The 71,603-nt window shown below is 33.9% G+C and overlaps 8 protein-coding genes, 1 non-coding gene and 1 pseudogene across 9 annotated transcripts; 3 read left to right on the top strand and 7 right to left on the bottom strand.

The window, feature by feature from the left end:
* Nucleotides 1-6,666: 6,666 nt before the first annotated feature.
* LOC125212264 (B3 domain-containing protein At2g36080-like) lies at nt 6,667-7,972 on the top strand. Its single transcript, XM_048112373.2, has 2 exons — nt 6,667-7,136; nt 7,625-7,972. The coding sequence occupies exons 1-2, from the start codon at nt 6,695-6,697 to the stop codon at nt 7,807-7,809; spliced, it is 627 nt and encodes a 208-aa protein (XP_047968330.1). The 5' UTR covers nt 6,667-6,694; the 3' UTR covers nt 7,810-7,972.
* A 3,452-nt stretch (nt 7,973-11,424) lies between these two features.
* LOC125212263 (protein trichome birefringence-like 8) lies at nt 11,425-14,952 on the top strand. Its single transcript, XM_048112372.2, has 4 exons — nt 11,425-11,828; nt 13,420-13,809; nt 14,036-14,194; nt 14,357-14,952. The coding sequence occupies exons 1-4, from the start codon at nt 11,476-11,478 to the stop codon at nt 14,676-14,678; spliced, it is 1,224 nt and encodes a 407-aa protein (XP_047968329.1). The 5' UTR covers nt 11,425-11,475; the 3' UTR covers nt 14,679-14,952.
* Nucleotides 14,953-15,853: 901 nt separating this feature from the next.
* On the top strand, nt 15,854-15,933 carry TRNAL-UAG (transfer RNA leucine (anticodon UAG)). The gene has a single exon. It is a non-coding gene; the product is annotated as a tRNA-Leu (tRNA).
* A 464-nt stretch (nt 15,934-16,397) lies between these two features.
* Nucleotides 16,398-17,934, bottom strand: LOC125216660 (casparian strip membrane protein 1-like). The gene is made up of 3 exons (XM_048118419.1): nt 17,622-17,934; nt 16,967-17,090; nt 16,398-16,776 (listed from the first exon to the last, which is right to left on the bottom strand). Exons 1-3 carry the CDS (start codon nt 17,891-17,893, stop codon nt 16,558-16,560), a joined length of 615 nt encoding a protein of 204 aa, XP_047974376.1. The 5' UTR covers nt 17,894-17,934; the 3' UTR covers nt 16,398-16,557.
* Nucleotides 17,935-28,840: 10,906 nt separating this feature from the next.
* LOC125199596 (NAC domain-containing protein 90-like) lies at nt 28,841-29,697 on the bottom strand. The gene is made up of 3 exons (XM_089066835.1): nt 29,538-29,697; nt 29,162-29,439; nt 28,841-29,059 (listed from the first exon to the last, which is right to left on the bottom strand). The coding sequence occupies exons 1-3, from the start codon at nt 29,695-29,697 to the stop codon at nt 28,841-28,843; spliced, it is 657 nt and encodes a 218-aa protein (XP_088922961.1).
* Nucleotides 29,698-44,831: 15,134 nt separating this feature from the next.
* LOC148930541 (large ribosomal subunit protein uL3-like) lies at nt 44,832-45,565 on the bottom strand. The gene is made up of 2 exons (XM_089069453.1): nt 45,288-45,565; nt 44,832-45,090 (listed from the first exon to the last, which is right to left on the bottom strand). Exons 1-2 carry the CDS (start codon nt 45,548-45,550, stop codon nt 44,832-44,834), a joined length of 522 nt encoding a protein of 173 aa, XP_088925579.1. The 5' UTR covers nt 45,551-45,565.
* LOC148930540 (large ribosomal subunit protein uL3z-like) lies at nt 45,562-46,451 on the bottom strand. The gene is made up of 4 exons (XM_089066520.1): nt 46,406-46,451; nt 46,021-46,076; nt 45,772-45,912; nt 45,562-45,675 (listed from the first exon to the last, which is right to left on the bottom strand). The coding sequence occupies exons 1-4, from the start codon at nt 46,449-46,451 to the stop codon at nt 45,562-45,564; spliced, it is 357 nt and encodes a 118-aa protein (XP_088922646.1).
* Nucleotides 46,452-52,607: 6,156 nt separating this feature from the next.
* Nucleotides 52,608-53,470, bottom strand: LOC125210746 (NAC domain-containing protein 90-like). Its single transcript, XM_048110329.2, has 3 exons — nt 53,311-53,470; nt 52,940-53,229; nt 52,608-52,851 (listed from the first exon to the last, which is right to left on the bottom strand). The coding sequence occupies exons 1-3, from the start codon at nt 53,468-53,470 to the stop codon at nt 52,609-52,611; spliced, it is 693 nt and encodes a 230-aa protein (XP_047966286.1). The 3' UTR covers nt 52,608.
* Nucleotides 53,471-59,898: 6,428 nt separating this feature from the next.
* LOC125209737 (NAC domain-containing protein 90 pseudogene) lies at nt 59,899-61,018 on the bottom strand (annotated as a pseudogene).
* A 5,898-nt stretch (nt 61,019-66,916) lies between these two features.
* Nucleotides 66,917-69,384, bottom strand: LOC125209736 (NAC domain-containing protein 90-like). The gene is made up of 4 exons (XM_048109321.1): nt 69,374-69,384; nt 67,635-67,801; nt 67,271-67,548; nt 66,917-67,150 (listed from the first exon to the last, which is right to left on the bottom strand). The coding sequence occupies exons 2-4, from the start codon at nt 67,792-67,794 to the stop codon at nt 66,917-66,919; spliced, it is 672 nt and encodes a 223-aa protein (XP_047965278.1). The 5' UTR covers nt 67,795-67,801; nt 69,374-69,384.
* Nucleotides 69,385-71,603: the final 2,219 nt, after the last annotated feature.

Below are 71,603 nucleotides of genomic sequence, written 5' to 3'. Positions count from 1 at the left end.
GCATGTCTTATTTGACTTTTAGTACACTAAGTAGGCACATATTACTCTAGCTCACTTAAGTCATACTATTTTTAGGCCCCTCTTGGTATGGTGGAATGGATTGCTTGGTAAATATTTTTTGTTAGGAATCACCATTCCTTTTGGAATGACCATTCCATTCCACATGGGAATATCCATTCCATCCATTTAACTAAGGAATGACCATTCCATTCCATTCCTTTTTTCTTATTTTAAATTTTAACAAAATTATATAAATATTATTTTATATTATATTTAAATTTAATATCTTCACAATTTTATAATAAAATTAAAATTAAATTTTTTTTAATAATTGAAAAATCCACACACACACACACACTACACATACTTCACACACTACACGCACTTCACACACTACACATATTTCACACACTACACGCACTTCACACACTACACGCACTACACGCACTTCACACACTACACATATTTCACACACTTCACACACTACACACATTTCACACACTACACACATTTCACACGCTACACACATTCCACACGCTACACGCACTTTACACATATTTCACACACTACACACAATTTGTGTAGTGTGTGAAATTTGTTAAATATGTGAAGTGCGTGTAGTGTGTGAAATGCGTTTAGTGTGTGTAGTGTGTGAAGTGCGTGTAGTGTGTGTGGTGTGTGTAATATGTGAAATGTGCGTAGTGTGTGAAATATGTGTAGCGTGTCAAATGTGTGTAGTGTGTGAAGTGTGTGAAATGTGTGTAGTGTGTGTAGTGTGTGAAATGTGTGTATTGTGTAGTGTATGAAATGTGTGTAATGTGTGTAGTGTGTGAAATGTATGTAGTGTGTGAAGTGTGCGTGGCGTGTGAAATGTGTGAAGTGTGTGTAGAGCATGAAATGTGTGAAGTGCATGTAGTGTGTGAAATATGTGTAGCGTATGAAATGTGTGTAGTGTGTGAAGTGCGTGTAGTGTGTGTAATATGTGTAGCGTATGAAATGTGTGTAGTGTGTGATGTGTGTGTAATGTGAAGTGTGTGAAATGTGTTTAATGTGTGAAATGTGTGTAGTGTGTGTAGTGTGTGAAGTGCGTGTAGTGTGTGAAGTGTGTGTAGTGTGTGATATATGTGAAATGTGTGTAGTGTGTGAAGTGTGAAATGTGTGTAATGTGTGAAGTGTGTGTAGTGTGTGTAGTGTGTGAAACGTGTGTAGTGTGTGAATTGTGTGAAGTGCATGTATTGGGTGAAATGTGTGTAGTGTTTTTTTTTGGTAGAATCAACATATTAATTATTCATATTTCAGCCATCCATAGTGGGACGGACGATGCATCGTCCGTCGCATCGTCCGCCACTGTAGCATCACGGACGATGGGTTAACCATCGTCCGTGCCTAGAGCTGCCTAAGGTTTATCGAACCGGCGGTTAAAACCGAAACCGTAACCGCCGGTTACGGTTCTGAACCAAAACCGCGAGAAATATTCTGAACCGAAACCGTGAATTTTAGAACCGTGGTTTGGTTCAAGTTCCAAATTTTTTGAACCGAAACCGCGACCGAACCGCCGATTAACCGACGGTTTCACGGTTCCAACATGAATTAATATTGATTTGATTTCTACCAAAATTAAGAAGGGAACATGATTTATATTTGAACTTTTAAATGTGAACATTAGACTTTTGTGAGTATTTATAGTTGTTTCTGTATATCATGTTGCTTTTCTCTCTCACAATTATAATTTAATTACATATAGGAATAACTATTCATTGGAATGGATTCAAAATGACTGAATGATTCTAAATACCTAATCACATTTAATACATTTTGATAGTTATTCCACATCTATTTTGCTAAAAATTGAAAAGGGGTGTTTTGTTGCAATAATGCACAAAATGTTGCAGAAACCAAGATGAGATCAAAATTTGTAATTATCAAAAGTAGCATTAATGTTGCATTATTTTCGTATATAAAAGCATTATATATGCAATTTCACCGTTTTTTAAGTATGATACATTCTTCAAAATTGATTGGTTCATTGGCATTGTTGATCATACATGATTTAGTTTTAGTTAATCAAGATCAATTAAATTCAATTAATTTAGTTAATGCAATCTCACCATTTTTTACGTATGATTATGTAGTCTTCAAAATTGATTGGTTCATTGGTTGGTGGTTGGTGATGGTTGCACTCTTAAAAAATGATTGCACAAAACTCAATTTTTTTTTTATTTTTTTAATTTATTATTTATATGCTGATTTTAAATTCAAATTGGATCTCATTTCCCTCCATTTTTATCTATAAATACTCCCCTCTATTCTCACTTACATCCACCTCATTCTTGTTCAAGAATTTCTCTCTTCAATCTCTCAATTCTCTCTATTTGCCTCATATTTCTCATTTGTTTCAATTTAAACTATCTATTTTCTTGTTTCAATTTATTTTATAATTTCAAACTAAATGGCAAAAAAAAAAGAAAAGGAAAATAACCGCGAAACCGAACCTAAACCGCTACGAACCGTCCAAACACCGACGGTTTGGAACCGAAACCGAAACCGTGAAATAGCCTCACGGTTCGGTTCCGGTTCCATAACAAAACCGGAACCGGCGGTTCCAAACTGAAACCGCCGGTTCATGAACCGTGGGCAGGTATATCCGCGCCCGATCGATCGTCCGCGGACGATGCTCATCGTCCGTCGCATCGTCCGCCACTGTGGCATCGCGGACGATGCGACGCGTTTTTGATTTTTAATTTAATTTAATTTAATTTTCAAAACCTATATATATTCTCACTTTTTCACTCATTTTTCACTTCTTTCACTCTCAAATTCACACTACATATTCTACACTTCAAACAAAATGAATCCCAGAGATTACCCAAGTCCGAATAGTCCGATGTTGGGTGGTGTACGATGGTCGGGTACAGAACCCGACGACTACCGACCATTCGACACCAACGCCCAGTACGATCCCGAGTTCAGCACACACTCGTACGGGCCGTCAGACATGGAGCCTTCTCCGAACCGCACACTCGCCGCCGCCGCTCCATCCGTCGCCGCTGCGTCGGGCTCCGCCACAAGAAGAGGCGGCCCAAGACACGAACCCAGAAGTTGCCGCAAACGGCGGTGTGTGAAGAGTTCGCCCCGGGAAGGACGAACTATGCCGCGGACGAATCCTTCGTTTTGACAAGATGTTGGATTGGTGTGTCAGAGGATCCGGTGTTCGCAACAACCAGAAGGTTACGACATATTGGGAGCGCATCGCCAAAAAATACAACGAGGCCAAGCCGCCCCACGCCTACAAGCGCCATAGGGAGCAGCTACGCAAGCACTGGGATCAAATAAAGAAGCAAGTCAATCTCTTCGAGGGGGAGTACGACAAGTGCGAGAGGGAGCAGGCCAGCGGCGAGAGTCTGTCGGATGTGCGCGACAAAGCGGTGAGATCGTACACGCCGTTGTATGGTGAGTTCAAGCACTACCAGTCCTCGGCGATCTTGAAGGAGAAGCAGAAGTTCGTTGGTGGTATGATTCCCCAATCGACGGCGGCGAAGAAGAGGGCGTCGAAGCGCACCTTCGCTGATTATACAAGCAGTGAGAGCGGCGAGTCTCCAATGGATCTCAACAATCCAGTGTTCGAGGATGAGAGCTCCGGCACTCTGTTATCCCGGCGTCCCCCTGGCATCAAGGCTGCCAAGGGCAAGGGCAAGGCGACCACATCCGCCGCGGCGCCGCCTGACCATGCCACAAGCCCGGCCTCGAGCGCGACCCCGACCGAGACTTCGGCTGTGTCCCATGCCTACACCGATTTGGTGGCCTCCTCCGACTACAGGACGTTGTTGGACGCGCACAACGCCATGATGCAGACGACCCACCCGGCTCAAATCGAAGGCATCCAACGGATGATCGATGGCCTCAGCCGCATATTAGGACTACTCTAGACCGGATTTAGTGCACTTTTTTTTTTTTTTTTTAATTTCCTTTGTAACTTTTTTTTTAATTTCATAGTTTGCAATTTTTTTTTATTTCTTATTTTGTAACTTTTTTTAATTAAGTAAATGTAGGATTTGCCTTAATTGTGTTGTTTTTATTTATTTATTTTGCATGATATATTTGCATAAATTGTATAAATACAAAATAGAAGTAAAATGCTTAGGGCGTGGCTTAGGGCGGGCTATAGTCCGTCCCACTGTGGATGCCCTCATTCCATTCCATTTCTATATTTATTTGTAGTTATCAAACATAAGAATGGAATCAATTAAGGAATAACAATTCCCACTGTGGATGCTCTCATTCCATTCCATTTCTATATTTATTTGTAGTTATCAAGCATAAGAATGAAATCAATTAAGGAATAACAATTCCATTCCTTATGCTTACCAAGCACAATAATGGAATGGAATTGTCATTTCATTTCCACATTCATTTCATTCTCATCTTCATTCCATTCCATCATACCAAAGAGCCCCTTAATTATTGAACTAATAATGGTTCTTCGTTTCATTATATTGAGACCTCATCTCCTAGATTGAAGCACCTTGTTTTGGATAATGACATGTGAATTTTACTACAAGAAAAGTAATACTTCTTCTATACATAAATAAATGTTCTATTTTTGACTAGTGCGAATTTCAAAAAATTATTTAACTTTGTCAAAGAAAGTGTATAGAACAAGTTTTTGGAGCGCGTGTTATACTTTATACTATATTGGTTATATAATAAAATATGAGATCCACCTACCAAAAATAAAAAAAAATAAAACGGAGGTATTTATTGGTGAACAATGAAAAAGTAAAATTAGAATATTTAATAATGGAAGGAAGGAGTATTGACATTTAACATTATTTTACATATGAATAATATTTTATAGTAGTAGTAATGAAAAGAAAAAGAAATTGCAATGGTTAATTCAAAAGGCCAAACCCAACTACACAAGGTCCCCCACACCTTTATGAATGTAAAAAGAAACACCAAAAATATTAATTTCTGTAGTTATAGTAAGTAAATTTAGATAGCTCATGAGTTATTTCAATTTTACTATGAAAAATGTTCTTTGTTTGCTTTACGATTTTTCTGCTCTATGTATTTCTCATTATTATTATTTGAAGTTGTTATAATTTCCCTACTAGGGATGAAACAGAGAAAAAAATCGATTGTATTTATGAAATATCTAAGGAGATTAATTAAATAGACGCGGAGAAAATAAAGTTACTATACAAAAGCACTTTTCCTGTCAATGACAAAAAGTTTCAGTGCCGTTTAATAAATAATGAAAAATGATTATTGATGAATAAAATGTGCATGTGGTCAGCCATATCTCTGTCGCATAATCTATTTTTGTCATTTCTAGCACCATTTCCTAAGAACTGTATGATAATCAATGCTTCACCAATTATACCTGTATCATTTACTTTAGTCTTTAGCCATTCAATTAATTTATTGCGATTCATTTCAATTGACGTTAGAGAAAAGTGATGTCTGAAATTAGATATTGACATACCATTGTTCTATGAATCTACAATCAAATTCTAAAATAATTTACCATTATTTTTTAAAAATTAATTCATAGTAAATCAACACAGATTTGAGAAAATATTTGTTCAGAAAAACAAAGAATAATTGACATGGGGTGTGTAGCTATTGATTATGTGACAGGTAACGGAAGCAAAGATTAAAATAATAAAAAGAGAAGAGGTTAAAAATCAAACACGATGCAATCTCAGAAACGGTCAACCGATTTATTATCTTCGATATTAAATTATTAATTATCTCATCTTCTATTCAGCACCAAGATTATTTTTTTCTTCAGTATTTAGGTTCTTGTATCCGTGTAAATTAAAGATGTATAAGTATGTAAAGTATATTTCTACATAAATTACAAATTCTACATTTCTAGTTGAAATTTTAATTAATACATTATTTAATAATCGTAAATTTAAGAAATTGCAACAATTTTCGCACATTTGCTATATTTTGGCATTGGAAATTCCAATCGAATTATTCATTTTTCGCATAGTATATATGCAAAATAGTACTAATATTTATATATTGGTTTAAACACCTTTATTTTGAAGCGTTAGTACCTCAAATTTGCTTATAATCAATAAATTTTGCACAATTGAAATGGCGAAGACCATATATGATTATGATTATTTATGATGTATAGTATTTTAATAGTACTATATTTTTATACGTATTTAAATTATTGGTATGCCATTATACTCACATTATTATTTATACAATATTGTAATTGTTATCGACATCAAATTATAAACCTTTCTCCTAAAAAAACACTCTGTAAAAACAAACAGTAGATATGGTTATATTAGACATTATTAGTTTTATCATATAGAAATTGACAAAATTATGGTTCATTTATTGAATTATGGTCCAACAATAAAACAAAATAAATGTACCATACCTGACCAATCATGCCCATAGTTACAAACCACTTCCTTCTGTACAAACAGTTTTTAATCCACAAATCTATAGTTAAAAAAACTGAATTATCACTATAGTCTATAAATACCTACACATCACCACCACACATATTTTTGACTATTCATTCTCAAATAATACCTTCAATAAAATACTAAAATTATTAGCCAAAGGGAAAAAGGAGAAATTCACTGTTTGGATTATTAATTACTCAAATTCAAATTTCTTTAAATTCCACTCTTTTCTTTCCATTTTCATCACTTCTCCAAAAATGCCAACAAAACATTGGCTCTCTCCTCCCATCTCCACCGCCGCCGCGGCGAAAATCGACCTCTCGAAAGAGGCCTTATTCGAGAAGCCGCTGACGCCGAGCGACGTCGGCAAGCTCAACCGCCTCGTCATACCGAAGCAGCACGCCGAGAGGTACTTCCCCATGAACAACGGGGGCGGGCTGCTGCTCGGGTTCGAGGACGAGGCCGGGAAATCGTGGCGATTTCGGTACTCGTATTGGAACAGCAGCCAGAGCTACGTGCTGACAAAGGGGTGGAGCCGCTTCGTCAAGGAGAAGAGGCTCGATGCGGGAGACGTTGTCGTCTTCACGCGCCATCCGGACGACCTCGGTCGCCTCTTCATCGGATGGCGCCGGAGGGGCGCCGATGCCCCTCCGCCGCCGAATCGCGGGGGCTGGACCGGCCTACTTTACCCTCAAGTTGGTAACCACTTGAAAACCCTATTTTTAAGCGGCGGAAATATCATGAATTTTGGGTCGGTCCCACAATTTTAAAGACTAGTGGGAACAAATATATTAATGTTTTTTAATGAAGTAATTGCATTTTTTTATGAGTGGATAATAATATATTTAATTTATCAACGGTAGCATCCATGTGTGATTTAACGGACGCTAGTATTTTACCGTATTATAATTGCGGTCAAATTCAAATTTCATAATTTTCTCAGTCTGATTTATAACATTGCTAGCTAACTACTAGCATTTAACCAGATTTTATGAATTTTCAATCAATTTATCGTTTAATTACTCTTTGATTATAAATATTTGTTCTTATTTTAGTATATAAAAATATATGTAATGACCAATTTAACATAATCAGTAGTTAACGTTGGCCAGCAACGTATAAATGATTGAATCTCAGCGAATCGTTGCATCAAGTTAATCTGACAATTTATGTTGTATTAATTGCAGATAATCCCGAAAAAGAGAGAAATAGGAATTCGAAGAGGCTGAGATTATTCGGGGTGAACTTAGAATGGGACGAAGAGGAGCCGACTTCGGGTTCAGGGGAAGAGCCATACCATGAGTACTACTCGAGCCATCGTCGAACCGGTCACCCGGTAAGCTTAGGCGTGTGTGATTCGGCAACTATTTAAGTCACTAGTTAGAGTTGGTGGAGACGTGACTGGTACAATTTCCTAGTTTGATTTAATTATTGTTGTTTCCCTTAATCAAACAGTCACAATTTCTGCTATATAGATGGGAACTGTATAATTGTTGCCTTTAATTTAGAGATGATGAATTATTGCTCTTCAGACACATACATAATCTCAGTATATCAATTCATGGATAGTAGCTAGCTAGTTGTCAAATTGAACAAGTAATCTTAAGAAAAGTTGAACAAGTAATCCTTGTGTGAACAAGCAAATAAACGCACATTCAATGCATTCACATCTTTTCATCTTTTCTCATGTTTTTATATTATTATTATTTTTATTATTATTATTATTATTATTATTATTATTATAAGATATATTCGATTTAATTGAATTTTAAGAAATTGTAAGTTCTTGCAATATCGTAATTTGTCGCATTGTAAGTTTTGTAACATTGTAAATTACAGTGCTATAACATTGTCAACACAAGAATTGACAATTTCACAAATTTGCAATGTACATCTCTGTTAAACTTGATATGAATTGACTTATTCATATCATGCTTACTAGCATACCAAAGGCAAAAACCTCCTATGTATTGTGAAGTCAAACTAGACATATTAGCATTTTCGATTTAGAAAATAATGTGTTAAATAATCAGGATTTACTCACTACCATGGTGAGCTCGTTTGACTGCGGAAATGGCTTGAAAAAGAAGAGAGAAATTTAAAGTGGGAAAGTCAACATAATTTAGTTTGATGTTAGCATCTATTGTAATTTCTTTAAATCAAATTTGATTATGTTTTAGCAATTTAAGGCTAACATTTTGTTTATACCATCTAAATAAATTATTTTAAAAATCGCCACTCATTTAAATGCATGTGTACAATTAGATAAGGGGAGATAGGACTTGACTTTTCATGCTCACTACTTATTTAATGGACTCTCTACAATAATACCACCTGGTCCAGGTGCCTGTCAAATATTCACCCCATTATTTAATTCAATAAAAGAGACGAAAATCATATCATAGTACTTTGTTATTATTACAAAAAAGCCTATGTCTGTCCTATCATCGAAGAAAAGAAAAATGAAATTAAAAGTTATGGCTAAACATGAAATGGAAAAGGCTAAATCCAATTGCCTCTACGGAGCTTATGACTTAATTATTGTTTGCTAGCTATTGACATAAATAGGAGGTCAAATTTGAATAAAAAAATCAATTTTTAATTTATGCGTGTCAAATATTCTTGTGAAGGTGGAGTGATGGAATGATGAGATTAACAATATATATCAATCAACATATCAAAGATTGTGCATAGAGAGGTAAATTATTCGAACTCTAGGAGTATCATATGTGTCGTTTAATTCAAATAGCATGTTAATTCAAATATTAATTCTACAAGTTACTGATTATTAAACTCTATTCTATCACGGATCATATATGCCACATATAATTTTAAAAAATGTAGAGAATATACCAAAATTAAAAAATGGTCATTTATATTGTTTTGGATCTTAATTATATTGATAGTTAAATAATGTCATTCATATTAGTTTATGATTCTTTTGGCGAAAAGAGAATTGTTTTGGAATCTTTTGAAAGAGTTTGAGGACTTTTCTAATTAAAATTGCATCTTTTACTCTGATATCTACAGATCGATTCTAATAATTTTGAATTAATAAACAAAAGTCTAATATAAACATGAAAAATATGCATTAATAAAGGAAAAGAAAGCTACTTTAAAATATCGCTTTAGAAATAAATAAATAGATGGAAATCCAGATCTCACCATAATCTCGTCATTTTCATAGGAAGATACCAAATATACGGTCAAAAATTTAATGAAAATAATGAGTTATGTAATTTTTCTACGTATATATATATATATTACTCCCTCCGTTTTTTAAAAATAGTACCGTTCCTTAAAAATAGAAGAATCTTTCTATTTTAGGACATGAACTCCACAATCCATCAACTCTAACTCTTACTTTACTCATTTTACTTTTCATTTCTCTTACTTTACCAATTCTTTTCACTTACTTTACCAGTTGTGCATTAAAATCGTGCCATTCAAATTTTACTGTTTTTTTGAACACGGAGGGAGTATATATAGGCCACTTTCGCCGTGGGCTATAAAGCTGTGTAATAGGAGTATTTATAGTATCTCACTCTATATACACATTTTTATCCTATAATTTGAGTAAAATATGCTAGAGTTTTTATATACTAGGTATACTATATTAGAAGATCGGTATGAATTACAGATTTCTGACATTCTCAAATTTAGATATACAAGTTTTTATATACTAGGTATACTATATTAGAAGATCGGTATGAATTACAGATTTCTGACATTCTCAAATTTAGATTTTGTATATGTAGTACTCCCTCCGTTCCAAGGAAGATGACTCATTCTTGGGCGGCATGAGTTTTTATGCAGTTTTATTTTGTGTGATAAGTGGAGAAAGTAAAGTAAAAGAGAAGTAATAAAGTAGAGATAAATATATTTCCAAATTTCATAATGGGTCATCATAATTGGGACAAACTAAAAAGGAAAGTAGGTCAATTTTAATGGGACAGAAGAAGTACTACACATAACAATACTATGTAGTGCTCATTTCTTAATATACTCTTAATATACTAGTACCTTATTAAGTAATGTATTATCACGTCAAACTGCATATAATATCATAAAATTTGGTCAAACTTTAGTTTGTCCCATAATTTTAGAAACTAGTAATTGATAAAACTAGTACATAAAATTCAAATTTATTTTCAATTATCATGTTACAATATATTGAGATGATATTATATAGTATGAGGTACTAGAAGTCAAGAAATCGTGCGCAAACATCAATACATATAAATTAAGTCTTGTCTATTCCTAAATAAAACATCGGTGTTCTGCCGTTGGATAATTGATAACAAATCTACATTTCATGTTCTTTAGTTTGACCGAGTTTTCAAGTTGCAAGTAGATCATAATTTTACCAAATTTAATAGTTTATATCTGACGTTGAAGTAAAGAAATCATATGTTAACATCACTAAGTACGAATCAAACTAAATGATGTTGTTATTTTGCTGTTAGATAATTTAGAATAAATCTACTTTTATGATTTTTAGTCTAGCTGAATTTAAAAGTCGCAGGATAAGAAATTGACCAAACTTTTATGATTCTTCTCCACTGCTATGATGAATCATACCTCTGACCTATTGAAAAAAAGAGAAACGTCGTACCAACCGGCTAAACTAGACTTCAATCATCTACTATACTACCACTCCGTGTCACACTCAACCTCCCCACACTTCTTATACTCCTCCGATTTTTAAAAATAGAATTTCTTCTTTTATTAAATATAGAAACTTTTTATTTTAAAAAAACTAATTCTACAGTATCTTTTTTCTCTTTTTTTTTGACTTGATTAAAAGTTTATATTTTACAAAATAAAAGTCAACGAAAAGTTGGTCCACTTTACAATGGGATAGAGTTAGACATCCAATTAAGGGCAAGATCAATAAATAAACTTTCCTATCTTATAAAAATGAAATAATAATTCCATAAATTAATTACCGAATCACAGCCATAAATTCATATTCCTCCCCGCGCTTGACGTTCGTTCAACCCAAATTCCTCCATTCCCCTCTTTCTCTCTGCCCTCCATGCAACAAAACCTCCATTTTCTCTCTCCTCACCTCAACAAACAACTCACCCACTTGCTCATCATCCCCGCCCTAATCCTCACCGCCGTCGTCGCCTGCAGCCGCCTCACACAGCCGCAGCCGCTCTCTCTCTTCACCATCGAATTCCTGACCCGGATCCTGCCCCGAAACCCGCCTTCGAAAACATGCGATTACAGCTACGGGAAGTGGGTTTGGGACGAAACCCAGCCGGGTCGGACCTACACCGAGAGCTGCCCGTTTCTGGATCCGGGTTTCCGCTGCGTGCGCAACGGCCGGCAAGATTCCGATTACCAGAAATGGCGATGGCAGCCTCATCAATGCGATATTCCGAGGTATTTATTTACTTATTTTATTAATTATTACTCTCTCTATCCCATTAAAAATTAAAAGGTTTTCTTTTTTTTCGATGTTCCATTAAAAATGAAACGTTTCCTAAAATGGGAACAATTCTATCTCTTGTGCCGGTTCTCAAATGTTTCATTTTAAGTGGGACAAAGGCTGGGGGGAGTACTAGTTTAATCGATTTTTGGAGAATTTGAAGAATATGATGTTTGATTCTGTGATCATTACATTGAATTTAATTTGTGGGGTTTGGTGGCGAATCATTGGAAAGTTTATGTTTTCGTTGTCTAAACGTTTGCTTGTTGCGTAAATATAATGCATGTAATTTGTTATTATTCTTTATTTGTTTTATTACACACTTTTAGAGGCTATGCATGTGGATTTGGGTGTAATTTTTTTACTACTACTTGCTAATGGCTACTTTCCTGTCCCATAAAAATAGGGACTTTGTGGTGTTTTAATACGGAATTGGTAAATTGAAAGAGCAATGACAAAGGAAAGCGATTAGAGTATTGTTAGAGCAGAATGAGACTTAGAAAAAAACTTTCTAGAAAATAGAAGTTGACTAATTTTGAGGGAGTGATAAAGAGAAGATTATTTTTATGAGACAGGAGGTGTACGACGTATCACTTCTTGTTTTGCAATTAAGTATAAGGAGATTTGAAGATTTTGATGTTGTTTCAAATTTAATTAGGTCCATTTAATTCTTGTGTGTGGCATATTATGACCCAAAGTGGGTTTTAAGAATTGTGAATGAAAAAAGTTATGGGTATGAGACTTACTTTTATTTAATAGAAAAATGCAATTGTGACTTTTAATTGCAGATATGAAATTATCATATGCAATTGTGACTTTTAAAATGAAATTATCATGAAATTGAAGGGAGTACTATAAAATTTCAAAGAGTGGTGCTTTTGTGCTGTAAATATAAAATTGAGACATGTTAAGTGCATAGGTTTCATGCTTAGTGAGTTTGTCCCTTTTTCAGCCCATAAAGCAGGAGGGTCATATGATGTCTCATATTTGCAGTTATTCGATGCCAAACTTTTTTCATACAAATGTCATGTTGTTGGAAATGGAATTTACTTTTTTTTTTTTTTTAATTGTAAGTAGTGTAATTTTTAGGTTTCTTTTGTTGATGATAATATGAAAGAGCTAATTTGATCTTTATACGGCCCTACATCTTGAAAAAAGTAGCTAGTGTTTTAGCCTTGAGGAAGCATCTTCTTTTGTTGAAACGGAAAATGTTGGACATGGTCATAATTACAATGCATTAGAAAAAGGAGATTTAGTGATATTAGAATTGGCAATTCAATCAGTATAGTGGTTATTAGATATTGTATGTGGAGGAGTTTATTGTTACTAATTTTATTGTTGTTGACTTACAAAATAAGTCAAACAACAATTGTTTGTGATACATGTGAACTTGAGGCTCTGAAAAACAATTGTTTGTGATACATATGAATTGTCTTCCATAATAAGTACTCCGTGTAAAATTAAAAAAATCAACTAAAATACCTTTGAATCTCTTATACCAAATACAATATCTAATTGTTTCAAATTTCCCCAAAAATTCCTCAGGTTTGATGCCAAGGACTTTCTAGAGCGGAGCCGAGGCCGGCGAATCGTCTTCGCCGGCGACTCCATCGGCCGAAACCAATGGGAATCTCTAGTATGCATGCTTGCACAAGGTGTTTCCAACGAGTCCACAATATATGAAGAAAACGGCAACCCAATAACCAAGCACAAGGGCTTCCTCTCCATAAAATTCCAAGACTACAATCTCACACTCCAATATTTTAGAGTACCTTACCTCGTGTCGATCGTTCGCCCGCCTAAAGACGCCCCGGAACAAGTCCGGGGCGCCATCAAAATAGACAAGCTCCACTGGTTCTCGACCAAGTGGGTTGGCGCCGACGTCCTCATGTTCAGTGCGGGACATTGGTGGAACAAAGACAAAACATTACACTCGTAAGTGGATCTGTTACATAGTCATGTCTGACTAGTTTTTAGGATAGAGCAATGATAAACAACCAAATTTTGTACAACCAAAATAAGATTATATTAGCTATTTTGATGTATTAATTAAATATTAAAATAATAAATATAGTTAGTTAACAAATTAAAAACATTGTTTAGGATAAGTTCTCATATTTGGTTTGTAACCGTTACTGACTAACGCCTTTTGATAGAGCAGTGGGCACTATTTTCAAGAAAAGGAACATGTGAACATGACCATGGATGTGATGGAAGCTTTTCGAAGATCCCTCAACACTTTAAAGATGTGGGTGACACAGAGATTGGAGCCTTGGAAATCTCACGTCTTCTTTAGAAGTTACTCACCCGTACATTTCAGGTGACTTGATTCGTATTCTTTTTGAAATGTTCCAATTTAAATGAGTCATTTCGTCTTTTTGCAAAAAGTCAACTATCTTATTTTATGTTACTTTATTCTCAGTCGATGTAACCATATTCTTAAATCTCATACTGAAAAGAAACGTCTGAACTAACTTGGTAGGGATGGAGAATGGAACAAAGGTGGCTACTGCAACACGAGCAAAGAGCCGGAGACGGACTATTTGAAGCTCGAGGCAGAGCCGATGAACAACCGAATAATCCACGAGGTATTCGGACATGATGCAGGGGAAAACAGGGTTGAGATATTGAACATAACATATATGACAGAGATGAGAAAAGATGGGCACCCATCGAGCAACCGTGAGCCGGGAACTCCGGTCCGGGCACCGCAGGACTGCAGCCACTGGTGCCTGCCCGGAGTTCCGGACACGTGGAACCTACTTCTGTATGCTCGGCTTCTAGCAATGGGATTCGGAACATGAGGCTGAAAAAAATGTGCATTTTAGTGTTGCTGTATGTAAAGAGCATAAAGCATCAAATGAGCTGAGTTAACAAGAAGTTAAGTTAATTTAATTTAATTTTAGGAAGGGATAAAGCATCACAGGATTTGGTATTGTATTATTGTTTCAAGGAAGGGGTATGTGTTTCTAATTAATTTTAGGAATTTAATTCAAAATTGTGTTCTCTCATTATGACACCATGTATTGATTTTATTCCAAATTAATAGTATACAGTTGCTCCAGCAGTTTTTTACTAGTATGGCCATTTACTCTTTTTGTAGGAGTATTTTATAAAGAATGTTAATGGATAATTTTGAGTTTTTAATAAAGAAATTATTCTGATTTTTTTGAATTGACTCGGAACAATCCACCACCTTAGCGGCTTGAGGTTTTATCATTAAAATCTCAATTAAATCAACCAACCGATAAAATGAACATTTGTATATTATCTAATACATTCAATCAATGTGCACGTTTCATGCGCATTTACTATGTTTGATCATAGGTGATGTGCCCCACCTGCATTTGCACCGGGATGATAATGGCTAGTGAGCACCACCCTCGTTTTGCACCGTTTGACTAAAGAGCAAGCACTGGAAGTGGTGTTGTTTGAAATGATATCAAGCTAACCCCATGATTCATGTATCACTAAAGTAGTGAGTTTTTGGTGCTTGCTAAAACAGTCATGTAATGACTCCAAGCACTCTCATATTAGTGACAACTACAATGAAGAAATGTGGCTAGGTTTGCAATCTCTTGATTTTTATTTCAAACAAGTTATTTATTGTGTTTTACAATGAAGGTTTAAGGAAATTCTCAATTAAAAACCCGTCTAAATTTTTTTTGTCAATTGGATCTTACTTAGAAAAATCTACCGCTCAACAGTTTGAGTGTTTGCATCAATCACAACTAAATCAACAAACCACTTAACATGATTATTATGGTATAAACTCAAGTTTGGCGGGAATGGAACTGGCGATCGAGAACTCACACTTTACTCTTCAAAGTTAAGAATAGTGTAGAGAGATAAAAGAGAGACGCTAGACTGATCATTATAATTGCATAAGCTCCATAGACCTTTAGCTAATATGTATAAACATAGAATATTCAAATATATTCCCTGTAGATATACACTCTGTAGACAAAATAACGATTAAGACAGTTTGGCCGAGTGGTCTAAGGCGCCAGATTTAGGCTCTGGTCCGAAAGGGCGTGGGTTCAAATCCCACAGCTGTTAAATATTTTTTATATATATTCAGTTTTATTATCCTTTTGTTAATCCTCTTATTCTCCCTTTATTTTATTTTATTTTATTTTACATTAAGCTCTTGCCAATTTATACTTATCAATTTAAGCCCTATATCTATCTTTTTAAATTTTGAAATATGAATTGTTTCAGAAGATCCTCAAAATGACAATATTTTATAACAAATTTTAAACCTTATTTTGTTCTAATATCTTCTTTTTCCTTTTATTCTGTTGATCATAATAACATCAAATTTTGTCGATTTATATTGATTGTTATTAATTCTGCTTTAAATTAAACTCTTGTCAATTTATATTTATCATTTTTAGACTAAATCTATTTTTTAAGTATTTTAAATCAAGCTCTTTTCAGTTTGTATTGTTTATAATGATTTCCCTCTATTTATTCTGTTTTATCCTAATAACACCATCCTGAATATTTCATGGGTATGATGAAAACAAATGTGTGTATAAATTGTTTGAGTTACAATATTTGCAGAAACACAACAATTGAGGCCAAATTAACTACGATAAAAATGAGAACAAAAAAAAAAAAAAAATCAGAGGAGCAAACTAACAAAGAGACAAATCCATACATAAAAATATATACACATGATTAATGCTTCTTCCTGAGAGCGAAGGCGGAGATGACTACGAGGAAGATGAGCAACACCACCGTGACGAAGGAGGCCACAACGGCGCCGCTCACCCTCTGGCAGAAGTCATTGAACTGCTGGCAAATGGCAAGCCAATTCGCGTCCGAGTTGCCGTTGTGGGCCAGGTACACTATAGCGGCCGAGGCTCCTCCCGCCGCGGTAGCCAGTGTGACTGCCAACTGCAACACCACCATTCACATCACCCACCAATTTAAATTCAATGAGAGAGGAAGAGAGAGTTGTTAAAAACTATTAAATCTTGTCTCACATCGACTTGGTGATGATCCTATCTCATCTATATAAGTATGGATTACCCCCTTATAAGGCCTTCTAAGGGGTGAGTGACTCATTTCTAATAAGAGTGCTTACTGTATCGCATGTGACGAGTAGGAGGCGGGCCCCGATAATGCTCGGACGAGCAATGCAGACGATGGAGAAAGGCACCGAGAGAATGAGATAGCCGGTCACCACCGCCATCGCTATCACAAAGAATCTGAATCCAACCAACAACGCGAAAGAATGTTATTGTAAAAATTGGCAAGAAAATAGTGAAATTCGATTAAATTTTGGTATGTCTTGCAATTTAAAAAATTAGTCTGAAACTCGAAAATTTGGATTTTTCTACAATTATCAGACGATTCTTTTGGTGAAGTTTTACATGATATAATATCACGGGAAATAATGTTGTCTGTTCATAAAGATAACAACGCATTTCATAAAACCTTGAATTTTAAAAATATGCAAGTGAAAATCACGAATTTTGACAACTTTTTAATCAATTCTAACATGGTCTAATTTGGTGAAAAAAATGTTTATAATGTGACAGCTAGAAATACCTTAGCAAATGGATTTTATCATTTCTCAATACACTTAGCAAATACGTTAGCCATGTCATCAATTTGAAATACGCGTGGCAAACTATAATTTTATAAAAAAAATCATAGTTTATACGGTCGATGCGCGACAGACTTGATCAAAATTCATGATTTTTCTAGACGACAAAAATAGTAAGAATATAACTGACGTGAAAGTAGGGAGGTCGTCGTAGCTGGCTCGGAATTGGAAGAACTGGGTGAAGAAGGGAAGCGTCTGCTCGGTGGTCCCCATGATGATGGTGGCGGCCATGGCGGCCGCCACAGAGCACACCCGAAGGATGAGGTCGAACACGGCGGCGCCCCTCTTGTATCCACCAGCCGCCCGGTTGTGGTGGACGGCTGCCGTGAGTAGAGGCGCCTTCCCTTTGCTTTCCCGGCTTGTGCTGCCCATTTCGATCGTGGCGGCCTCACTCTTCTCCATTGATTTGGAATTGGAAACTATTTGGAAGAATTATGATTCAATTGTTGTTTTAATTTAAGATGCATATAGCAACCAACAAATGTGGCTATATATATAATGTTTTGGTAATTTAAAATTAGTGTAAAGATAATGGAGCAAGAAGAGTTGTTGGTGCCCTTTCTGTTGAGGGAGAATATACATTTCATCACATTAGATTAAGGAGTAGCTAGATTGAATCATGCAATTATAATCAATTTTGCACCTTCTCAAATAAGCGACTAATTAATAAGTCAAAAGGGGGGGTACCGTTTATTATAGAGATTTGATATGCATAGCTGATCACGTAAAATTGAGCACCTTCCCTAATCCACTTGAGGCAATTGTTATTGTTAAATCTAATAAAGACAATCTTTTAAAATCATTTGACCATGAATGAGAGAGAAAGAGAGTACACCTGCATTTAAGTGGATTATGACAATGACTAACCATTTTAAAACTATAAACTTCTAAAAAGATACTCCCTCCGTCCCGGCTAAGATGACACGTTGCTTAGCCGGCACAAGATTTTAGGAGTTATTGGTTAAAGTATTTAATTGGAGAGAGAAAAGGTGGGTGTAAGTATTAAAGTAGAGAGATAAAGAAAGATGAATAATTTAATAGGAGCGAGAAAAAATGGTTGAGTGATTAATTGAAGAGAGAAAGTTACCAAAAAAGGAAATATGTCATCTTAGTTGGGACAAACTAAAAAGGAAAACGTGTCATCTTAAGTGGGACGGAGGAAGTTTTATAAAAAGGAGTATTAGCTATAATATACATCATTCTATATTTGTTTTATGTTTAAAGCAATGAAACTAAGGGAGAAGATTGATAAATTCAATTAAAATATCATTTCTTTAAATTAGAAAAACGATCTCAGGCAGGAGGATTATAAAATTTGGATAAAAGTACTCCATCTACAATAAATCGTCATTAATTTTCCTTTTGGTTTGTCCGTCAATACGTATCACACTTAACTTTTTACCATATGTGGTAATAAGCCTCATATTCCACTAACTCATTCTCAATCATATTCTATTATAAATTAATACTCTGTCCGTCCCTGAAAAATATGAACATTTGATTAATTGGTGAGAAAGAGATAAAGGGTTATGCAAGTAGTGTTAGTGGAGAGTTGGCATAACATCATTAGTACTGTAGTGTGGTGTAATAATATAAGTTATAAATAAAATGATGTGTTGTTTAACTATTCCAAAATTAGAAAGTTCATACTTTTCAGGGACAGACTAATAAAAAAATTGTTCATAATCTTTAGGGATGGATGAAGTAATATTTTTTGAATTTGAATTTAATATAAATGATTGGATATATAGAATTACAATTTGATACTCTTACCGTCCTTTTGAAAGGGAGCGACTTTCAATACAAATTAGTGAAATTAAAAGCGAGATAAAAAGAAAGTTAATCAACGTATTGTTAATGAGGAATAAGTCATAGAGAAAACAAGTTTTCTAAAATAGAAAGTATATAATTTTAACGGACAAACTAAAATAGAAATAGTTTATATTTTTTATTTAGGATAAATTAGTTTATATTTTTAATCGAAGTAAAAATGTTAATATTATATTAATTGAAAATAGATTTGTATCTAGTTTAGGTGATACCTCATCGAGTATTTATGACATCAGAGGTGGGCTATTTCTGCGAGGTGCAGTTCCATATTTGAACAAGCTGGTTATGATATGACAACATTCAATTAGTGGGTTAGTATTTGATCACATGTTTGATTTGGAGTGGCCCCAACCCCTAATTGTGGTGTCAATACGACTAAAGGAAAAGTTCTAGAAGATTTCATTCTGTGAACATATATTCTAGAAAACACTGCATTTGTCTATAACTAGGTTGACCAAATAACAATAAATTCAATTTCCCTTAATTAGGGAGTACTACTCTTTTTTTCGGTGCTTCTTATAATTGTCCCATTTTTTAAATGTGACGGTTTTAGTATGAGAAAATGTTTTATTGTTATAAACCAAGTCAGATGGAATTTTTTCCATAAATGTCACTTAGCTAGACCATTATTAAAAATATGCTATTTAATTAAAATTTAGAAAAAAATTTAAATCGATTAATGTACTATATTATCTTAAATATGGGAAATAAATAAATTTTAAAAATATTAAAATATTTGTAATTAGAGTTGGACAAGTAAAAGTAAGACCGATATATTAATTACTATGGTGGCATAAATTAATATTCTGATGAACTTAATTGGGCTTTGTTTAGTACTTTAATTAAACAAAAGCCAACCAATTATAACTTCTTGAATGCAACATGCGTATTTCCGAATCATCCAAGGGTTCAACTTATGTGCATGAAATTATTATGATAAATCTATAAGCATATAGAAGGAGCGATGAAATACAATTTGTTCCTTGGACAGATTTAAATTTGGCCGAATAAAATAATATATATAAAAAAATTTGAATTTTGAACTTTTCTCTAAGGAATGATCTGCAAATTTTAGATATACAGATGTGTGCCTTCGGCCTTCCCGGGCTCCTTCTCCTACAACGTTGCGTGCCTTCATGCTCACCGAGCGGCTCAGGTGTCCCTCCCTTCCGTACAAATGACCAACCTTTAGAATAATTTTTAATCAAATAAGGTTATACTATTAATTTTTATCACTAATATAATGATGTTCAAAATCTAGCTATGTTCTCCAAGTATTGCAAATTAAATTGAATTGGACCGCCGGATCTTTATTTTGATCACAACTCACAAAAAAATACTACTCCTAGTAATTACAACTAAGTACTAATTGTTATATATTTTTCTAAAATTGTAATATTAATTTTTATAAGTAAAATAGTACTAGTGGAAATATTGTTATTTCTCACAATAGAAACCCACATAATATGAATCCGATAAATGGAAAGCGGCGAATTTGTGACTTTAAGGAATATTTAGTATACTAAGTCCTTAAAATTTAATTTAGAATACTAAGATGAAATGCATCTATTCAAATTTCAAAGTCATCATCAGTCATCACAATACCATAACCAGACACAAACTCCCCACATGAATGCTTATTAGGAAACTTCCCTCGTAATAAATGAAAACTATCATCACAGCATATGTAAATTAGTGAAATTATCTTTTTGGAAATTATGAAAGTGTCACCTACTGAAGAGGAATTGAAAATAGAGGCAACTAACCAGTGATATTGACTTAGTCATTAACGTCAGGTAATTGCAACTGCGTACTCAAAAGGTAATTGAGTGTGCACTCACGCCATTGCAGGGTGTTGAATATACAAAGATTGCACACATGTGCATGCTTGTGCACACTAATTCGTGGGTAATCACATGGCACCACGTGAAATTGATTTTATTATATTATAATATTTAAAAAATATATTTTCATCATTTTTAATTTTATTTTTACATTTCATTTACAAATATATCTACTTCTCAATTTAAGTTTTTTTTTAGTTATGCAAATTTTTATAGTATATTTTAAGTAATTAAGTAGTACTACTATATTTTGTTTGAAATTATGCAATTTTCATTGTTTTAATGAAATTTTTGTATTTTGTAGTACTTATTCTTAAATAAATTTAATTAAAAGTTAAAATTAAAAAAATAATGAATACAGAGTGGAAAAAGTAGGTGAATAATGTAAGCGTTCAATTAACATCATAATACTAAAAGATTATAGAGAGTGTTTAAAAGTATATAAGCGTTCATTTTATTCTATATATTATCTTTCTCAAAAAATGTGGCTACATTATTCTCAGTCACTGGAGTGACCAATTCGAAAGATGGCATATGGTCCTCTCTGTGGACACTAGAGTATGGACTCGCTCCATAGTCAGATCTGAATTCGATCAACTTCATTTATTCTAATTGGGACTTACTTCTCATTAGGCGATCTGATAAACAAAATACTGCATGGAACAACAAATTTGAAATTTAAACATGTTATATTTTAAAAGCAATCCACCTCGTTTACTGAAAAACATGCTTCGAATTATCTGCAAATCATACTGGTTTGTTGTACATATGAATTGTGTGCTCAAATAGTTATAAATGAACAAACAAGGAGCAAGACTTTTGCATTTCAAATTGAATGAGTCGGGAGTGACCACTAATATCTGTTGGAATAAATAATTAAACTTGATTTTGTAGTAGAATTATCTAGATATTAGTAGGTATTAAAATATCTAGATATTTCTCTAGATTATAGATATTTTGTAGAATTCTCTAGAATTAGGATGTATTAAAATATTTAGATATTTTAGTAGAATTTCCTAGAATGTTAGAAAAATATCTAGATTTTTATGGAGAAAAAATCTAGATATAAAATATTATAGAGAATTCTAGAATATGAAGTGAATCCCTATAAATAGGGGAGAGTTGTAACATTTTGTATAAGTTTAGAAGTTGTGAAGTTGAGAAAGTTTGAGAAATTGAGTGTTCTTTCCTTCCCCACATCAAAACATCTCCTAAACTATTTCCTATATATTCCACCCATCCTCCTCTCAAATATTTCCTTCAACTAAATTATTCCTCCAACATATATCCTATATATTTCCAACAAAGTGGTACCAGACCCATAAGTTCCTACCTGTAGTATGGCTAACTTGCCGTCGTTCCAAGTCCCCATGCTCAATAAGAGCAGTTTCGATAATTGGAGTATCAAGATGAAAGCGTTATTAGGAGCCCACGAAGTTTGTGAGATCGTGGAGAATGGCTATGAGGAGCCACAAGACGAGACCGATCTATCCCAACAACAAAGGGATAGATTGCGAGATGCGAGAAAGAGAGACAAGAAGGCTCTCTATCTCATCTACCAAGCTCTAGGAGACGACGATTTCGAGAAGATCTCGAGTGCAAGCACTGCCAAAGAAGCGTGGAAGTAGCTTCAAATCTCGTGTGTTGGTGCGGAGCGAGTAAAGAAGGTACGCCTCCAAACTTTAAGAGGGGAATTTGAATCTTTACATATGAAAGAGTCCGAATCAATTTCGGATTATTTTTCAAGAGTCTTGGCAGTGTCAAATCAAATGAAAAGAAATGGTGAAAAATTGGAGGATGTTAGAATCATGGAGAAAATATTGCGCTCTCTAACCCCTAATTTTGAGCACATAGTAGTTACAATAGAAGAAACAAAAGATTTGGAGGAAATGACCATCGATCACTTATTGGGTTCGCTACAAGCATATGAGGAGAAACAAAAGAAGAAACAAGAAATTGTGGAGCAACTTTTGAAGTTGCAAGTAAGCCCAAAGGAGAAAGAAGAAAGCTCGAGCAATGGTTGTGGCCCACAAGGAAGAGGTCGTGGACAAAGACAAGATCGAGGCCGTGGTCGTGGTCGAGGATATGCTCGTGGACGTGGACGTGGACGAGGATATTTTTCAAACAATGAAGAAAGAAAGGAGTTCCCAAATATGGGACGAGGAAGGAGCAATCCACAGTCGAGGTACGATAAATCTTCTATAGAGTGTTATAATTGTTATAGATATGGGCACTATGCTTCCGAGTGCAAAGAGACAAAATCAAAAGTTGAAGAGAAGACCAATTACGTGGAGAATACCAATGAAGAAAATGGATGTGTCCTTCTAGCTTACAAAGGAGAAGCTGGAAGAAAAGATGATATGTGGTACCTCGACACGGGAGCGAGTAATCATATGTGCGGGAACAGGAGCATGTTCGTGGAGCTTGATGAATCAGTAAGTGGCAACGTCTCCTTTGGTGATGAATCTAAAATTCCAGTTAAAGGAAAAGGCAAGATTCTAATTCGTTTAAAAATGGAGCTCATGATTTTATTTCAAACGTATATTACGTGCCCAATATGAGAAACAATATATTGAGTCTTGGACAACTCTTAGAGAAAGGTTATAACATTCACATGAAAGATTATAGCCTTTCAATAAGAGATGGCAAAAATGATTTAATTGCCAAAGTGCCAATGTCCAAGAATAGGATGTTTCTATTAAATGTTCAAAATGATGTGGTGAAGTGCCTTCAAACATGTTATAAAGATAAGTCTTGGCTATGGCATCTTCGATTTGGGCACCTAAATTTTGGTAGCTTGAAATTGCTATCAAATAAAGAAATGGTACGAGGATTACCACCCATCGAGCACCCCGATCAACTCTGTGAAGGATGCTTAGTTGGGAAGCAATTCAGAAAGCCGTTCCCAAAGGAGTCAAGTTCGAGAGCACAGAAGCCATTGGAGTTAATCCATGCAGACGTGTGTGGACCAATCAAGCCAACCTCCCTCGGTAAAAATAACTATTTCATGCTTTTCATTGATGATTTTTCAAGAAAAACGTGGGTATACTTCTTGAAGCAGAAATCAGAAGCATTTGACGCATTCAAGAAGTTCAAGGCTGCCGTCGAGAAAGAAAGCGGTCTACAAATCAAAGCAATGAGAACCGACCGAGGTGGAGAATTCACATCTAGGGAGTTTCAAGAGTTTTGCAAAGAAAACGGAATTCGGCGGCTATTGACGGTTCCAAGATCCCCCCAGCAGAATGGAGTTGCCGAACGATAGAACAGGACTATCGTCGAGATGACTCGAAGTATGCTGAAGACGAAGAATTTGCCAAAAGAGCTATGGGCAGAAGTAGTGGCGTGCGCCGTATACCTGCCTAACAGGTCTCCAACAAAAAGTGTCTGGGGAATGACTCCTCAAGAAGCTTGGAGCGGGAGAAAACCAGGGATCGCCCACTTGAGAGTGTTCGGGAGCAAAGCTTATGCACATGTACCGGATCAAACGAGGAGTAAACTCGATGATAAAAGCAAGCCATTCATCTTCATCGGGTACGACTCTAACACTAAGGGCTATAAGTTATATGATCCAACTTCGCAGAAAACCATGATTAGCCGAGATGTGGAGTTCGATGAAGAAGGAGTATGTGATTTCGGCTCAGACAATGACTTCACCTTCATACCACCATTTGGAGAGCAAAGAGCAGGTGAGCAGACCGGAGAGGAGCACCAAGAACAAACAACTCCACCTACATCTCCCACATCAGCTGTCAGAGACTCGCCACCATCTTTCTTGAATGAAAGAGCCACAGAACGCACACGAAGTTTGGATGGAGTGTATGACGACACAGAAAGGTTAGAAGATCTCACCTTACTTTGTCTATTTGCTGATTGTGAACCAGTTAGCTTTGAAGAAGCTACAACAAGTGAAAATTGGCGAGTCGTGATGGATGAAGTGATCAAAGCCATCGAGAAGAATGACACGTGGGAGCTAGTGTCACTACCAAAGGGACACAAGTCCATTGGAGTCAAGTGGGTGTATAAAATCAAGAAGAATTCCAACGGTGAAGTTGAAAGATATAAAGCTAGACTCGTCGCAAAAGGATATAGCCAAAGAGCTGGAATCGATTATGACGAGGTATTTGCTCCTGTCGCTCGCTTGGAAACTATTAGACTAATACTATCTCTTGCAGCCCATAATAGATGGAAAATTTATCAAATGGATGTAAAGTTGGCTTTCTTGAATGGATTTTTTGATAAAGAAGTCTACATCAAGCAACCTGATGGTTATGTGGTGAAAGGCCAAGAAGACAAAGTGTTGAGGTTGAAGAAAGCCTTGTACGGGCTAAAGCAAGCACCGAGAGCGTGGAATACCAGGATCGACAAATATCTTGAAGATAACGGCTTCACCAAATGCCCACATGAGCACGCGCTCTATGTGAAAAGTAAAGGAAATGATATCTTAATAGTGTGCTTGTATGTGGATGATCTCATTTTTACAGGAAACAATCCAAAAATGTTCGAGGAATTCAAGAAGGCCATGACTAAAGAATTTGAAATGACAGACATCAGGCTGATGGCATACTACCTCGGAGTGGAGGTAAAGCAACGAAAAGATGGAATATTCATCACACAAGAACACTACGCAAAGGAGATCCTGAAGAAGTTCAAAATGGAGGACTGCAAACCAATCAATACACCGGTGGAATGCAGGATCAAGTTATCAAAGAACGATAAAGAAGAAAAGGTGGATCCGACGCTATACAAGAGCTTGGTTGGAAGCCTACGGTACTTAACTTGCACAAGGCCAGATATATTGTACGCTACAGGACTCATAAGTCGCTACATGGAGAATCCAACCACTACCCACTTCAAGGCAGCAAAGAGAATACTCCGATATCTCAAAGGTACGATCGACTATGGCCTATTATATTCAGCTGCTAACGATTATAGACTTGTTGGCTACAGTGATAGTGATTGGGCTGGAGACAACGATGACCGAAAGAGTACAAGTGGATATGTGTTTTACATGGGAGACACATCCTTCACTTGGATGTCTAAGAAGCAGCCCATTGTCACATTATCAACATGCGAAGCCGAATATGTGGCAGCCACCTTCAGTGTTTGTCATGCAGTATGGCTCAGAAGTTTATTATCGGAGCTCGGGTGGCCACAAAAGGAGCCAACAACTATTTGTGTGGATAACAAGTCGGCGATTGCGCTATCCAAAAATCCAGTGTTCCACAACCGAAGCAAGCACATCGACACCCGCTACCACTACATCAGAGACTGCGTTGCAAATCAGGAGATCCAAGTCGAGTATGTGAAATCGCAAGATCAAGTTGCCGATATTTTCACAAAGCCCCTCAAGTACGAAGACGTTATCAAGATCAGGACGTTGCTCGGAATGACAAATCAAGTTTAAGGGGGGGTGTTGGAATAAATAATTAAACTTGATTTTGTAGTAGAATTATCTAGATATTAGTAGGTATTAAAATATTTAGATATTTTAAGAGAATTCTCTAGATTATAGATATTTTGTAGAATTCTCTAGAATTATGATGTATTAAAATATTTAGATATTTTAGTAGAATTTCCTAGAATGTTAGGAAAATATCTAGATTTTTATGGAGAAAAAATCTAGATACAAAATATTATAGAGAATTCTAGAATATGAAGTGAATCCCTATAAATAGGGGAGAGTTGTAACATTTTGTATAAGTTGAGAAGTTGTGAAGTTGAGAAAGTTTGAGAAATTGAGTGTTCTTTCCTTCTCCACATCAAAACATCTCCTAAACCATTTCCTACATATTCCACCCATACTCCTCTCAAATATTTCCTCCAAACTAAATTATTCCTCCAACATATATCCTATATATTTCCAACAATATCTTCAATATGTATTGTGAGAAAATGTTTTATTTTTCATAAGCCAAGTCAGTTGGAATTTATTTATTTAATGTTTACGAACTACACTATTATTGAAAACAAGCTAATTAATTGAATTTTGGAAAAAGCTTAAATCCATTCATGCTTATTAGAATATTAACTATGGGAGATAGTTAATTGAAAAAAATATGTGATTTAAAATTGCACAAGTAAAAGTAAGGCAATATTATCATCTGTCAAAAATAAAAATACAAATGTAATTAGTTGATTTTATTTTTCCTTAGCCTTTTTCCTAGCCTATATAAAAGGCATTTATTGTAATTTGTAGAGAACTTTACCAAAATGTAGTCCATAATAAAAATGTCCCCTTTTTCTCCTCCACTCTCTCTATCGAAATTTTTTCCCAATTTTTTACAGTTTCTTCATCTTGATCCTCCATTGATGGAGGTTCCTTCGTCCAATTTCTTCTACATTTTCAACATCATCAAATATATCATCCAATATTGGTTCAGCTTTTATTGCTGTATCGGAATCGAGTTCATTTTCAATAGCTGAATTCTGCTGAGCATCAAACGCAGAATTCATGGAATATATTTATTCGAGAGTTTTTCATTTCCGTGGAAAATCAAAGTTGCAAGCAAACCTCATAAAAAGTCAATAAAGAGAAACGTTTAAATTACTGGATTTGAGCAAAAGATATGATCATATTTAGGTTAGCGGTAATCATCGTCATAAAACCATGGCTGGTATTTAAAACTATGGGTTCAATGGTATTGACTTGACAACTTTTTATTAAATTCTGGTAGTAATTTTTTTATTATATCTTAATTTGACTTATTATTGTTATTATTATTATTATTATTATTATTATTATTATTATTATTATTATTATGATTGATAAGTCGTGTCTTTTTTTTTTCTTTTTTCTAGTTTAATTCATTTTTAATTTTATATATTTGGTATATATATATCCTAAATAAACTGATATGAACAACATAAACAAGTGAATATCAATAGAATTGAACATAATTTAAAAAAATCACATAAGTGATAAATTTATTCTAATCAATCATTGAAGGGGACCGAAGCGCGCTTCAATTTTTTTCTTCCTCGAGGCATCGTCTCTTCGTCTTCGCAATCAGGGGAGTAGTCTTCTTCTTCTTTTAAAGACCAGAAATAATTAATTAAAGTTTTCCTGATAAGTTATTCATAATTAATATTTCATTCCAAATTAAATTGAGGCTAAATGTAATTTATTGAGACTCAAATGAGTAAGGCCGAGCTCAAAAGCTCATTTGGTCTCTTGCTTAGCCAATTAATCATCCTTTAAATGAAATTTTAGAATTTGTGCTTTTGAAATTATCTGCAAGTTTAACTTTTAATATTCCATCCGTCCCATAAAAATAGAGACTTTGTAAACGGCATGAAATCGTATTAGTTGTGGTTTTAATCCTCGTTTTTGTACTAAAAATATCGGTTTTGCCTTCAATTTTGTAGATGCTTGTGAAAAAATAAAATTGATGGATAAAGACGGACCAAACAAAAATGAACCATAAGATTTCAAGTCTTTTTAAACACCTTTTGCCAATAAAATCTTATTTATTTATTTATAACTTATAATCTGACACTTCACAATTACTAAAATCAGATATGAATCCAAACATCATTAATCCAACACATGATAATAAACAATTCTCACTAATACAAAGCACGACACTTGATGATCAAATGTCATTTTTAATAATAAGCACAACAATCCTCAACCAACTAATTTTTTGTTAACAAGAACATATTACTACTAAATTTTTCATATATTAAACAAGTCATGCAACATGCGTATTTCCGAATTAGTTAAAGGTTCAAATTCGGTTTCCATATCAAAATTGAGATCATTTTCCATTTCCGAATTCTGCTGATTGTTATCAGTTATGTGATGGTGGTGGTGCGCCGCTGCTGGCCGTCTACCATACGCCCTCGGAAAATAGGATCCCGTGTAAATTCGGCACAGTCTGAGTTCTTCCTTCAGCTGTGCATCAAATGATCAAATATTGCATTATAAACCCTATTCCCAAATTAAAAACCCTAGTAATTAGAAAACCCTAAAAAAGAAGAAAACCTAGAAACAGACCTGAGGATTAGGAGACTGATCATACATTTTATACTCATTCATTTTCCAGCTAGTTTTAGTGCCGTGGGGAGATCGGCCTGTGTAGAAAACCAAGGTCCTTCTCCTTCCAATTTGAAGATTTTGAGAGCTAAAAATATCAACAGGAGAGCCAGTAGATTTCCAGTAACCAGTGTTTGTGAGGCGATTAGGCCTTCCTCCGCGGGCTTCCCTTTCTTGCATCGGGGTGAAGAAGAACCATTCCTCTCTATCTCCCTCGCAACACAATTCCCCGGCAAATTCTGCTTCACATTAACAACAAACATTAAGAAGATTATCAAATAATTGAGATGCAAAATCAAAATGTTAGATTAACAAAAAAGAATTAACATAAACTAACGTGGTAGATCCCATGGACTATAGTCATAGATGGGGAGGAGAGGTATAACCCTATCAATGGAGGGTGTGGGCCCACCATTCAGCTTTATTTGAAGAAAATAAGACACCAGTTCTTCCTCAGTTGGGGAAAACCTAAAGCCTACTGGCATTTCATCACCCATATTACTTTGTTTATGTGAAGTTTTAGTTTGTTATTAGAGAAAAATGTGTGTGATCAACCAAAAACAGATGAATTTAAAAGCCTAATTCTTGGGATGTATTTATAAGGAGAGGTTTCCATTTTTTGGTGCATGAACAATTTGTATTTGTAGTCAAAGTTGTGAAACCAGCTAGATTTGTTTCAAATTACTGTGTGTGGGGTTTCAAATTCAATAATTTGACTTTTCAACTCTTTTATTGTAAATCATTTAATTTTTTGTTTTGTCTTAATTTGTTTTATTATTTTTTTCATCACTAATTAATCATCAACCCAACTTGATTCTAGGCCTTACTGAGATTCAATGAATTTATAGATTTGGGCACACAACAAAAGTCAATAGGTGTTTATTTTTACTTGAGTAACTTTAGAAATTTTAGTCGTTTATTTAAAATTTTAAAATATGATAGTTAAAATAAATATATAAATTAAGAGAATAAAGAAGTGAACATAAAAATTGAATGGCGCATAAGAATAAGTCGTGTGGTGTGACGTAATATATTTTTGATTTTCATTCCACAAAGGAGTTTTGAACTTCACATCATCCGCGTGAAAATTGTAAATGGATTACACTTTACTGTTACACTATGCATGACGGTCCACTGTGTTAAATGGCCTTGAAAATTATTTGCTGTGGCCCAATGAACATATCATAATCATTATTGATGTGTAATTCCAACAAATTATGTTATGATTTGCTTAAAGTTATTAACTGATGGAGTACTACTAATGATAATCAAATTTAGTTAACATGTCATTGAGTAGGCATTTTTACTATACCGTGTTCACATCACGAGAATCACGAAAACTGCTATGTATAAAATTGACTAAGAAGTCATTTTCTAATTAATTGACTAAGAAGTCATTTTCTAATTAATTAAAAGGAACTAAATAAATAAATAAATATATATATATATATAGGGATGTATTCATATTCTTTTTACATCTTTTGTTCTATTATCCTTCTCAATCTCGGTCATTCAATTTCAAGATCTAATGACTCAAAATAAGGTTGCCTTTATTTAATTAAAATGATTAAAAAAATCGAAAAGGTCAAAATTGGGATACACAAATTAGTTTGTTATGGTAATTTCCTTGATTATCTCTATTAAAGATCACAACGGTTTTTTTCCACGATTACACGCTACAATCTTTCTTCTCTCCCTAAACTTTCAGCGTCAGTTCTCCATTGAAGACATTCTCAGTCCTAAATTCTTGTCTTTTTTTCTAAATCGAAGAAGACAAGCTTTGTATTTTTTCTGTTAAAATACGGATTAGCGGGAGCACTCGGTCATTGTTTTTGTTTTTTCTCAACAATGGAAGAAGGTAATTTATTTTTTTCGTGCAGATTAATTATTTGAACGTCTTGTTAACTGAAATACAGATTAGTTGGAGTAATCGGTTGTTGTAGAATCTGAATATGTTACACAATTTCATGAGTAATATAAGATTGGCAGTTTTTTTAATATTCGGCGCACGTTACATGTATTCCCTAAGGGTTTAGCGATCGTTGGGGCTAGGGTGTAGTATGTTGTAAATAACACAACCGTTGCTAAAGTCCACGAGTTTCAGGCATTCCGTTAGGGTTTAGATATCATCTCGGATAGGGAGTAGTTTTAACTGATAAACACAATGTACATATATTACTGCGTAATGGTTTTTATTCACTCTGTAATGGACGATTTATGATCTGTAATGTATATGTTTGCTGTGTTTATATGTGTTATACAATCTCATGGTTTTGTTTAAGATTTGCCGTGTTTGATTGTTCAGCGCATGTTTCAAGTATTCCCCAAGGGTTTAGCAATCCTTGGGGCTAGAGTCTAGTATGTAGTAAATAAAACAATCGTCACCAAAGTGAACGAGTTTCAGTCATTCCTCTAGGGTTTAGATATCGTCTCGGTTAGGGAGTAGTTTTAACTGATAAACATAATGTACATATATTACTGTGTAATGGTTTTTATTGACTCTGTAATGGACGATTTCTGATCTGTAATGTATATGTTTGCTGTGTTTATATGTGTTATACAATCTCATGGTTTTGTTTAATATTTGCCGTGTTTGATTGTTCGGCGCATGTTTTATGTATTCCCCAAGGGTTTAGCAATCCTTGGGGCTAGGGTCTAGTATGTAGTAAATAAAACAATCGTCGCCAAAGTGGACGAGTTTCAGTCATTCCTCTAGGGTTTAGATATCATCTCGGTTAGGGAGTAGTTTTAACTGATAAACATAATGCACATATATTACTGTGTAATGGTTTTTATTGACTCTCTAATGAACGATTTCTGATCTGTAATGTGTATGTTTGTTGAGCCGTTCTTTTGTGATTTTATACAGTGGTAGTTGAGGTCCACCCTCCGGATGTTGTCAAGACCAAGAGCCACGCTAGCAGCTCCGTGAGCCATCTGATTTCCAAGAAGGAAAAGGCTATAAAGGAGGCTACCAGGCCTCTTAGATGGTGTAAGGCGTGCGATGATATGGGACATCACGACTCTAGAAACTGTCCAATGCTTAAAGAGATGGTGAAGGAGAAAGAGCTTAGTAAGGGCAAGAGGAAATGTTGATGTATCTTGTTTTTCGGTTTAGTCTTATTATTCAATTCGTTGTCTTAGTCTTATTAGTCCTACCACTGTCAACATTTTATGCATAATCATTTTACATTTTTACTTTGTTAATGTAAATTACTATTATTAATGAAGTTGTACATTATTATTTACAACCACTTAACGTACTGTACACAATTATTTGAGTATAGTTCATTATTAGACACATTATGTACATTAGACATAATAACATTGCATTGTTAAACTGTTAACGTACATTATTATTCATGAAGTTGTACATTATTGTTCACAAGGACTCAACTTACTGTACATTATTATTCCAGTACAATTCATTATTAAGTCTATTCTGTACATAATTCGGTTAATTACATCCATTATACAATTTTTATTCTTTTTGTTGTACATTAATATTAAAATCCAGTTAACTTGTTCCACATTATTTTCTTCCTTTTTTACATTATTAAGCAGTAACTTGACATTACTCGATACTTTACATCCATTATATGTTTTGTGTTAACGACATCATACACTAGTACCAAAATATGATTCTGTTTGCAAGAAGTTCAGCCCATTAAAAATTGTTTAAAACAGACCAAGCCACAAGTCCGTTATTTCTTCTTCCAACATCAGTTATAAAAAAACAAAGAATTCAAAGTAATATAAATAGAGGACCCACGCAATGAGAAAGGGACATATGGAAATCGGCGATAGTGTGTGGCCTTAAAAAAGAATTTAGAGAACTAATATTCAATGCAACTTTACAAAATTGTCACTTATCATAAGACTAAGAAATCAATATTGTCCTACTACTATATAGTCGTCACATATTACCTCACTACTTGCTTCCCACGCATGCATGCATAGCTTTTTTGGGTCTTTTTTCCAAACTATGAAACCTTAATTATGACATTTTTTGGACTGGCCAATTAGTCTCATAATTGTTCTTTTATAATTTATTTTCTTGTAAAATTAGTGTAAATTTTAACCCACATTATGGATGTGTATTTCTAAAAAAATTATAATAGTATATAAATATGACTCACGTATAAAATGGTTCATTTGCTTTTATGATATTACTTTTAGTTTAATATTAGAAGTTACTTAACGTGGTCCGTAGATACAGAAGGCATGCATTACTTTGTTTTTTAACTTCAATTTTTAATCAAATAATTTACTTTGGTAAAAAAATACACGATTATTATAAGGTTCTGAAATTTGTCATGAATTAAAATTCTAGCGTATGTCAAGGACTATAACCTTTCAATGATGTAACTTTCCACTTATTTATGTATTAGGTTAATGGCATGCCCTTCAAATACCATTCATATTAGCCAATAAATAGATGTGAGTTTGAATGAGATGAACACAATACTTATTCACAAGGAAATTCATCCCTTAAAGCTTTCTTTTCTTTTAACACATATGGTACTTTGCATTTGTTTAGAAGTTTATTTACCCAATTTGTTTGGACGTATATACTGAAAAACATGCTTTGAGTTTTCTGTACAAATTAATACTATTTATTTTCCAAATTTAATATGAAAGGTTTTATTCTTCCATATTGGTTTATTGTATATAATATTGTGTACTCAAATAAATACCCCTCCGTCCCTAATAGACAATTTTTGAAATGACATGAGTTTTAATGCGTAATCGATAAAGTAAGGAAGAGATAGAAAGAAAAAATGATTAGACTACTGTTAATAGAAAATGAGACCCACCTCTTTAAAAAAAAAGGTTTCCTTATTTAGAATCAGTCTAATTTTATGGAATGGTCCAAAACGATTATACTAATCTATCTTTAAGGGATGAAGGGAATAATTATTAATGAACAAGCGAGTCTAATACTTTTTTATTACAAAATGAATGTAGTCAAGAGTGATCACTAATGATTCTCTTAGTCAGTGTCATATAGTATGTTGCAGAATTAAAATAAGTTTCACAACTTAGGTAGAAGTCAGGCGATCTACTGTGAAAGATTGCAGTGTCATTCCGAAGTATAGTAACCTTAATTAAACTTACATTGAATAGATATATATACATTCTGATAATTCTTTTTAGCTGATTATTGAAAGATGAGATATGAGTGACAATATATTCTTTTCATAATATTTGCACATGAAATTGGGCATACAATATTAAATTGGACCTAGTTTAATTAAAAAGAAGTCCAACAAATTAATTTCTGCAGTGCTACATGTAGAATGATGCTAATCCATTTATATTATTATCGATCAATTTTTCATATGCCAAACAAGCAGTCAATCAACACTCGTTTTCCGAATCATACAAGGGTTCAACTTCTGCTGCCATATCCAAATCGACTCCATTTTCCAATGTGATGGTGGTGGTGCGCCTATCAAACGCCCTCGATAAATTGGATCCCGCGTAAATGAAATGATATTTATGAGAAATGAGAAATTGGATTTATGAAAATTGAATTACTTTGTTTAATTTTTTATATTTAAAAAAATCATTTATTTTTTTTATAAATATATCCACTCCTCAATTAATTAATGTCGAGTAATAATTCATTTTTTTTTAAAGAGGGGACATTAATTTTTATAAATAAAATGGTATTATTAGTTCACACAATTCAGACCCACACAATATATCAAATGGTCGCATATTGGAAAACGGCCGTATTGTGAATTAAGGAATATTTAGTGTGGCCTTAAAATAGAAAATCAACATTAATTTAGAATAATAAGATTCAAGGCAAGTTGTCACTTGTCACAACTCACGACTATTGAGTTAGAAACCACAGCCAGACAGGATAGTTCCCATGAATGAATAATTGTTGACTTCTTGTGATTTCCTTTATCGTTTTTCCTTAATTTTGTCTTACATAGTTATTAATTAATTAATTAAACGAGCATCATCATTACATGTTTAAATTATTGGAAATCTATTTTGGAGAGTATGAAAAGGTTTGAGTTGAAAATATAGTTGATGATCAAAAACATAATCCAAACATAATTATAACACATAATAATAAGTAATCCCTCCGTCCGTGAATAGGAGTCCCGTTTTTCCATTTTAGTCCGTTCGCGAATAGGAGTCTCAGTTCACTTTTACCATAAATGGTAACAGTGTTTCACATTCCACTAACTCGTTCCACTCACATTTAATTTAAAACTAATATATACAAGTGAGACTCATATTCCACTAAACTCTTTTCCACCCACTTTTCTTAACATTTCTTAAAACTCGTGCCACCAAAGAATGAGACTTCTAATGGCGGAAGGAGGGAGTACATCAATCCCCAACCAACTACTTTGTTCTTAGCAAGAACATTAAAAATTAAGTTGCTTATTAATATATTGCTTGTGAATGCTTCCTTCATATGTCAAACAACCAGTCAAGCAACATGCGTGTTTCCAAATCATCTGGAGTTAGATTTATCAAATACAGTACTACATTATAAACCCTATGCTCAAATTGAAACCCTAGTCAAACACCTTAAACTAAATTAAATTTGAATACTAATTGTTACTCCCTCCGTCCCGCTTAAGATGACACGTTTTCCTTTTTAGTTTGTCCCAACTAAGATGACACATTTCATTTTTTAGAAATTTTCTCTCTCCAATTAATACACTCAACCACTTTTTCTCACTCCTATTAAAATATCCATCTTTCTTTATCTCTCTACTTTAATACTTCCACCCACCTTTTCTCTCTCCAATTAAACACTTTAACCAATAATTCCTAAAACCCCGTGCCGGCTAAGCAATGAGTCATCTTAGCCGGGACGGAGGGAGTATAACTTATTATCATTTTGTTAACTAATTAAAAAAAAAACCTAGACACAGACAAGAGGATTAGGAGACTGATCATAGACTTTATATTCGTTCATTTTCCAGATAGTTTTGGAGCCGTGTGGAGCTCGGCCAATGTAGAAGACTATGGTCATTCTCCTTCCAATTCGGAGATTTTGAGAGTTGAAAATATCACAAGCAACAAAAAATAAGAACTTCATCCTTTAACATAATTGAGATGCAAAATAAAAGGTTAGATTGAAATGAACAAACCCTATCAAAGGGTCCATTTTGCTTCTTAGGAAGATAATATGTGAGAAGTTCTTCATCAGTCGGAAGGAACCTAAAACCTACTAACACTTCTTCATCACCCATATTAATTATATTAATTCCTTATATATTTCAATAAATGGAGTATGTATATATAAGTGGAAATTAACAAAAAGGAAAAAGAGAATACAAGTTAAAAGCCTAATTCTTTGCCTATATTTATAGAGAGGTTTCCATTTTCTGCATGAAGAAACCCTAATCGAGATCACATTTATAATGGAAAATAGTTTTCTAGAACTCCCATTTGAGAAGTGTTGTTCAAATTACGGCGTAACGTATTCAAGGTGATGGAAAGTGGCTTGAGCTAAATTGTGGTTTCAATTTATCAGCTTTTATTCAGTAGTCATTAAATTTGTTTCTTCTTAATTTGTTTATATAGTATATATCAACTCACTATATTCAAATCATGAATTTTGGCATCTTTTTAATTAATTCTAACATGGTCTAGTTTGGGAAAAAATTATTTATAATGTGACATCTGGAACTAAAGTTCTACAAGGACGAGACTGACAAAGGATTTTATCATTTCTCAATACACTTAGCAAATACGTTAGCCATGTCATCAATTTGAAATACGTTTGACAAAATATAGTTTTATAATAAATGCATACTTTATATTGTTGATGCGCGACTGACTTGATCAAAATTCATGATTTTTCTAGACGACAAAAATTTTCCGACATAGGATATTTAATTACAAATAAATATTTATGATTTTTCTGACCAATTTTTAAAGTTACAAGACAAAGAGTAAGCATATAACTGATGTGAAAGTTGGGAGGTCGTCGTAGCTGGCTCGGAACTGGAAGAACTGGGTGAAGAAGGGAAGCGTCTGCTCGGTGGTCGCCATGATGCGGCTCCCCTCTTGTATCCACCAGCCGGCCGGTTGTGGTGGACGGCTGCAGCGAGTAGAGGCGCTTTCCCTTTGCTTTAATTTCCCGGCCGGTTGTGGTGGACAAATTAAAGTAGATAGTTCATATGTTTAAGCAATGGACTGAAATTTGAAAATAGATTTATATTTAGTGTATATATAGTCATAGTGAAATTGTATTTAAGACATCAAAGGTGGATTTGTTTTACGAGGTACAGTTCCATATATGATATATGCATAGTGATGGAACAAGCTGGGAGCTGGCTATTTGATAGTATAACATTATGTCCTACAATCAATTAGTGGTTTAGTATTTGGTCACATGTTCGATTTGGAGTGGCCCTAATTGTGGTGTCAATTATGACCAAAGGAAAAGTTCTAGAAGTTTTCATTCTTTGAACATATATTCTAGAAAACACTGAAATACATAAATTCAATTTTGCTTAGTACTCCCACAGTCTGAAAATAGAAACAATTGAACGACCGTTCCATTTCTTATCTATTCAGTGTGCTTTTTCTCTCATTATTTATTTTTATTTTTATTTTCTATCAATCTATTCATTTATTTTATTTTTGTCCTTCCGTTGTATATGATATTTTTTACTGCATTTAAATTTGATTATCTTTTTGTTTATTGTACACCCAAAATTTCTAATTAATTTATTTAATTTTTTCTTATAAACATTGTTAATTTGATTCCCTTATCAAGAATTTGTTTTATTTTTATTATTTCTTGATCATTTGTAAAACAATTTAATTCTTTTGATGCATTTTGAAATATTTTACTCTTTCTAATGTATTTGTATTTTTATTTTTTCTATTTTTTAAATCGACTAAAATTTTGCTTAGATAATTGAATTTATGATTTCTTCGTAAAAAATAATATATTTTGTGGGTAAACTTCAAATAAATTATTCATATAATACTGTACTATAAATATTCTTATTTTTATATATAATGAAGTTTATTATCGAAAAAGAAAGATATAAAATGATTAAAGCATCGGTCGAATTTTGAAACTTTAAATTGTTATAATTATTTATTGCACCTCCAGATCGAAAATTCTGGATTCGCGACTTTCTAAAGGGTTCAACTTCGGTTTAGGTTAGCGATAATAATCGTAATAAAACTATTATTGGTATTTAACACTGTGGATTCAATGGTTTTGACTTGTCTAACTTTTTATTAAATACTAGTGGAGTAGGCATTTAATTTAATTTGGAATACTAAGATGAAATGCATCTTATTCAAAGTCATCATCACAATACTACCTGCATGCTTATGAGGAAACTTCCCACGTAATAAATGAACATTATAATTACAGCATAGTATAAATTAGAGAAATTATCTTCGTGGAAATTATGAAAATATTTGAAGTGTCACCTACTGCAGAGGAATTTAAAATAGAGTCAACTAACCAATAATATTGACTTAGTCATAACCATTAGGACAATCACAACCGCGTATTCAAAGGGTAATTGAGAATGCACTCTTCACGCGCCATTGCAGGGCGTTGAATATACAAGATAACCCACATGTGCTTGCTTGCGCGTGCTAATTCGTGACCAATCCCAGGGTACCATGTGAAATTGATTTAACTATATTTTACTCCCTCCGTTCCCGATTAATTGTCACTCTTTTCCATTTACAGTAAAAATGAAGTGTGACAATTATTGAGGGACGGACCGAAATAGAAAAGAGTGACAATTAATCGGGGACGGAGGGAGTAATATTTATTGGAAAAGTATTCATGATTTTTCATTTTTTTAAATTTCATATACATATATATCCACTTCTCAATTTTAAGTTTTTTTTTTAATTATGTAATTTTTTTTGTATATTTTAGTTATGTATATTTTTTTTGGAAATTATGCAGTGTTCATTGTTTTAATGAAATTTTATTATTTTGTATTTATTCTTAAATAAATATAATTTAAAGTTAAAATTAAGATAAAATAATGAAAACAATGGAAAAAGTAGGTGAACAATGTAAGCGTTCAATTAACATCTTAATTCTCGAGGATATTGTAGAGTGTTAAAAAATAAGTGAATAGTGTAAGTGATACGAGCATTATTAGTTAGTTATATTAGGATTTTTATTAGATATATTCGGATTTTCATATCTTTTTCATATCTTTGTTTTCTTGTTCATTAAGTTAGTTTTTAGCATTATAAATAGGAGCTATGGTAATTATTTGAGAAATCAATCAATAGAATATCAATATTATCGTTTTTTTTGTTCTCCGAAGTGAGAAAACCGTTGTGTTCGACGGGCACTTGCCCGCGACTGGCATTTATCGATCGCCGATCCACAGACGCCGATCAGCCTGATAGGAGGTTTATCTTATCAAATTGGTGCTTTCATCCCGACCTCACCCTCCAAAACACCGATCGAATCACAACTATGTCGCTGCCCGACAGGAATCCACGTCGCACAGCAACTAGCCACACCGATCGATCCATAGCTACGTCATTGCCCGACGGGAATCCACATGCGCACAACAACTAGTTATATCATCCCAAACCAAGCTGCGTCGCTGCCCGACGGAAGATGTTCCGCGCACAACACCAGATTTGGTTGCCGAGTTCCCACCTTGAGGACAAGGTGGATTTCAACTATGGGGAGTTGATACAAGCATTATTAGTTAGATATATTAGGATTTTCATTAGATATATTTGGATTTGCATATCTTTTCCATATCTTTGTTTTCTTGTTCATTAAGTTAGTTATTAACATTATAAATAGGAGCTATGGTAATCATTTGAGAAATCAATCAATAGAATATCAATATTATCGTTCCTTTTGTTCTCCGAAGTGAGAAAACTGTCGTGTTCGACGGGCACTTGCCCACGAATGGCATTTATCGATCGCCGATCTACAGACGCCGATCAGCCTGATAGGAGGTTTATCTTATCAGTAAGCGTTCAATTTACTTCTTTGTTTCCTATATCTTATCTTTCTCAAAAAATGTGGCTACATTCTCGGTCGCTGGACCGGCCAGCTCGAAGATGGCGCCCGATCCTCGCTATGCACAGGGGTGGGTCGATATGATATATCGTATCGAAAACGTTGTATCGTGTTTCGTATCGAAAATATCGATATGAAAGAATTTCATATCGTTATCGTATTGAAAGTTTCGATATATCGAACTTTCGATATGGATAATATCAATATCGTTATCGTATCGAATACCTGTATATCGAAAAATATAATTTCAAAATTGAAAAATAACACAAAAATTTATAAAATATTCAACACAATAAAATAAATAGTGTTCTTATTTTGGTTTCATGTATATATTTTCTAAATATATGAATGAATTAAATGGATTTGTATATATTTATAATTTTAAATTTCAATATGTATTGAATTTCAATATGTTTCGATATATATGATATATATCATATAATCGATATAAAACGATATATCGCGATATAAGAAAATTCATATCGTTATCGTATCGAAAACTTACGATACGATACCGTATCGTATCGAAAATTACGATATACCGAAAATTCGATAATTTTTTGATATTTTTCAATACGATACGAGCGATATATCATTTTTTCGGTATTTTTCCCCAACCCTATGCACACTAGTGTGAGTATGGACTTATTCCCTAGTTAGATATGAATTCGATAAACTTTATTAGCTCTAGTCGGGACTCCTTTCCCATAGGCGATCAGATAGGCATATCCTAGCTCCAAAATACGGCATAACACAACATATTTGGAATCTAACCGTACAACTCATAATTGAAAGATATTTCGTATATTTTAAAAGAAAGTCCACCTCGTTCGCTTAAAAACCTCGACTCAAAATATTGTCACTGTGACTTTAATTAACTTGTGGGGACGAACCTTTTTAAAAATAAATAAAGATATACTCATCAAATTTGAGAAAAAATTTCGCCTCAAACTATTAAGAAATGGATTGAGTAGTTCATTGCAATATTAATTTGGGAATTAATTATTGATTGGGGATTGGTATTCCCAATTGTAACGGACTAACGGTGACGTCGGTGAGGCGTCGGAATTCATTAGGGGCATTCTTGTACATTTCTATTCATTTTGCTTGTTTCAGGTATATTTTTTGCATTTTTTAAAACATTTTTAGGATAATAATGCCCTTAAATCCACTGCATTCTTATAAATTTACTCTATTTATTTGAAATGAAACTTATTTGTCAGGACATGTGAAATTTGTTATATATATATATATATATATATATATATATATATATATATATATAGGATTGTGATCAATTGAGATTATTTAGGCTAATTGAGAAATGAGATGCAATATCAGCCACTCATTTTTATTAAATGAGTGGTCCAGATTTTGCCACACAATAAATATTTTTAGATTAATTTAATATGAAAGGGCATAATGGTAATTCACATCCATCTCTTCTCTTCTCTAAATTCATTTTTTTCCAAATCGCTACCACCAATCGCCCTCCATCTTCATCTTCATCCCTCCAATTTCGCCGACGACAATGGCGATTGGCGCCGCCATATCGCTGTTGTTGATCGCCGTCAAACACTGCTCTCGTTCACCAGCGTCGTCTTCATCTCTCAGTTTCTCCTTTTCGTCAATTCATGAAAATCTAATCTTCGCTTCTTCTCCGCCTATCTGTACGCAATGGGCCGCTTCTTCACCTGCTCTGGCCTGATCGATTCTTCCGACGATGAAACCGAGGCTGGCTCCTTCTCCGCCACAACGTCTCCATCACCACCGCCTGCAGGTACGACAAATCGTCGATCCGCGCTTCCTCGAATCTGTTGCCTTCTCCGACGACGCGGCGGGGCTCGTCCTTCGCCACACCGGGTGGCGGAGGAGCTCCACCATCGCCCACTCGATCGTGCTGTTGTCATCTCCAATCTAGCGAGGAATAACTCTTGTGGTACATTGAATCTCAAATCGATGAATTAGGAGTTTAATTAATTGTTTAATTCAATCAATTACCATGATGATAATGTGGTGTTGATGATCTTCATGATTAGAAGCAACTAAATCCTTATGACTATATCTCAATTTCATCAGCAACAGCTGTTCTCAATTTCAGACCTGTCTCATTGATTTTGAGTGTTGAAGGTATCCTATGTTTTCAATTGAATACTTCTACAGTAAAGAGAGGTTTTTTTTCTGCATAAATTTCCTAGATCTGAGGCTTCTTTATTCGTTTGGATATACCAGTTGTTGTTGCTTTGATCTTTCTGCAAATTTCTTCTTTGTTTATTAATTTTTGTTTGGCTGAATTGAATTTTTTATGCAGTTGTTCAGATTTCGAGAAATCTTGTTGCGTTTGCCTATGGGTGAAAGTTCAATTCGTAGGAGAAATAGGAGTACACTTCATATTCGGTTCAATTCGAATCTTCCCAACGCTGTTGGTGGTGGAGCTGCAGCTGCATCAGGTCGGTGTGAATGCGATTGCGTGGGCACTGCATAGCTCCTGCCACATTTGCACGGTGGGAGATGATTCGCAGGCTTTGGTTTGGGACCTCTTGTCGATGGGGCAGCCGGTGGAGGACGGATTGGTCCCGATTGTGGCGTACACTGCCGGGGCAGAGATTGAGCAGCTGCAGTGGTCGTCTTCGCGGCCAGATTGGGTGGCGATTGCGTTTTTGAACAAGCTACAGATTCTGAGGGTATGAGTACAGTAGATGATGATTCTATTTGTGAATTAGTGGTGCTTTACTGACCATTGTTGGTAGCCAAACAAGGTTTATTTTATACAAACGTTGTTCAATTTTGTTTAGTCTTTCAACTCTAATTGCAGTTTCTTGATTGCACGCCAATAGAAGTCGTCGTCGGTGAAAGCTGTTGACATTTTTCTATTAATTATTGACATTTGATGTTCTGGCTAGTGATATATGAATTATAAGTGTTATTTTAGTTGTTGACATTTTAATAAGAGTTGTTGACATTTGATATTCTGCCTATTGATATGTGAATTATAAGTGTTATTTTTTAGTTGTTGACATTTTAATACGAGATGTTGATATTTGATATTCTGGATATTGATATGTGAATTATAAGTGTTATTTTTTAGTTGTTAACATTTAATATTCTGGCTTTTGATATGTGAATTATAAGTGCTATTTGTTAGTTGTTGACATTTTAATAGAGTTGTTGACATTTGATATTCTGGCTATTGATATGTAATTATAAGTGTTATTTTTTAGTTGTTGATAATTTAATACGAGCTGTTGACATTTGATATTCTGGCTATTGATATGTTATAAGTGTTATTTGTTAGTTGTTGACATTTTAATAGAGTTGTTGACATTTGATATTCTGGCTATTGATATGAAATTATAAGTGTTAGTTTTTAGTTGTTGACATTTTAATACGAGCTGTTGACATTTGATATTCTGGCTATTTATAACTGTTATTTTTTAGTTGTTGACATTTTAATACAAGCGGTTGATATTTGATATTATGACTATTTATAAGTGTTATTTTTTAGTTGTTGACATTTTAATACGAGTCGTTGACATTTGATATTCTCGATATTAAATTGTGGGATTATAAGTGTTATTTTTTAGTTGTTGATATTTTAATACGAGTTGTTGACATTTAATATTCTCGGTATTGATATGTAAATTATAAGTTTTATTTTTTTAGTTGTTGACATTTTAATACGAGTTGACATTTGATATTCTCCGTATTAAAATGTGAATTATAAGTGTTATTTTAATACAAGTCATGTCAACTACACTTTCAAACCATGTCAACTATATGTACAACTCATGTCAACTACACGTACAAGCCATGTCAACAACAGTTATAAGTCATGTCAACTATATATACAAGCCATGTCAACTACACGTACAAGCCATATCATGTCAACTGCACATATAAGTCATGTCAACTACAGTACATATCGTCTCAACTCCACATACAAGTCATGTCAACTATGGTATATAATATGTCAGCTACACGTACAAGCCATGTCAACTACACGTACAAGCCATGTCAACAATTATAAGTCATGTCGACTGCACTTTCAAGCCATGTCAACTACACGTACAAGCCATGTCAACTACACGTACAAGCCATATCGTATCAACTGCACATACAAGTCATGTCAACTGCACATACAAACCATGTCAAATGCACATGCAAGCCATTAGCTTCTCCAGTGAATCTGCAACCCTACCATGGACTCTCAACCCTATTCATAACCCCTTCCTCCACCCACAAACACAACAACAGAGGCTTTTGACTATTTTGTAATAATTTGATATTTGAAAATTTTGTAATCTTATGTAAAGTTGATATGATTCAATGACATTTGTTTCCAGCCCAACTTGACTCATTCCTGCTACCTTATTTCTTTATGTCATGTGCCACAACATGCAAAGTTGAAAAATCTACGAGACAATTGGGTTAAAATAACAATTGGAAAGAATGAAAAATCAATCAGAATATTACAACTCAATACAACAATGTAACTCTCACAAATTATCACGAAAAACAAGTTGAGAAAAAACTAAGCTGTCCAAGACTAGTGCAAAAATGAGCCGACCATTAGATGCCAAATAATGTAATTACTTTTCAGTAAATAATTTATGCCTTGGCCCCACCATAATACTTCAGCTTCTCCTCAGTGGTCTGGAAACATCCATGTCCAAACTTGGATGAGGTATCCACAAACTTCAGCTTAATCTCCTCGAGGGCAACACGAGATGTCTGTTTGAGGAGAGATTGACGAAGAGTCACAACACTTTTCTTAGGACCCACACACCCGCATTTGATCATCAAGTAATCATCCTTTACTACACCATAGTGAGGGAATCCAGCTATTGGTGTAATATCTTTCTCAGTCCTGCAATCAATCAACATACAAGTCATTAGATAAACGAGAAAAACATAGTATTTCCATACATTAGATTGTACTTGGATCTGTTCATTCACAAACTAACAAATCATTATTTGTTTAAACTGATATGATCAATTTCAATGGAAAGAATTGACAGATGGAAGTATATATAATGCAAATTGCAAAGATGCTAGTGTTGGAACCTGTCAAACTCAGTAGAGGATGTGTGTTCTTCTTTCCCAACCTTGCCAAGCTTATAGATCTTCTTGTTCAGTTCAGTTCGATGTTGGTATCCATTCTGTCCAGCCCTAGCAACAGTGAAGGAAACTCTAGCAGGATGTCTTGCACCAATACAGACGACCTTACGAAGTCCCCTGTGGGTTTTGCCAGGAAGCCGGGTGACTCCCCAACGTGTAACCACACCTTCATACCCTTTACCCTTTGTGACACCAATAATGTCAATCATCTCATCGGGACCTATTTCTCAAAGAAACCATATGCAAAATCAACCTTTTGTGCTATAGTCCCACCATTCACTTGTATCTCCATCATGTGTGCCTTCTTTTGCTTCAATCCCTTCATTTTTCTTATCTGTACAATAGCAATAGAAAACTTTAAACTTATAGTCAAATTTGATGAAAAAAATAATTAGTGATAAAATTTCAAAAAAAGGAAATTAGTTTATACCTTAGTGTGAGCCAGGACACGAATGACGCAAGAATATTTCTTCAATTTCTCCAGCTGTGCCTGGATGTCTTTCTTCCCCTCGTCAGTCTCCAGCTTCTTCGAGTATTTGGAAAATGCCTTCTTCTTTGACTTGCACCAATTCTAGTAGAAACTTCTCTTTACCTCCTCACTCAAGTGCTGAGCCCAAACTGTATTTAGGCAGCGAAGACCACGAGGAGTCTTCACATACCCAACGACACCAACAATTACCATAGGTGGTGTTTCAATCATGGTGACAGCTTCACATGTCTCCTTCTTGTGAAGTTCTGCAATAAATATTTCAATACAGAATATTCACATTTCGTGCTTTCAATAAAACTTTAGCCTAGTTCAACACAGAATCTCTGTAATATAATAGAGCATGTCTACCACTGGAATGACAAACAAATTAGAATTCAGTAGGAATGCACATCAATTCAAATATCAACAGATTTGCATTTATGTGAACAAGAAATTATCATGATAGCAACAGAGATTATGCATGATATCAATAAATTCTACATAGAATGTCAGCAAATCTGCATTTATGTCAATAGAGTATAATTCACCAACAAAGTACAAAAAAGTCATGTTAATGAAAATCAAACCAAAATACCTTCAACATTCATCAACGTCAACTCTGAATAAGATGAAGAATCCATCAGATAACACCTTAGGCTTTGATTATGAAGTGTACTCGAACCTAAAAATGAAAAAGCGAAAAAAAAAACTGATTAGGAACAAATTTGACTGGGCATCAACAAATAAAGCATAAAAACAGAATCGAAGTCGATAAAATCAACCTAAAAACTTCAGATTCAACCAAACTCCATCGAATTAGTCGTCTGTTGTTAAAAAATTCTTCAATTTTCGGATGAACGACGATTTTGAAAATTCATCAACCTGAAGAAGTCGCTTCAACCACCGCCGATTTGGAATGTCGATTCTCTTCGATCGTTGCTTCAGCCGATTCAGCTACACGCTTCAACCGATTGTCTTCGATTTTGTTTTTCTATCGTCATTGCACAAAACTGTTCGATTTTGCTCTTCGATTTTGAAGGTCTACGAATTGAAATTTGAAGATCAGCAGATTTTCAGCGAGATTTGCAGGTCTTCGATTTTGAAGGTCTTCGATTTTATGAAGATTTGTATGAAGATTTGCAGGTTTTTAGCGATAGTTTTAGAGAAGATTTTAGAAAATGGTTTGAAATATAATTTTATGTTTTCTGCCTTTTATTAATGAAATTACAATTATACCCCCTTGTTGACATAATGTGTTATCTGTTGACATTACATGAATCTTATGGATTAGTGGCCCATATTGCATCTCATTTCTCAATTAAGGTAAATAATCTCAACCTAACAAGACCCAATATATATATATATATATATATATAGAGAGAGAGAGAGAGAGAGAGAGAGAGGAGTGATCAAGGTCTAACTAATTTTAAGTGTATAACTAGAGACTAAATCTCAGCCACATATCTTATTACTCCAAATTAATCCTATGGCTTAAATAATCTTTCAGATTTTTCTCAAAATAAAAGCCCAAGGGCATTTTCGGAACTCATAAGATTAACGTGAATTGTGTGTAGCGATTTGTACAATCTGAACCAAATTCAGCTTATGATTTCTTCCATAGATTCAAAATTGTTCATCTTCCGTCCAGATTTCTTATTTGATCTTCCTAATCAAATCGCGTTTTTCCTGAATCATCCAGATTTCTGATTTGTTCATCGTGAATCGTCCAAATTTGTGAATTGATCAGTCATGATTTACGAATTTTCTCCATCACAATTCAACGATTCCTGATTTATTCATCTCGATTCATTCCTCATCGCGATTGGTCTGCCACGATTCAATACTGCAGCTCGATTTCTTTCTGATTCATTTCTCCAGCGAGATTGATCAACGACATTTGAATTTCTGATCGCATGGATTCAATTCCGTAACCATCGTTGGCAGATTATTATGATTCAGATTCCCCTTCATCAGGAGAAGAAGAAGAAGAAGAAGAAGAAGAAGAAGAAGAAGAAGAAGAAGAAGGTAATTATCAATTATTATCAGTTAAAGTGATGAAGATGAAGTCTATGTGTTTGTTCTTATAGCATGATTAGTGTGTGTATGATGCGAAAAAAGATGTCAGAGTGAGGTATATATGCTTTAAATGGAAGTGTACGCGTTTTGTGAATTGCACTGCATGATTAGCTCTAAAACTACTTATATTACGTTGGAGTGAAGTATTTATCATTTATAGTGATGTAAATATTTCATAGAGTGAAGTATAACTTTGGTTTTTTATACACTAGTGATTTAATGTTTACACTGATGTGTATATTTCATATAGTGAAGTATATATAACAAACAATGAAGTATAACATTGCCTTTTTATACAAACAGTGATTTATTGTGAATATTTCATAAAGTGAAGTATATTGAGTATATAGTGAAGTATATTGAACATATAGTGAAGTATATTGAGTATATAGTGAACTAGTATATGCTTATAATGAAATATATTTTGCATGCTTTATAGTGAAGTTTATATTACTTATAGTTAATTAAAGTTGCTTTATAGTGTACTTATATGAAGGTTTTAATATGTAGCTACTGTATGATATTTGCTCCTTTTACGGGTAAGGATAATCATGGTCACCACTTGACATTTGTTGTTGCCCTTCTGTCCCAGGTAAGAAGCATCTTCTTGCAGAAGGTGTTGTCCTGTCTTCCACACAAAAAAGAGCATTGATTGGGGAATTGCAAAAAGGGGAATGAGAAGGCAAAACATAGGCAGTGAGGATTTTGACATAAATAATTCACTTTGTAGAGCACTTATGACTCATTTTTAGTACACTTTTGAGTGATTTTTATTTCAATTACATGTTTTGGTTCATTTATTGTGAACATATACTTGCAGTGAAGTTGAAATACTATATAGTGTAGTAACTGTTGTGTACAGTGATGTAAAACTGCTTTATAGTGAAGCAAATATGCTATGCAGTGAAGTAAATTAATAGTCAACATAATATTGAATTTAATTGAAACGGATAAACTTTATATTGTACTAAATGACACATATTATGAACTAGTTTCATACAAATGGTCATGAACGCTTGAAGTTTACAATCATTTTTCCACATTTATCTCCATGTTGTTGCTACATTCTTGATAATGCTTTGATGTTGTCGCCAAGTTATTCAATGACTCATGGTTTGTTTCCGACAATATTAATGAGCTGCAATACTTTGTTCTTAGCCTTTGGAGTATTCACTTGCTGCTTCTTTTAGGCAATACATTTTCAATCGTGTTCCGCTCGCCATAATAACAGTCATCATATACTTCACTCTAAGGTGCAATGCAGCTTCTTGAATCTATATATGGTGCAGTGTTACTGAAATCAATAGAAGAAAGATAACATTAGCAATGATTACTAAAATTTTCACCTTTGTTAAGAATACATTTGTATATAGAAGCACCATAGTATTTCATATACAAGTATTATTATACTAACAATCAGCTATACATACAATCATCATAACATAACAAGAATTCGAAGCCTTCATATTAGTAGCATTGTTATTTGTTTACTATTAATTCATGCATAGATCACAAACACTTCACTCTAACACTGGAATACTTCACTCTAACCATGTTTTACTTCACTGAATTGGAAAAACAAAGCACTACAAGCATAGATCACAGACACTTCACTCTAACACTGGAATACTTCACTCTAACCATGTTTTACTTCACTGAAATGGAAAAACAAAGCACTACAAGCATAGATCACAGACACTTCACTCTAACACTGGAATACTTCACTCTAACACTGTTTTACTTCACTGAAATGGAAAAACAAAGCACTACAAGCATAGATCACAGACACTTCACTCTAACACTGGAATACTTCACTCTAACCATGTTTTACTTCACTGAAATGGAAAAACAAAGCACTACAAGCATAGATCACAGACACTTCACTCTAACACTGGAATACTTCACTCTAACCATGTTTTACTTCACTGAAATGGAAAAACAAAGCACTACAAGCATAGATCACAGACACTTCACTATAACACTGGAATACTTCACCGTAGGCATGTTTTACTTCACTGAAATGGAAAAACAAAGCACTACAAGCATAGATGACAGACACTTCACTCTAACACTGGAATACTTCACTGTAAGCATGTTTTACTTCACTGAATTGGAAAAACAAAGCACTACAAGCATAGATGACAGACACTTCACTTTAACACTGTTTTACTTCAAACCAATGAAAAAATAGAGCAGAATAAGCATAGATCACAAACACTTCACTCTAATAATGTAATACTTCACTAAATGAAAAACAGAGCAGGTAGTTGTTACTCACGATCAGAGTCTACGGTTGTTGTTTTTCTTTTTTTTCTGTCGATCAAAACCTACAGAAAACATAGAAGTAGTTAACTGTAGTAATTAACTGTAAGCTAACGTCTGTTCTATTCAATTTGGATTCCATAATAAACTACTGCATATCTCACTTATTAAAAACTCTCGGCGTTTGAATTTGCAGAATTCTCAAAACTAAATCTAAATAAGAATGAGAAATCTAAATCAAAAACTAGTAGAACAACTTACATTTTGAAAAATCTTTCTCATTTCGATTCATTGTTCGACTATGGATGGAGGCGACAGCGATTGCAGCGACAATGGATGGAAGCGATGGCGACGATGGATGGAAGCGACGGCGACGGTGGATGGAAGCGACGGCGACGATGGATGGAGGCGACGGGAAGAGCAGTGATGGCGGGAGATGAATTCTGCAAATGAGAAATTAATTCAATTGTTAACCCTAATTTTATTAGTGAAATGTCCATTATACCCCCGCCTTGTATAGTGAAGTAAATCTGTGATAGAGTGAACTGATTTCTCCTTCAAATTCGAAAATCTCATGTGTTAAAACTAGCCCTTAATTTTCTTGATCTTGTGGCTGTGATTTGTTCTCTAGTTATATACTTAAGGGGCACTTTCCCCATATCACTACTCTATATATATATATATATTTAATAGTAGTAATTGACTAATTGATACTCTATGAACAATTAAAATAAAATGTGTTTTCCTATTTTAATTAGCGTATAAATTTTAATGCTTTAATTATGATAAGTTTCTCTTTTGTGTACAAGATTTTCATTAAATTATTTCCTTCATCTATGAAAAAATGTCACATTTTGCTATTTTTGAATGTTCATAATTTAAAATTTCATATACTTTTTTCCAATTTAGGTAAGTACATTATAAAATCACTATATAGAGTGATGCTAACATTCTATGAACTCATTACCCTATTTCTTTTCTGTACAAAGTCTAACATTTTTTTAAACTGTCAAACATTTAGTGGTTTTGACTTAACAAATTATTATTAAATACTACAAGTAATTTTTTAATTTATTTTTTCTTAATTTGATTTATTATTATTATTATTATTATTATTATTATTATTATTATTATTATTATTATTATTATTATTATTATTATTATTATTATTATTATTATTATTATTGTAACTCTCAAGGAGCCCGAAACTTCATTTCTTTTACACTATTCATGGGTTAGACACCTATTTTTTTAAAATCATCGAACAATCACAAACACACCCCTCAAGTTTCCTTCGATTATCACTATTGATAAGTCGCATCTCTTATTTTTTTCATTTTTCTAATTTATTTAAATTAATATGTGAACAACATAAATATGTGAATTTCAATAGAATTAATATACTTGAACATAATATCCATAGATGCTATGATATTAATATTTATAGATGCTATGATTATTACTGCATTGAATTGTGTCATGACATAATGCATGTTTGATAATATCCCATAATGGTGTTAAAGACAAATTTTTTACTATATGTAAACTTCTAGCTGTTGAGACTTAATTTTAATATAATTAACATGTGTCTTTATCTAGACAACTTTTAGAAAAAAAAAATTAATTAAATTAAACTATTAATGTCTTTAATTGGTTAATGGATATTAGATATTTTAAAGACCAGAAAATATTAATTAAAAGTTTTCCTAATAAATTATTATTCATAATTAATATTCCATTTAACTAAAAATTAAATTGAGGCTCAATGTAATTAATTGAGACCTCAATCAGTAAGACCGCTCATAAGCTCATTTGGTCTCTTGCTTAGCCAATTAATAATCTTTTAAATGAAAAATAGAAAATAACTTAAAATTGAGAATGCATGATTTAAAAAAAAATAACTTCATTGGTCAATTCCCTTTCTTTGGTATCACATCTCAAACCTATTGCTCTGTTATAGAAATTTTAGAATTTGTGTTTTTGAAATTATCTGCAAGTTTAATTTTTAATATACAATTTCTCAAAATTACATGAAATTGTATTAGATGTGATTTTAATCCTCGTTTTTTTCTTCGATTTTGTCGATACTTGTGAAAATCACAGATGTGAAAAAATAAAAAATATAGTAGATAGAGATGGACTACAAAAATGAACCATGAAATTTCAAGTCTTGTTTTACACCTTTTTCGAATAAAGAACATTTTTTCTTATTTATTCATTTATAATTTAAAATCTGACACTTCACAATTACGAACATCAGATATGAATCCAAACATCATTAATCCAACACATGATAAAACTTACAAACCTCAGGTGGTACTTGTCCACTGTAAACAATTCTCACTAATACAAACATGACATTTGATGACCAAATGTCATTTTTAATCCAACACTTGATAATAAGCACAACTATTTGTTGTTAACAAGAACATATTAGTACTATATTTCAGCAGAAAGTTTTTATATGTCAAACAAGTCAAGCAACATGTGTATTTCGGAATGATCTAAAGGTTCAAATTCGGTTTCCATATCGAAATCAAGACCATTTTCCATTGCTGAAATAGGCTGATTGTTATCAGTTGTTATGACAGCCTCATTATCAGTTATGTGTTGATGGTGGTGCGCGGCTGCTGGCCGCCTACCATACGCCCTCGGGAAATAGGATCCCGTGTAAATTCGGCATAGGCTGAGTTCTTCCTTCAGCTGTGCATCACAAGTCAGAGTTACCATCATTATAAACCCTATTCCCAAATTGAAACCCTAGAAAAGAAAAGAAACCCTAGAAAAATACCTGAGGATTGGAAGCATCAGAATTAGATTGATCATAGACTTTATACTCATTCATTTTCCAGCTAGTTTTAGTACCGTGGGGAGATCGGCCAGTGTAGAAAACCAAGGTCCTTCTCCTTCCGATTCGAAGATTTTGAGAGCTAAAAATATCGCAAGGAGAGCCAGTAGATTTCCAGTAGCCAGTGTTTGTGAGGCGATTAGGCCTTCCTCCGCGGGCTTCCCTTTCTTGCATTGCGGTGAAGAAGAACCATTCCTCTCTATCTCCACCACCACACAATTCTCCGGCCAATTCTGCTTCATTTTAACAACAAATAAAATTGAGATGCAAAATCAAAATGTTAGATTAACAAAAAAGAATTGGTACAAACTAACGTGGAAGCTCCCAAGGACTGAAGTGGTAGATGGGGAGGAGAGGTATAACCCTATCAATGGAGGGTGTGGGCCCACCATTCAACTTCATTTGAAGAAAATAAGACAGCAGTTCTTCCTCAGTTGGGGAAAACCTAAAGCCTACTAGCATTTCATCACCCATATTACTACTTTGTTCATGTGTAGAGTTTTACTTCGTTTAATACTTATTAATAAATTAAAAAAATGTATGTGATCGACCAAAAACAGATGAACAATTTAAGAGACTAATTCTTGGGATGGAGTATTTATAAGGAGAGGTTTCCATTTTGTGGATGGACAATTTGTAGTCAAAGTTGTGATTTGTGAATCCAGCTAGCTTCCCCTTTAAGATTTGTTTCAAATTACTGTGTGAGGTTTCAAATTCCATAATTTGACTGACTGAAATATAAGTCGTGTGGTGTGGTGTGACGTAATATATTTTAATTTTCACAAACGAGTGTGAAATGAATTGTGGTGTGAAGTGAAGTAATAAAACGAGTTTTGAACTTCTCATCAATCACGTGAAATGAATTGTAAATGGGTTACACTATGCATGACGGGCCAATGTGTTAAATGACCTTGAAAAGCATTTGTGGCCCAATGAACATATCATGCATTCATGCTCATTATTAATGTATAATTCCAACAAATTATGTTAAGATTTGCTTAAAAGTTAATAATAATAATAATAATAATAATAATAATAATAATAATAATAATAATAATAATAATAATAATAATAATAATATAAAGCACGACATTCCGTTTTTGGAATAGATTGTATGCAATATTATTTAGTTCAATCTGAAAATTAACAGTTAAGATTAATTTTCACGAGATTTCATGTTATAAAAATGTCAATTAAGGTGTATATATGTCAACTAGTGTGTAGATAATATTAATACGGGGTATTTAGGGGCGGATCTAGAAAAGGGGCAAAAACATTTATATAAAGTAATTTTAAAAATTTGAGGTGGGACATTTATAACATAAATTGAAAAAATTGGAAAAAATAAAGAATACAATGCTAAAAAAAGTGTTGAGGAGGGGTATTTTCCCCTTAACCCCCTCAAATTGATCAGCCCCCGGGGGTATTAATTAAAACATAATTTTGTTTGTTATAACTAACTTTTAAAAAATATTTCAAAATTTTGAACTCATATAACTATCTCGAATTAAATTATTTTTTCACAAAACATATATATTAAATTAAAGGTAATTTTATAAGAATTCTAACGAGATCTTAATTGCATATGTTCGGACGATAAAAATTAGATAAATTACTTTTATTTGAATTTTCAATATTTTTTATAATTAGTTTTATGTCAACACGTATAATGTCACTCAAATGCATGTACATTGTCTATTAAATTTAATCGACATATTCAAGTCATTGAGGTGACTTTTTTACTATACTGTGTTGATATCATGGGAATCACAAAAAGTACTATCTCATCCGTCCACGAAAATAGACTAGTTTTGCCATTTTGAGCCGTCCACCAAAATTAGACTGATTTTAAAATGAAAAGTTTTAAACCTATATTAACCCTACACATCATTCTAAATGTGGACTCCACAATCCACTAACACTACTTCTACCACATTTTCTCTCTTTCTCTATTACTTTACCAATTGCTCATTAAGACTTATGTCGTTGACAATTTTATCTATTCTTTTTGGACGGAGGAAGTAAGTATTAAAATGACTAAAGACCCTTTTCTAATTAAACAAAAGAAAACAAATTTCAAGTGGTCCCACTAGATATCATTAAACTAAATCCTTTATATCTAATAGCTAAAGTTTGCTACTTGTTAGCTTAGCAATAAATCTCTCACACACATATATAAATATAAAGAACGAACTAGAGACCTAATTAGGGCTATTAGATCTAGTTTTTGGATGAGATGCGCTGCTGTGTAAATTTATTCCGGTCTTTATTATAAGCTCATTTTACATCATTGTATTAGGTTTATTACTTCATTCCCGTATGTAATACCTTGAAACTACAGTATGTTTTTACTTACTTCCAGTAGGTTTTGAAATGATTCAGCACATACTTCATTCGAATTAATTGATCTGGGTTTTTACTTTATTCACTTTAAAAAATGCAATTTATTCAATTAGGCTACATTTCATTTTGTTATCAGAGCCGTGGCGGCGGTGATAAACATTGTAGAGAGAAAAGAACGGTACGCGAAAGCGGAACCGCCTTTACATACTGGAATGAAGTAATAAACCTATTGAAAGAACGACAAACAACACAAAGTTACACGCGATGGACACTACACAAACTTCACACTAAGAGGGTGAGCAAAATAATTGCAAATCGAATATCCGATCCGATCTAAATTGAATTTCGATATTTTTTATTTTTATTTTTTGGATTTAGTTCGAGTCAATTCAAATTTTTTGGCAAATTTTGATTTTTTGTTTGGTTCGTAAAAACAAAATAAAGGTATAAATTTCTATTTAATTATTATATTATATAATTATTTTGCTTAAAAATAAAATATATTTTTCTTAATATATTTAGATTTTATATAAATTCTAATTGATTTTTTATTTGGTTGACACAATATAATTTGTGTTAATTGTAAAAAAAATAATTTTTTATTCGGATTGGTCTTCATAATTCCAATTTTTGGGTTTAGATTTTCAGATAATTCAGTTTGGTTTGGTTCTGATTATTGGTGCTTTCATTGAGAGCCCTAACAGCTCGAAGTGGTGGTCGGGAAAAGAACTTGTCGTGGCCAACGAGTACGTTTGAAGCCGACGCGGAATGGTGGTCGGGCGAAGAATTCGTTGTGACCAAGGAGAACTAGGTGTGGTGGCCATAGAGTGATTACCTGGCAAAGAACTAGCCGTGACTAACGTGGTCATCACCGACAAGTACGTTGGCCTTTAAAGGAGGGTCGAATGTTTTAGATTCAATTAGACCTGCCCAAGGTTTACCGAACCGGCGGTTAAAACCAAAACCGTAACCGCCGGTTACGTTCCGAATCAAAACTGTGAGAATTTATCCGAACCAAAACCATCGATTTTTGAACCGTGGTTCGGTTCAGGTTAAAATATTTTCGAACCGAAACGTGCCGAAACTGCAAAAATCCGCCTGAAAATTGTGAAACCAAGCCGGAACCGAAAAAACAGGCGGTTCGAAACCGTGACCGAAACCGGCGGTTTTGGAACCGGAACCGGAACCGCGAAACACCCTCGCGGTTCGGTTCCGGTTCGAAAATTTTTCAAAACCGGAACCGCCGGTTCTGAACCGTAACCGCCGCTTCCAGAACCGTGAGTACCTCTAGATTCAATGTCTCACATCGATTGTAGGAACAACTGGTGTGGCGTATATAGGCTAAATGAGCTCTTTTCCTAATTGGCTAATCTTTTGGAATGAGTTCTTCGATTTAATGTTTATAACTTCGTCCTATAATTGAGATGCAAAATTAACAAAAAATTATTGATACAAACTAACGTCGTAGCTCCCAAGGACTGTAGTCGTAGATGGGGAGGATAGGTATAACCCTATCAATGGTGGGTGTGGGCCCATTCAGCCTCTTAAGATGATAATAAAGAGAAGTTCTTCTTCAATGGGTGGAAATAAACAAAACGTACAAGTTAGAAAGATTAATTCTAGGAATATATTTAGAGGGAGAGTTTTCCATTTTCGTGGAAAATCAAAGTTGGAAGCTTGCAAGCATGCTTCATCAAAGTCAAAAAAAGAGAGATGTTCAATTACTGCAAAACGTGATTAAAGTGAATTTGAACAAAGATATGAATATGATCATGTATTCATGTTTAGGTTAGCGGATTGATCGTAATAAAACCATTCCTGGTATTTAAATCTGTGGGTTCAATAGTTTTGACTTGTCAACTTTTTTATTAAATAGTCATTTATTTAATTTGTCTTAATTAGGTTAATTTTTATTGAAAAAATTTAGATGAGTAATAAACAAATTTTAATTATTAACAATTAGGGAGATAGTAAGAGCACACTTCTTCCTCTGAGACCCCGTCTCTTTGTCTTCCCAATCAGGGGAGTCATCTGCTTGATTCTCGATGATCATGTTGTGCAATATAATTATAAATTATAACGCGCGCATTCATGATGTTGTCAAGAACGTACTCGTTTCACGTCCTTCAGCGAAAACTCTTGTTTTTCGGCAAAACGGGCTCTTTTGGCTAAGTTGGGTACGAAATGGCCTTCATGAAAGATGGAAATATCGTATCAACCATTCATGACCCCTAATTTCCGCGGAGTGCAAGTACTCGTCGAATGCCAGTAGCGAGTTGTCGATTCGCTAATGTGCATTTCTTCGGCCTCAAAAGCCCTTACCGCATGTTCTTGTCCAACTTTGGTAGAAGAACTTCTCACAAGACAGACAATGCATCCACACAAAAATATTAAGTGCATATTTTTCAAAAAACATAATACTGTATTATTTTTTAAGTAAAATAGTACCAGTAAATGCTACAAGAGACCCACATAGTGTGAAACCGAGAGATGGAAAGCGGCGAATTTGTGACTTTAAGGAATTTCGTTAAGGTTTTAAAAAAAAGAATTTAGAATACTAATATTAAATGCATCTAATCAAACTCATCATCACATAATACCACAACCAGATACAAACTCCCCACCTGCATGCTTATAGGAAACTTCCCACGTAAATAGTAGTAGTAATATAAATGAACATTATCATTACTGCATATGTTAATTTGTGAAATTATCTTTTCGAAAATTAGGAAAATATTTGAAGTGTCACCTACTGCAGAAGAATTGAAAATATAGTCAAATAACCAGGGACGGAGCTAGAAAATTTTAGTAACAGGAACAAAAATACACATGAAGATAATTTAAACATTCAAGAAGGGGCAATTAATAGAAGATTAATACAAAAAATGTTATAGCAACTTATATTTATATACATGTAGTTAAATATGAGCAGGGGCATTTGCCCCATCTAGCAATAAGCTAAATCCGTCCCTGCAAATAACCAATCACACATATTTAGTCATAAACGTTAGGACATTCGCAACTGCGTACTCAAGGGGTAATTGATCACGCAGTCCTCACGCACCATTGCAGGGAGTTGAATATACAAAGATTGCACACATGTGCATGCTTGAGCACGCTAAATATATCCACTCCTCAATTTTAAGTTTCTTTTTTAATTATATAATTTTTTTTATTTTTTAAAATTATACAGTTGTCATTGTTTGAATGAAATTTAAGTATTTTGTATTTATTCTTAAATCAATATAACTTAAAGTTATAATTAAGAAAATTATAAATTTAAAATGTGAAAAGTACGTGAATAGTGTACGCGTTCAGTTAACACCTTGATACTCAAGGATAGTTGGGAATGTTCAATTAACACCTTGATACTCAAGGATTGTGCAATTTACTTCGTTGTTTCCCAATTTTCTCTCTTTCTCAAAATTCTTTAAATCATTAATTAAGTATAGTATATTCTACTATTCAAATAAGACAATGCATTTATGTATGCTAATGCTAAATATGAACATAAACGAAAAACTTTCGAAAACTTTGAACGCCCAATTAATACTTTCTAAAACCAAATTAAATAGCACACGTTTATGATTAAATTAAAAGCCAGAAATTGAAAGATATTTGGTGTGACCAACTAATAGTTTTTTAATAAATGTTATCAATAACCATGTGTATTATGGAAACTAAATACACCTAATTTATGGAAGATTTCATCAATTTATTGACCTTTATTTCTTTTATTTGAAATTTTTCATGCATATAAATTTTATTTCTTATCGCTAACATCCAAAATCAAGCGGAGACACGTTATGTCATGAACAGAAAAGGTGAAAACACATGAAAGTTCCATGAAGATTTAATTATTAGTTTCTGTTCATTCGAAATCATTGTTCTCCATGAAATTCACACAATAATATCGAGTAATTCACACATGAAATTCAATTGCACCGGATCTTTATTTTTTTTTATTACCATTCACACAATAATTAATGTTGAGTAATAATTCTTATAATTTTTTCAAAAAAACGGGTACATTAATTTTTATAAGTAAAATGGTATTAGTTCACACAATTCAGACCCACACAATATATCAAATGGTCGCATATTGGAAGCGGCCATGTTGTGAATTAAGGAATATTTAGTATGGCCTTAAAAAAGAAAATCAACATTAATTTTAGAATAATAAGATTCAACGCAAGTTGTCACTTGTCACGACTATTGAGTTAGATACAACTTAGATAGATTTGTCTTCACCTGATAGAACCACAGCCAGACAGGAAACTTCCCACGAATGAATAATTGTTGACTTCATGTGATTTCTTTTATCGTATTTCCTTAATTTTGTCTTCCATAATTATTAATTAATTAAACGAACATCATCATTACATACATATATATGTATAAATTAGTGGAAATCTATTTTGGAGAGTATGAAAAGATTTGAGTTGAAAATATAGTTGATGATAAAAAACATAATCCAATTAAACATAATTACTCCAATACTTAATGCTAATTAGTACATCAATCCCCAACCAACTACTTTTTTCTTAGCAAGAACATTATTAATCAAGTTGCTTATTAGTAATATATTGCTTCCTCCATATGTCAAACAACCAGTCAAGCAACATGCGTGTTTCTGAATCATCTGAGGGTTCGAATTCCGTTTCCATATCCGAATTGATTCCATTTTCCACTGCTGAATTCTGCTGGTTATGATCAGTTGTTATCACAGCCTCATCAGTATTGGGAGGGAGGTAGAGCGTCGCCGAAGGCCGCCCATCAAACGCCCTCCGGAAATTGGATTTCGTGTAAATTCGGCACAAGCTGAGTTCTTCCTTCAACTACATATGCATAATGCATCACAACTTAAAGTTATCAAATACTAGTATACTAGAAACCCTATGCTCAAATCGAAGCTGATACAGGCCAAACAGAGAACTCATCAGCCCAAAAGACTAGCCTGTTGAAAGAGCCTATTTAGTTTATATAGGCTACACCAGTTGTTCTCACAACAGATGTGAGAATTGAGTCCGTAACAGAAACCCCAGTCAATTGAATTGTAGTAATTGTAGTACTAAATTAAATTAAATTTGAATTGCAGTAATTGTAGTAAACATACTATCATTTGTTAACTACGATAAAGAAAAGAAAACCTAGAAACAGACCTGAGGATTAGGAGACTGATCATAGACTTTATACTCATTCATTTTCCACGTAGTTTTCGATCCGTGTGGAGCTCGGCCAACGTAGAAAACCATGGTCTTTCTCCTTCCAATTTGAAGATTTTGAGAGGTCAAAATATCACAGGGAGTGCCAGTAGATTTCCAGTATCCGGTCTCAGTAAGGCGATTAGGTCTACCACCGCGGGCTTCCCTTTCTTGCATTGCGGTGAAGAAGAACCATTGCTCTTTGTCGCCACGGCACAATTCTCCGGCTAATTCTGCATCATTTTAACAACAAATAAAATTGAGATGCAAAATCAAAATGTTAGATTAACAAAAAAACAATTGATATAAACTAACGTGGAAGCTCCCAAGGACTGTAATCGTAGATGTGAAGGAGTGGAATAACCCTATCAATGGAGGGTGTGGGCCCATTAAGCTTCTTAGGAAGATAATAAGAGAGAAGTTCTTCCTCAGTCGGAAAGAACCTAAAACCTACTAAAACTTCTTCATCACCCATATTAATTATATTAATTCCTTTTATATTTAATTATAAGTGGAAATAAACAAAAAGATAAAGATCATACAAGTTAAAAGCCTAATTCTTTGGCTGTATTCATAGAGAGGTTTCCATTTTCTGCATGAAGAATTAAACCTGGCCTAGTCGTGATCACATTTATAATGGAAAATAGTTTTCTATAACTCCCATTTGAGGAGTGTTGTTCAAATTACGGCATAACGTTTTCAGAGTTATGGAAAGTGGCTTGAGCTAAATCTTGTTTTTTCTTAATTTAATTTTATTCTAGTATTTATCAACTCACTATACTCAACCCAATTTTTTTTTTTTAGCACAGGTGTACCGAACCCACTATTGGCGAAATCCGACTAATCCCGCTCAATCGGGTTTGAGGATTAAGGCCAAGATTTCCCAGTTAGTGGCGGGATTTGAACCCCTTGAGATCACCACAGCTCCGAACTGCCAACTGCGCTCACGAACTTAATTTTATGTACTCTAGTCTCCAAGAAAGTACATACTGTAAGTGGCCATGTCGTGACTTAAAAGAATAATGCATAGATTCAAAGCATTCATCTATAGCGGTCAGTGTGTCACGACTAGGGACGTTCCACAAAATCATTTTTAGGGGGCGGAAAATATATAGGGAAATTGATTAAAACAAATCAATTTTCTAATATGTTATATACACTCAAATCAAATTTATATTGTGTTATATAATTCATGAATGTGAGGAAATTTGAAGTGGTCATTTGCCCCTCCTAGACCCTAGTGATACATCTGGTGTTGTAGTGAATTCTAAGGAACACTACACGAATTCATAGAGCCAATTAACAAATAAATTAAATTTTGAGAATGCGCGATTTTAAAAAAGAAAAAGAAACTTTTGCTACTTTTGCTTCATTCCTCAATTCCCATTCTTTAGTACCATCAGAATTACTAAAATCTATGGTTTTATCTTAGACCAAGCCTAAGTCTGCGGGCCGGACCGCACCTGGGTCCCGGCCTGCAGCCCGCAGTCCATCGCATTGGAGGGAGCAAAATCGCGGCTTGGGCCGAGCCCAGGTCCTGCCCGGCGTAGCGTTGGAGGAGCATGGGCCGTGCCCCAACGAGTCCCAGCCCGGCGTTGGAGGGCCTTGGGCCGGACTGCAAGCCCCAACCTTTTTTTTTTTGAATTTTTTGCCTATTTATATCTCATTTCTTCAACATTCTTCCACTAATTTCTCCATTTCTATCCTTTAAATTATTTCAATAATTTCTAAGACTTGTAATTTTTTACTTTTTATCTTTTTATCTAGGATTTGTAATTTTCATTTTCTAGGACTTGTAAAAAAAATTTCATCTGAACAATGAATTTTTCATGTTTTAATTGTTCAACATGTTCTATTTTACGAGTGAAATATGTTGTAGTTGTGAATAGTGTAATTTAATAGTTGTAGCCTGAATGAGGCCTGGATGGGGCCTGCAGGGTTGGAGAAGTTGTGGCCTGTGACTGAAATAGGGGAATGATGACGTGAATGAGACTGAATCCGGGCCGGGGTTGTGGATGCCCTTAGAAAGTTCAGAATTTTTGTGTTTTTGTAAAAATCATGTCAAGTTTAATTTTCATGTTATATTTTTTCAGTTTTCATGTATGATTTTCTGAAAATTGCAAGAAATTGTGTTAGGTGTGATTTTAATCTTCGTTTTTGTATAAAATATTGGAGTAATTTTTTTTTTTCGATTTTCATGTTTGGTGATATCAATAGAAATGACGTCATAAATTTATAAATGGATTAGAAAATAGATATACATGTATTACATACACTGTGTAGAGTGTTATTGCATGTGATGTTAAGCCTAATTATAAATTGGCCAAAATTGTCCTCCATTGCTTAAGGACATCTAGTGCTAATATTTTAATTTGAAGACCGCAAATGAGTAACTATCAAAATATAAGAATTAAATTTGTAGTTCTCTCTTTAATTTTATAGAGGCAAATCTCTCACAACGAATATGAATGAAATTACTTTTACCCCAAAAAGAGGTCACCAAAATATTTATACGATGATTTTAGTTAATAATACTTAATAAATACTATAAATAGTAGTAGTATTTTAACAATTGGCTTTTTCATGAGTTACCTTTATCACAAAAAAAAAAGAGTAAAATCAACAGGTAATACTCCCTCTGTCTCATGTTACTTGAGGCGTTTCTTTTCGGCACTGAATTTAAGAAAGTTGTGTTTAGTGAGTTAAATAAAGTAGAGGAAGGAATAATTAAAGTAAGGGAAAGAAGAGAGAGTAAAGTAAAAGAAAGAATAAAGTATGTGTGATTAGATATTTTGTTTTTAGCCAAAAAAGAGAAATGACTCAAGTAACTAATTGGGACAACCAAAAAAGAAATACAACTCAAGTAACTTGGGACGGAAGGAGTATTAGATTATTCTCAAATTTTGTGTGAACCGCATTTTCTAAAACCTCATATCTCTACTCACACCACAACATAATTTTAATTGATCATTTTTAATTATTAACAATTATATTTATTTTTATTTTCAAAAAATAAATAATTAGAATATCTAAAATTACATTAATTAAAAAATTGCATAAATTAAATTTTCTACAAATTATACTAATTATACACCAAAATACATAATTTAAATTTCTAAATTTTTTATTACAGAAATCATTTTCAAGTAGGAGTACTAAATTTTTCCCCATCGATTTGGCCCTCTCCTCCACAACGTGCACCCTACTCAGTGCCAGACCGCACCTATTCGACCATGATCTTCAACCCCACCGCACCATGTGCTGCACCTCTATACCTGCAACGCTTGTGCCTTAAGCCACACTGTAACGCCCCGTTTTTTTTTAACCCTAATTTTTGTGACGTGGAAATTTTTGCATTAAATGCTTTTAATGCTATGATTATGTGGAATTAAATGATGAATGATTTATTGCAATATTCTTTGTGACCTAATTGCGATATTGAGTTGAGTTTGAGTTGAATAGTCAAACTTGTTGAATACGTGACGTGGCTATTGAATAGTCAATATTGTGGAAAATATGACGTGGCCGTGGAATGGTCAAAGTCGTTGAAAAATGTGAAGTGGAGGTGAAATTCGAATATGTGGATATTTTAACGTGGGGAGAAATAATAATTGTGGTGAATTATTTTCCTAAGGGATGAGTGAGAATTTAATAGGAGCATTATTTAATTATATGGAATTTTCGACCCCTCCTATTTATTGGAGAAGAAATCCTATTTTTCTTGGATTTAATTATTGCTTGGGATAATTATCCGAATTAAATCCAAAGTCCGAATATTCCTATTTGATTGATGAAATTTTCGGCCCCTATCATTGTTTCATGGAGATTTTCGAAAATCTCTTATTATGGGAGAAGGGATTATTTTTATTATATTATTTGATTCCTTGTTTATTCTCTTCCATAAATAAATTCAAATATCCTAGTATATCTTGCAAAATCTAAGAAGATCTTATCATATCCTAATTTAATTAGGATTATTATTAAATCCCTTTTGAAGAAGTCAACTACACGCCACTTTCCTTATATTTTGGGAGATTTATTATTATTTTCTTGCTCCGTGATATTTTATTCTACTCCGTGAAATATTCAAATTAAATCATAGGCTAATTAAATAGCCTAAGAAATTCGAAATCCTTTTTTTTCCTCAACCATTTTAACGCCACTTCTTCCACCAAATCCTCTCCAAATCTTAATTTATTTAATTAGTGGAGTATATCTTGCACTCTATAAATATAAGAGGGAGAATCAAAACCCTAGCATCATAAAAACCGCCCCCTCTCTCCCTCTCTCTCGCCGATCTCTCTCCCCTCTCTCTCTCAAATTTTTCTCCTACTTTCTCCATTAATTCTTCATCTTTTGGAGAAGAATTGAAGCTGCAATTCAAGATTTTGTTGAAGAATCAAGATCGTACTTGTTTCCTACCGATTGTTCTATTGAAAAGGTATTTTTATTTTGATCTCCTCTTCTTCGACCGATCAAAAGGTATTTTTATTTTGATCTCCTCTTCTTCGACCGATCAATCGGTGTTCTTGAGTCCACATGCATTTAGATCGAGTGAAGGGGGAAATTAATCGGTGAATTTTGATGCATGTGTGGGTGTGTGACCTTGTGTGTGTGTGTGTGTGCACGCCTCGGTATGCGTGCACACGTGTGTTGTGTGTGTGTGCGTGTGTTGTGTGTGGGAAACACTCATGCGTGACACGATTTGATGATAAATCCGGAATTTTTGTGTGAATAAAAAACGATATGATAATCGTACTTTGATTTTGATTGGTGATATTGAAAATAATCGATGGGAAAAGGGAAACTTGAGATTATGCATGATTTTGATCCATGATTGAGACTTATTTGAAATATATGAACTAAAGGTGATAGTTCGCGTTCCCGGTGTGATAACAAGAAGAAGTGCGTTTTTGAACTCGAAGGAAATCGAGGTGGGCTTTATTCTTAAACTCTCTCTTATGTTGCAAACTTATGATGTTGGAGAAATAAGGGTGGATTAAATTGTTATGCCATGCCTATTAATTATTTTGGATATTGTGTGTGCCTGATGCCTAGATTGTGAGTACGCTCCATTAGACTAAAGGGCTATATAAACGAATTCGGGTCTGAGTAGGGCCGCAAACCCTATCAGGCTAGTGTACACTGGAGATCGGGAGCCGTCCTTGCTAGTCGGCCGGTCTCGTGGGCGAAAGTGTGGCCACACTTCGTCGCACCATATGAAATGATAATTGATGAGAAAATGGGAGGTATTATTTGACTGGCCAGTCCATGATATATTTTGTGATACTCGATGCTTATCTTTAAATAAATGCAAAACTTCGAGTTCACTATGGTAAGGGTGGCATAACTATAAAATGTTTTGGCATGAGTCCACTGAATATGTTTAAAATACTCAGCCCTGCATGTGTTTTCCCTATGTGCAGGTTGAGCGGCGACGGGCGGTCGGTGGTGTTGAGATGGTTGAATCGAATAATATGGATGGTTGGGATTTTGAGTATAGTCGTGTCTTCATACATGGCTTCGTTTTCTCTTGAAATGCTTCCACTGAATGTTTTGAAACTTATTATCTTTGGTTGGTTTGAACCTATTGGAATATTGGGAAATTATTGCGTTTTGTTGGAGCTACAATAAACCTTTGATTTTTGAGCTTAGCCTATGCTATCTATTAAATCTTGATCTTCGTGTTTAAAGCCGTCGACTTGTTGCGTTGATCTTCATTAAACACTTGGTCAAATCTCTTTAAATGAAACTCTAGTCTACATTTCTTGTTGCCTTAAGTTCGCCTAGTTAACAGTCGTCGTATTTATTATACCCTAGAAATGTCGGGCTGTTACACACACCCTTCTGCTGCCCGGTTGTAAATACCCTTAGCCATTTTATGTATATAAACTTTATTTTAATACAATTATATATATAGCATTTATTATGGAAATTGGAAAATATTATGTTTTGTACCCTACTTTTGAATTTATTAATCGTAATCGTGTCAAATAAAATTGACATTACATTTAAAAATAAGTATATATCTAATAATGTACTCGTCATAATTTTCTTCACAATAAGTGCAAAAATTTTAACTAAAGCTAACAAATGTTAAAAAATTAACAAAATAAAAATGATAGATGGAGTGGGACACAAAATATAACTATGAAATTTGAAGTCCCTTCATTCATAACTAATTTGACACTTAACACAATTTACTAACATCTGATGGTACATATCCACTCCAAACAATCCTCAAAATAAAAACATGAAACTTGATGATAATAAGCACAACAATCCCCAAGCAACTAATTTGTTGCTACTAATTAAGTAGCTTATTATATTATAAGTAGTAATACATGTTATATGTGAGCAGAATTGCAGAATTTCATATGTCAAACAAGTCAAGCAACATGCGTATTTCCGAATCATCTAACGGTTCAAATTCGGTTTCCATATCAAAATTGAGATCATTTTCCATTGCTGAATTATGCTGATTGTTATCAGTTGTTATCACTGCAGCCTCATCAGTTGTGTGACTCGTCGCTGCTGGCCGCCTACCATACGCCCTCGGGCAATAGGATCCGGTGTAAATTCGGCACAAGCTGAGTTCTTCCTTCAGCTGTGCATCACATGTTACACTTACATTAGCATTTGAATACTAGTGAGTAATAAATTTGAATATTTTCAACTTTGTCATTTTGTTACCTTCAAAAAAAGAAAAGAAAACCTAGAAACAGACCTGAGGATTAGGAGACTGATCATAGACTTTATACTCATTCATTTTCCAGCTAGTTTTCAAACCATGGGGAGCCCGGCCAACGTAGAAAACCATGGTCCTTCTCCTTCCAATTAGAAGATTTTGTGAGGTGAAAATGTCACAAGGAGAGCCGGTCGCTTTCCAGTATCCGGCCTCAGTAAGGCGATTAGGCCTTCCTCCGCGGGCTTCCCTTTCTTGCATCGCGGTGAAGAAGAACCATTCCTCTCTATCTCCACCACCACACAATTCTCCGGCCAATTCTGCTTCATTTTAACAACACACAATAAACAGCAGTAGAAAATTATCAAAATCTTAGATTAATAAAAAAGAATTGATATAAACTAACGTGGTAGCTCCCAAGGACTATAGTCATAGATGGGGAGAAGTGGTATAACCCTATCAATGGTGGGTGTGGGCCCATTCAGCTTCTTAGGAAGATAATAAGATAGTAATTCTTCCTCAGTAGGTGAAAACCTAAAGCCTACTAGCACTTCTTCATCACCCATTTTAGTTCTTTATTTATTTAAGTATAAAAGCCTAATTCTTGGGGTGTATTTATAGGGAGAGGTTTAATTCAATTTTGTGCATGAGGAAACCCTAATGTGTAACCGTAATTTCGTTTCCCTCATATAAGTCAAAAAAGAGAGATGTTATGGAAAATAATGCATAACGTTATTGACGTGATGGAATATGATCATATTTTTGTTACCGGCTATAATCATAATAATACCATTAGTGGTATTACTATAAAACTGTGGGTTCAATAGTTTTGACTTGTCAACTTTTTTTTTAAACAGTCATTTCCTTTGTGTTTCTTCCTACTTTGTTTTATTTGTATAACTCTTTTATGCAAAATCACATTCTAGTTTGCCATTTTGGTCCGCGATTAAAATTTTTGGATCATTTGTACTAATAAAGGTTAAAAGACATTGCATTCCACTAACTTGATTTATTCATATTTTATAACTATAAAACTAGCCACTATCTTTTCCGCCCACTTTCCTTTAATAGTATTTCTTAAAATTATAGGAGTAACTAATATTTCCACTCACTTGCCAGAAATAAAATTACAGCTACTCTTGCAACAAATTAAATAGACGACATTCTAGGGACTGTTCAGTTTGCTAGATTAAATCTCGAGATCATTTAATATGTTTTATATGCCGTTAATGAGATTGCATCTCATAACTTAATCCTAGATAGATAATTATGTGATAATTAGTCATAGAATCACCCCTGCAACTAAAATAATCTCATAATTTAATCCTAGATAGATTGTCATATGATAATTAGTCATCGCAACTGAACGACACTCTAATGTAACGGAAAATAATCTCCAACAACAAATGGGCTAACCCCAAAAATAAGTTGATCTATATTCTATAACCTTAATCAACTTATTAGTATTTGAATGACAATCTTAATAAAAAATTAACTTAATTATACTTCGTCATTTTGAACATAGCTTTCAAGTTTGATGTGGTTCCATAGAAGATGCTGAAAATGACTTGAAAATCGGAGTTAAAAGCAAAACGAAAACTAATCTTACGATGGGTTACCTCTCATCAAGCGCTAATTTACCATCTTGACGTCCTTTTTCAGCTTGTCGGAATTTGGGTTGTGTGATAATGTGATTCCCAAAGTCTTCATAACTGCAAATGGTTCTAACTTACCAACTATTTTCTGCCACCAATTATACTTAATTTTCGGACTAAGTCTTAAGTACGTATATTTCCTCTTCATCTTCCTCTGCAAGCAGTATATTTATGACACATAGTTCGTCTCCTCTTCTATGGTGGTGCCATGGTTTTATTGTGTCGTTTTCCTAAAAATCTTGCACTGCTCCATTCCCTTCTTGTTCATATCTTGCTAGGGTATATATGTCCATGTCGGGTTTCGTGTCTTATCAATTAAAGCATGATATAACATGATTACAATTTTATCACGATTTAAATCAAAATAATAAAATTAAAGTATAATATTTTTTAAAATAATGAAAATAATATTATTATTTCTTAATAGCTTACCCAACCCAACCCGCCGGGTTCTTATTAGGCTGATCTGATAAGAACCCGACCCATTAACTTCGTGCGTGTTCGTGTCACGTCGGAAATTGTCAGTCCTATTTTTTCCCCTTCTCCAATTGAGCATATGATAATGAATTGATCGAGGTCCCTATGTTTGACTATAATCTGCTTTTGGATGATTTGTGGCTCGTACAGTGTTCCACTACAGATGCGTGCACACCCCGTGGCTCGTGCTTCTCTCCCTTCCGTTAAGGATGCTCCAAATTTGAAAATAAGCTTAATTAAACACCCCACAATCAAGTGTAGACTTTTAGTGAAGCACATGGCCGGGATCCTTGTCATGAATAGGGAAATCACATGAAATTAGTGACATGATGTTAAGTTCCTTATACTGCCAAATAAGGTTTAATTATAAGTTTTTCTTCACCAATAAAGTTCGAAATCTATGCTCTCCGTGCATTGTGAAATTCAGTTGGACCAGATTTATTTTGGTCACCATTCACACAAAAATATCGAGTGATTCGTATATAATTTTTTTAAATGGGGACATTAATATTTATAGGTAAAATGGTAGTATGTGTTATTTTACAAAATTAGAACTTAATCTTATCACCGCCTACATAAACCCACACAATATGAAAGGGCCAGAGGTAAAGCGGCCATGTAGCGACTTAAGGAATATTTAGTATGGCCTTTATAAAGAAAAATCAAGATATTACTTTAGAATAATAAGAGTCAATGCAAGCAACTTGCCAAGACTAAGACATTAATATTGTCTTGTCTTCACTAAATAGAGCCACTACCACATAGAAACTCCCCACACTGCATGCTTATGTTGTAATTAAAGTGAACATCATCATTGCATAGTTAAAAATAATGGAAATCACTTGGAAAATAGGAAAAGATTTGAAGTTGGAAAGTAGTACTTCAAGATTTGGAGTGTCTCCTACTGCAAAGGAATTGAAACTAGGGTCAACAAATTAGCAGTAATTGAAACTAGGGTCAACAAATTAACGAATCATATTGAGTAGTACTTCCTCCGTCCGCGAATAGGAGTCTCATTCATCTCCGGCACAGGTTTTAATAAATGTTGAAAAAAGTGGGTGGAAGAAAGTTAGTGGAAAATGGGTCCCACTTATTTATATTGGTTTTAAATGATATATGGATAGAATGAGTTGGTGGAATGTGGGGTCTTTTTACCATTTAAGGTAATTATAAACCGGGACTCCTATTCGCGGACGAACCAAAATGGAAAAACGGACTCCTATTTGTGGACGGAGGGAGTACTGTGTGACAATGGTAACTAAGTCTAACGTTCCACTGACTCACTTTACTCATATTTTATTAAAAAATCAATATAAAAAAGTGGACTGCATACTCTACTAACTTTTCCAACACACTATTCTTTAGATTTCGTAAAATTCATGCTCGCACCAAATGTGACTCCTATTGTGTAAAAAATAAGAAAATATGTGTATAGTAAGTGTGCAACTTATGAGTATGGCTGACAATTTTTTACACGATTCGAGCACGAACGGTATTAGGGATTGTATCAAGTGTTATTGTGTTTGCCTGTTTATCGGATGACCAAATATGCACACAATCATTTTAGGTCGAATTCAGGTAAATCTTTAAAATTTAATATTATTTTTATTCTATACTCCCTCCATCCGCGAATAGGAGTCCCGTTTTTTCATTTTAGTTTGTCCGCGAATAGGAGTCCCGATTCACTTTTACCATAAATGGTAGTAGGGTCTCACCTTCCACTAACTCATTCCACTCACATTTCATTTAAAATTAATATATACAAGTGGGACCACTATTCCACTAACTTTTTTTCAATCCACTTTTCTTAAAACTCGTGCCGCCCATGAATGGGACTTCTAATGGCGGACGGAGGGAGTATTTTTTAGTAGTATTATTTTATCAGAGTCGGAATCTAGTTTATACTAGTATCACCCACGTGCGATGTACGACCCATTTTCTTTTATTTAAAAAAATTTTATACTGTAAAATAATTTTATAAATTCATAAAATTATCATTGTATAAAATCTGAAATCATAAATATATAAAATAAAAAATAATTATTAAAAAATATAAAATCAAACAAAGAAAAAAAAATAACACATATACCGAATGAGAAACAATATTATTATTTCAAGTTTTAGAATCACAATTTATACCATAGCAATTTAGTGTACCAATAAAACTCATATAACCAAATAAGTTTATAAACTAAAAAATTTCACACAAATCACGTATCATTTAAATCACTTTTAGATCTATA

Source organism: Salvia hispanica, chromosome 3, assembly GCF_029641045.1.
Source record: "Salvia hispanica isolate PSC_SH4W2 chromosome 3, Shi_PSC_v1, whole genome shotgun sequence".
Lineage (NCBI taxonomy): Eukaryota > Viridiplantae > Streptophyta > Magnoliopsida > Lamiales > Lamiaceae > Salvia > Salvia hispanica.
The sequence above is the reverse complement of the archived record's forward strand: the minus strand, read 5'-3'. Positions and strand labels throughout refer to the sequence as shown.

Bases quoted from the DNA above. Each gene is read 5' to 3' on its own strand.
- LOC148930540 (XM_089066520.1), bottom strand. From the start codon at position 46,451: ATGGATTCTTCATCTTATTCAGAGTTGACGTTGATGAATGTTGAAG. The intron at 46,077-46,405 runs GTATTTTGGTTT...TATTTATTGCAG, and splicing joins GACGTTGATGAATGTTGAAG to AACTTCACAAGAAGGAGACA. The intron at 45,913-46,020 runs GTAATTGTTGGT...AGTTTCTACTAG, and splicing joins TGATTGAAACACCACCTATG to AATTGGTGCAAGTCAAAGAA.
- LOC125199596 (XM_089066835.1), bottom strand. From the start codon at position 29,697: ATGGGTGATGAAATGCCAGTAGGCTTTAGGTTTTCCCCAACTGAGGAA. The intron at 29,440-29,537 runs GTTAGTTTATGT...AATGTGAAGCAG, and splicing joins TAGTCCATGGGATCTACCAC to AATTTGCCGGGGAATTGTGT. The intron at 29,060-29,161 runs GTCTGTTTCTAG...TTTGATGCACAG, and splicing joins ATCAGTCTCCTAATCCTCAG to CTGAAGGAAGAACTCAGACT.
- LOC125216660 (XM_048118419.1), bottom strand. From the start codon at position 17,893: ATGGAGAAGAGTGAGGCCGCCACGATCGAAATGGGCAGCACAAGCCGG. The intron at 17,091-17,621 runs GTCAGTTATATT...GGTTGGATTCAG, and splicing joins GACGACCTCCCTACTTTCAC to ATTCTTTGTGATAGCGATGG. The intron at 16,777-16,966 runs GTAAGCACTCTT...GTGGTGTTGCAG, and splicing joins TACTCGTCACATGCGATACA to TTGGCAGTCACACTGGCTAC.
- LOC148930541 (XM_089069453.1), bottom strand. From the start codon at position 45,550: ATGATTGACATTATTGGTGTCACAAAGGGTAAAGGGTATGAAGGTGTG. The intron at 45,091-45,287 runs GTTCCAACACTA...GATTGATTGCAG, and splicing joins TCCTCTACTGAGTTTGACAG to GACTGAGAAAGATATTACAC.
- LOC125209736 (XM_048109321.1), bottom strand. From the start codon at position 67,794: ATGGGTGATGAAGAAGTGCTAGTAGGCTTTAGGTTTTCACCTACTGAG. The intron at 67,549-67,634 runs GTTAGTTTATAT...AAAATGAAGCAG, and splicing joins TAGTCCTTGGGAGCTACCAC to AATTGGCCGGAGAATTGTGT. The intron at 67,151-67,270 runs GTCTGTTTCTAG...TGTGATGCACAG, and splicing joins ATCAGTCTCCTAATCCTCAG to CTGAAGGAAGAACTCAGCTT.
- LOC125212264 (XM_048112373.2), top strand. From the start codon at position 6,695: ATGCCAACAAAACATTGGCTCTCTCCTCCCATCTCCACCGCCGCCGCG. The intron at 7,137-7,624 runs GTAACCACTTGA...TATTAATTGCAG, and splicing joins CCTACTTTACCCTCAAGTTG to ATAATCCCGAAAAAGAGAGA.
- LOC125210746 (XM_048110329.2), bottom strand. From the start codon at position 53,470: ATGGGTGATGAAATGCTAGTAGGCTTTAGGTTTTCCCCAACTGAGGAA. The intron at 53,230-53,310 runs GTTAGTTTGTAC...AAAATGAAGCAG, and splicing joins CAGTCCTTGGGAGCTTCCAC to AATTGGCCGGAGAATTGTGT. The intron at 52,852-52,939 runs GTATTTTTCTAG...TGTGATGCACAG, and splicing joins CTGATGCTTCCAATCCTCAG to CTGAAGGAAGAACTCAGCCT.
- LOC125212263 (XM_048112372.2), top strand. From the start codon at position 11,476: ATGCAACAAAACCTCCATTTTCTCTCTCCTCACCTCAACAAACAACTC. The intron at 11,829-13,419 runs GTATTTATTTAC...AAAATTCCTCAG, and splicing joins CATCAATGCGATATTCCGAG to GTTTGATGCCAAGGACTTTC. The intron at 13,810-14,035 runs GTAAGTGGATCT...TTGATAGAGCAG, and splicing joins AAAGACAAAACATTACACTC to TGGGCACTATTTTCAAGAAA.